The sequence below is a fragment of the Alligator mississippiensis genome, chromosome 2 (genome assembly GCF_030867095.1).
Source record: "Alligator mississippiensis isolate rAllMis1 chromosome 2, rAllMis1, whole genome shotgun sequence".
Lineage (NCBI taxonomy): Eukaryota > Metazoa > Chordata > Crocodylia > Alligatoridae > Alligator > Alligator mississippiensis.
This window is the reverse complement of record NC_081825.1, coordinates 80,022,568-80,094,656: the sequence shown is the minus strand read 5'-3', so window position 1 is coordinate 80,094,656 and position 72,089 is coordinate 80,022,568. Positions and strand designations below refer to the sequence as shown.

At 41.1% G+C, this 72,089-nt stretch overlaps 1 long non-coding RNA gene across 1 annotated transcript; it reads right to left on the bottom strand.

Annotated features, from left to right (window-relative positions):
- Positions 1 to 16,777: 16,777 nt before the first annotated feature.
- Positions 16,778 to 60,905, bottom strand: LOC132248330 (uncharacterized). The gene is made up of 2 exons (XR_009459504.1): positions 60,422 to 60,905; positions 16,778 to 18,024 (listed from the first exon to the last, which is right to left on the bottom strand). It is a non-coding gene; the product is annotated as an uncharacterized LOC132248330 (long non-coding RNA).
- Between the last annotated feature and the right edge of the window lie 11,184 nt (positions 60,906 to 72,089).

Below are 72,089 nucleotides of genomic sequence, written 5' to 3'. Positions count from 1 at the left end.
GTGCAAAAAAAAAAAAAGTGGAGCAGTGCACATGGGGGCAGCATGTGCTGCTCAAAAGCAGAGCAGAGCCGCGCTGTGACTGCCAGCTGGGCTCCACACAGGAAAATCGCCGCTGCTGCAGCCCTGGTAGGCCCCAAGGATCCCTGGTAAGGCTGCTGGGGCAGCCCCCGGGTATCTTGCCATGTGTCACCGGGCATGTGGCACAGGTGTTCCTTGGGGACAATTAGCAGTGGCACAAGGTATGCCACTGCTATTTGTCCCTGGGGAATCAAACATCCACGCACATGTAGACACGGGCACTGACAGCACAGGGTTAGCTCCACAACAGCCACAAATTTTCCACGTCCACTGCTCCAACAGTTTCAATAACAGCTCTGAAGCAAGCAGCAATAGTTGGATCTGCCAAGTTAACAAATTCTATCCTTTAGACACCTGAAACTTATTAGAGAAACTCAACAGTTTTATAGGATATTAGACATGTCCTTACTGAGGATTAGGTCTCCCTTCAGTTTATTTTTTCCTAATACAATAGAACCTCATTTATCTGACTGAAAAGAGGAATATGGCATTTATTTGAGCAGACAGGATTTTGATGTAAGGCCAGATCTTTCAATGCATATGGTGCAAGTCAAGGAATACAAGACAACTATGGATAGTGGGGACAAGCCAAAGAAATGATTCAGCAGAAAAAAATAGCTTCAGTCAGCAAGACCTTTTCTTCAAGGGTTAATATATAAGTTGTTACAAGCAGAAAATAAGAAGAAAAATGTCTTTGCTTCTTGGTTTCCTCAGCCAAGGGTGTGGAGCCCAACCTTCTAAAAGGCCTTCAGTCCATTTTGCAGATGGAGTCCAAGCATCTGATTTTATAATCCTTTTCTCTAGCACCTATGTAAAGAAAGGGTGAAAGTCCAGCTGCAATTAATTCTTTTTTTCATGAGTAGGGCCCTACCAAATTCATGGCAGAAGTGGCATGCAGCTCCTTTAATCTTGCAGGTTCCCCCCTACTCCCACCTGCTGCTGATTGGTGGAGTGTCCCCATTTGTGGCTTGTTCCTGATCGTGGGGGGGAGTGAAAACCACAGTTTTAAACATGGCACTGTTTTTGCCTCCTGCTACTGATTGGGTGAGGGGTCCCGGCAGCCCTGCTGCTTGCTGCTGACTGGTAGGGAGGCAAAAACAGTGCCATGTTTAAAATGGCAGTTTTTGCTTCCCTCTCAATCCTGAGTGAGCCACAAGTGGGGCCCCTCCACCAATCAGCAGTAGGGGGACACATGGGGGGAACCTGCAAGATTAAAGGAGCCGCAGCGCACACCACTTCCATTGTGAATTTGGTAGGGCCCTATTCAGACCACAGAATTTAATACTGTGGTTCCCTATCCTTGTCATATATTGATTATTCTGTATAACAGGGGGTGTATCTACATGAGACAGTTTACTATGAGTAGACTAATCTACTGAGCAGTAAAGCATCGCTGTCTACATGTGCGCACTATTTACTGCACCATAAATTAGTCTTCAGTGCAGTTAGCTATTCCCTGTAAATACAGGTAGTAAACTAAGCATTCAGTAAATACTGTACAGTAGCACATATGTAGATGCAGACCAGGAGCAAATTTGCTCCTGGTCAGCTCCAACACCAGGGGCCACTTCTGGGTCAGCTCCCAGCCTGCCCCCAGCTGGGCAGGGATTTATCCACACAACTGGAGTCTCTCTGGGAGCTTTCCTGTTTGAAATTCCTGGGCAGCACAGGGCTGCCTGAGGAAATCCCAGTCCAGTCTGGGGCTAGCTGGGAGCTGCCCCAGAAGTGGGACTGCTCCTGGCCAGCCCCTGGCTGTGTGGGGAAGCTCCACTGGGCATGGGGTTTGGCCCCGTGTGCATGGGGCCAGGAGACCTCTGCAGCAGCAGCTGTCTCCCAGCCCCGTGCACCTCTGGACCCCTCCCAATGTCCATGGGGCCAGGAGACAGCTGCCAGTGCAGCCAGCAGAGCTCACCTTGCCCTGTGTGCATCGGGACTAGTCCTGTGCTCCCTGCCAGTCCCCAGGATAGTATCTGGAGCTCTCCCTGGATGTTGCAGGGGGACAGAGCAGGGTAGGAGCAGCCCTGTATGGGTAGCTCCCATTGGGAGCAGATTTACTTCCAATAGAGAGCATGTGTAGACATGCTCTGAGAGAATGCTCACTGTGCAGTATTTTACTGTGCAGTAAGCCTTTATAGCATTAATAGCACATGTAGATGCAGCCAGAGGGTTTCTGACATTGGAAATTTTACTGTATTTAATGAATCATCCGAATGTTTTGCACAGAAATAATTTTAAAAACACTTATATTTTTCCTTCAAGAATGCTGCCATCTTTTATTCCCTTAAAAACAAATCCTGAAGAGGTGGTTAATGCATCAATACACATTAGACGAAATGGAAAGAATATATCATTGGGAATCTTGGCAACTTTTCAGCAGGGTATTTGTTTCAGAATAAATGAAAGCCTCTGAACTAATCCTAAGATGAAAAGAGGTTCATATACGTCTTTAATTAGATCATGCTATTGGAACACAATATTGTGATAAAGAAGATTTAATAAAGCATTTTGTCCTTTTATTGTTTTCGTTTCATGCAACATATCTCCTTATCCAAGCAAGAAGTTTGACTTCAAAGGAAGTGCTATCCTCCCTCCCTCTGTCCAATAAATAACTCCCAGAGGAGTAAAAACAATATATGTTTGTAGCTTTGTCGGCACTGCCGAGTGGTGAGAAAAATCAATCATTGTCCTTCTGTGGCTGTGGCTCTATGATGGGTTGCTTCCTCTAAAGTTTCCTTAAAGACCATTTCAGTACCTTTTCTAATTCAATATTAGCTGTAAACACTTCTATCCTGGAGCTGACCCACTGCACTGAGATTAATTCTACCACTGATTAATCTGCTTTTCCAGGATGGATGTAATCTTTGGAAATATAGTAAAAAATGGCCACAGTTTTCCATCATTCCCAATGGGAGTGAAGCCAGGCTGCCCTTAGTAATGATGATGGCATCCTATACTGGCATAACTGATATTAGTTTTGCAAGAAATTGAAATGTTAAACTATGGACATACATAGTTACAGTATGTAACTACAGTAAATGTACTTAAATATGTTAAACTCCAATATGTAAGGATGCCATGAAATAACCAAAGGAAGATGATCAATGCAAAGAAGTGTTTATGGTTCCAGATTAGATTAAAATTTTTTTAAAGGATATATACAATAGGGTTTTTAAAATTTTTCTTGGCATAGTGTCACCAACAGGGCATAATTAATTGTTTGGTACCTTGCTGTATATTTCCAAATTTTTGCCATGTCTGTATTTTTTTAAAGGCCTGACATTTTTGTAGACAATGGTTGAATTTTTGGGGGTAACTGAAGCCTCCTTATAATAATTTTATCTTAAATGGATGAGGTGTGCTCTCAACATTTACTTCATGGTAACCCAGTTTTTTAATCAGTGAAAATCAGGGGTGTTTCACTGAAATTGAGACCGAATTTGCTGTAACCACAGTGATTTATCAGCTCTTGAGACCAACGTGATCTGAGTTCTCAGATTGTAATGGGACTCAAAACCAGACAAGACTCCTATGCATTTAGGTTTTGCTGCCAAGCACCTGCAGCTCCCATTGACTTCAGTGGAATTTGCAAATGCAAAACAACTTTAAAGGTCTGGCCTCCTACCATCATCTAATATTTGTATATAACATCTTATATTGACGTGGAAAAAATGACGGAGAGAATAAAGACATGGTCACCTCTCTGAGGAATTTTCAATCTAAATTTGGTACAGTACTGAAACACAGAAAGAGATGATGTCAGGCAAACAAGGGTGAAGGAGACTTATGAGTTAGTTGTTTTTACTTTGTGCTTTTCCATTCTTTCATGTATGGTTTACTTTTAATTCACATAGACTTTGGCAGGCTAGTGAGGGAACATGTGCATTGGCAGTGACTTTGTGACAGGAAACGGGGTAGAAGAATGAAACCGTCCTTTAAGAGTCAGACTAGAATTAAAAATTGCTGGGAGGGAGGGCATATTCTGCTTTCAGCTACACTACTAAGATAATTTCACCTTAAGTATTTAAAAGTGAAAAGCCAATGCTCTAAACCACTGTTCCACCTAGGAATGCTTGAATTAAGAACTTCATTGAATTGGAATTAAATTTACTCTAATTTAAACAAAATCTATTAAAAGAAAAGACCCTTTCTATATTTTTAAAAGCAAGCTCAGATGCCAGTTGCCCTTAGGTTTGTTCAGCTTGGTTTAATATCGTTTACTTTTCACTTTGTATCTTAACAAGTTTGTGCTTCAGGTTTAAAATAATTTGTGATCAACTGTAAATGGCAGTTTATTTTATTTTAGTGGCTCTTTCACAACTAATTTGAACTTACATCTGGCTTTAAAGAAATATTTACACAGAAATAACTTGAAATTGCATGCTGTAAATGTAGTGCCATTCAACTATGTAAATAGCAGCAAAGATGTTTAATTGAATATAAAACACTGGTAAAATGTAAACATTGTTTTTGTTCGAGTTACTCTGTGGCTGAGGTTTGATGACACAAATGAAGAAAACTAATTGATAGTGGAAGTCATAGTTTGAAACAAGGTACCATAACTTTGCTTTATGTCTGGAAACCTTTTCATGAATTACTTATTCCTCCAGATGCCATTTGGTCTGCTTTTACCTTCTTTTCAGTAGTCTGTTTTGAAATGATTAAATAACATCACTGTATCCCCAAGACAATGTCATGATTAGTACTGCAGGAATAAATAAGCAGAGCTAGTGTAACAGTCTTCATTATAACAGACAATGTCATGATTAGTACTGCAGGAATAAATAAGCAGAGCTAGCGTTCGTTATAACAAACATGAAAGCAAGAGTCACCAGATGTAGATTTAAGTCTTCATTTTTGATTATCTGCTGTTTATATTTACCAGATTGATAGAAGAAAAAAACCCCAAAACCTTCAAAGCTCAGGACCTTGAATACATACCTAAAAGTTCAAACAAAAGCATTACCATCAATGAGCAGTAAAGGGGGGGTCTTATGCTTCATAGACTTATTCTTAAGCAGCTGAGGCTGAAGCTTAGGCTTCCAGTGGTACAATCACACAATTAACAAAGCAGTATAGGTTATTTGATGCACCAAGATGCACCTGTTTTGTTTTTAAAGAGCAGTTTCATTGTTTTCAGCTTCTTGAAAATGGTTTCCTGCTACAAGTCATTCTTTGTTGTACTGATCCAGCTGTCTGACCCCTTACTATTTTGCCTTTGTGTGCTCCTATGCTTTACACTTGTTCATGTCAGGATCTTCAGGTCCTCATTGGAAAGAACAAGAGCAGCAGAAGGCTGCTATAGCAAGGAGTTGGAAGAGCCAGTCCCTCATCTTGTGCATTTGGAAAGCAAGCAGAAGCACTTTGCCTGCTTCCTGACTGGGTGTTCCAGAGGGGAAAGAAAGGTCCCTCTCTTGGGATTGTCTCTATAGATGGCCATTAATGTATTTTAAGTATTTTGTATCATGGATTGTCATATCATAGCTTTTAGCCACTGCCATCTATAGTGGTTAAAACCCAGAGAGAATAAAAGGAGTGGAAATGAAATATCAGTGGTCCTTAGGCAGTTAGAAGGGAGAGAATCAACAAAACAGAATTCCCACTCTGTGCCCACTTTGATGGAAAACTCTCAGTGGGAACACACTGGTGGCATGTGGCTGGGTGGAGATGACTAGTTGGGAAATGCCTGCTTTTACTATTTATTAGTGCTATTATTATTTGTATTTTCAGTAGTGTTTAGGAGCCCCTGTCACAAGCAAACATATTTAGAAGCCTCCCAAGTATTTCACTGGCATGATTCTCTTCCTAAAACCATATGTGCATATATTATTCTAACAAATTCTCTGCCTTTGCAGGGAAAAGGAAATGGAAGTGCCTTTGTCATCCCTATTCTTTAGCTGTGGCGTGTTGTAATTTTTCCCCTCTGGAGTATGTTTGGACTGTGGTAAATGAAAAGGGTCAGAGTGGATAGACTCATGGATTATTTGGACAAATGGTTGATTGGACTTAATAGAGATCCTTCCACTCTGATGTCTGTTTCTTGCAAGCATCAGTCTCTGCTGTCCCCACTGGGAATTTTCTTATGCAATTTAACACCCACAGAGACTATTCTATGTCATCTCTTTGCTTTGATATGGGTCTAAGACAGACACAGGTGAAGAGATGACAACAGCACAACTCTTTAATAAGCCAAGCTGATTCAAGACTAATGTGAAGGGTCTTATGTACTACTTAGATGCTGAGGCATAAGACATCAGAAAGTTATAGGACATTTTAGAGTTGGAAGATCATGTCAATTCTAAAGCTCACCAATTCCTCTAACACATTTGGTTATTAGGAACTTTACAAATCTTATTTACCAAGTTTCCTGTGCAATTTGGTCTCCTAACAGTTTTTTTTATCAATGCAAGGGAGTACTTGCATATTGCACCACCAACATGCATCCATCTTTGGAGCAGGTGGTGGTCAGCAACACTATGCAAGAGTGAGAAAGGGGAAAGAGAAGAAGAAAGCTGGTGAAGAATTTCACAGCAAATCTCTATACTTACAGATGGTGGAATAGCGTACTTAATGTCCAAGCACAGCAGAAAGAACCTACATTTATGTGATTTTACCTGAAAGACCTACAGATAATTAGGTGTATGGAAATCTATATATCTGCCATGGCAGGCTGAGAATCTGAGCGAACCCTCTGGGATTTAAACTTGTGGTTTTAGAGAGTCTAGTTATTTCAGCACTATTACTTAGATTATTAAATGTCTTCTCCTGGAAGAATTGTATGTGTGGCAGGACATTATATATATGTGTGGATCTTCAAAATACACATCTTTGAATTGTATATGTGGCAGGACATTATATAGTACTATGACCAAAATAGAATTAGCTTGGCATTTTTTTTCTGGAGTACCTTTTCTGCCTTAAAGACTCAACTGCCTGAAGAACGACTTGAAAGCTATTTCTAATAAAAAGGAAGATACAATAAGGAATAGAAATAAAATATGTGTTTTCTCCATTTATGTCTTTTTCTTGTTCATGCCAGTCCTGAAGATCCTGACACAAAGAAGTTTAGAAAGCACTTATTTCTCTTCATGACTAGTGCATTCTCTGTAGCAAGGTACTGATATATTTAAGTTAAATTATTAAATTGCTATTTAAACTCTGGTTATATATATATAAAAACAAATGCTGTGGATTATGTTTGATGTGAATCAGCATTTACTAATAACAAACTAGAATAAAAGTAATATTTTACAGACAAATAGGTTTTAACTTGAGTCCGTTTTGCCCTCAGACCTTACAGCATCTGGTATATACTATAAAGTTGATGGTCAGCTGTCCCCCATCCATACTCACAATGTGGCTGGCACAGAAATAATGTCAGGAAAGGAAAACGCCACAAAATCAATTATCCCTTATTAAATAGAAGTCTGTCAAACTGATGATTTACAACTTATTCATGCTGATTTAGTTAACATTTGTCAACCATATCCTAATTTCATGGTTAATATTGTATAAACCCTTTTAAAATTGTTAAAGTACTAAATAATTGGCATACATACATGTATTGATTATAAAGCAGCACAGTCACTCATTTCAGGTCATACATTTCCGCAAGACTTTGCAAAATAGTGGTTTTTTTTTCCCTTTCCATTTTTTATCATACTGCTAGATATTAAGGAAAGAGTATGTACAATAGATTGAAAAATGCTGGCAAGTACATTAAGTTTACAGATGTCAGCCCACAAAAGCAAGCAAATTTAAAATTAAGACAGAAACTTCATATGTAATGAGCTCCAATTGTGCTTTGGTACAACAGGAATTTATAAACAATGCAATTTGTGCTGTAGTAATACATGGGAGTAGAGTTACAATAGGGTGACTTAAGGATGACATTTTAGCCTTTGCTCTTATTCTCCTTGCTTTGTAGTGCTTGTCAGCCTTACTGGGTTATTTGAATAAGAGTCAGTTTTTGGTAATTTAATTTTTACATCAATATATAAATAATGTTTTTGAAAAAACAGTATGTCTGCCGCGGTGCTATTAGCTTGGGTAACTGCAGATAATTCTACATGTCAGGGGCAATTAACACATATCCTGTAGGGCTGATTACCAGGTTCAAGGAAGTTCTGCTCAGCCAAAAGTCTCTTAGTAAAGACTCATGGAAAATTAAAGGCCCCTACCATACAATTAAAAGGGGAAAGTAATGTATCTACCCCCAAACTTTTTTATTTTGATTGACTATAAACCTTGACTCATGGGAGCCTACTTTCAGCAGATGGAGGTGAAGCAGTCATGAATGAAAAGAGTTTGTTTTAGTAGAAAGTTTGTCTACATTTCTAAACTGCTTTTCTAAAAAATTCTGAAAACAAAATTAGGTAATGCTACACCAAGGCTGAGGCAGAAAGAACAAGCAATAAAATGAAGTTAGACCTTTTCTACTTACAATGTAAGGCCGGGGGGGGGGGGGGAGGGGGGAGGCTGGTTTGTGAGCATTCTGTTAAAGTAACTCTGACAGCAACTCTGCTGTCTGTCAGCTGCTCCTGGTAATGAAGCTCCTATTTCACAGCCTTGCAGGTTGTTTTTAACAAATTCCAATGGTTATATTTGTTTTTGCTTCAATGCTAAACTGAATAATATAGCCCTAGGCCCCTAGCATATTAGCATGTATAGCTAAATAGTTCTCTATGGCAAAGCCGTTGTATATAAAAATTAAAGAAAAAAAGTGATGAATTTTTTATAAGCTAATTCACATTACTGGATGATTAACAGAAACAAATAAATACCTCTGCTATATTTTTATTTTTAAAAAATGACATATATGTAAACCCTCCAGCATGGAAAGAAAAAATTCTAAGTGATTGCAAACTTTGAAGTCATTGATTCTTAACTTCTTGATCACAACCTGAAGTGGGCTGTCAGTTGTTTGTTGTAATTGTTGTAGTTAACACAGGACCCTGCTCCAATTCCTGCCAGGACACAGTCACATCCAACTAATTGGTGCTCCATGGACTTTGCCTGATGTTAGAAATGTGAAAAGTGGTGATATACTGTGGACTAAAAAGGACTGGAGGAGTTCTGTTTACAGGAGTTTCAGTAAATTGTAGCAGGAGATGGGGGGCGGGCAGGAAGGCAAGGAAGGAGTTTAAAACTTATCTTCACGAGAGATGATGAAGGTCTGGACCTGAGGATGTGGAATTAGGAAGCAGTGTGGCAGATACTTGAGAGAGAGGGAAAGGGATGACAAAGCAAGATGCAGTGAAAATAAGAGAAAGATAGGGAGTTGAAGGATGGATGACCGAAGGCTGGGAACCTTAGTAATTGGGCATATAATTGAATTGTCAACAACAATGGAGAAGTGGAAGAGGTAAGTTAGAAAGGGAGATGAAATACTTAGTTTTTTGTTTAATTTGAAGCCAGGAGAATGTATTGGAGAGATACAAGGTAATAAAAGCCCAGAAAGAAGATGAGCTGGTGATGTAAACTATTAGCATAAGAGCATATAAGACCAATGAATAAAATAAATTTGGAGTGGAGAATTTCTCCAGGCTGAATTGTGAGACATGCTTAAATACACCTGGGGACTTAGGCTTTATAACACCTGACTTTTAGGTACCTTCCTACATACTGGAATTCTCCGCTCTGTGCTAGGGGCCCAGCTCCTCACACAGTTCTTTGGAAGAAATAGAGCGTGACCATATGAACAACATACAAGCAACTTTCCATGTGGGAGAAAGGGGCCAGAGCTTTTATTGCATGTCATTGGTGAATGCCCCTGTGCAACCTTTTACCTGTAGTAAATGGAAATTAATCTTCAGTAGTTTAATCCTCTGTAAAGCAGGAGTAATTTACTGCAGTTTAGCTTCCATTTTCCTGTGGCCAAGTTTATAGGACAGACTGTAACTACAGAGCAGAGCAGCTTGTGTGGTGCAGGCCTGCTCTTCATATACTTCACAGCAAGTTGTTTGTATGTCTGTATCCTGTGGCATCCCAGAAGCCAACAACCCAAGGGAGGAGTTACTGAAGCTGTGAGTAGGAAATAGCAAGAGGGTCAGGGCTCTGCCTCTCAGAAATAGACACTTAACCCGAATCCAGAGAGAAGTGCATTTTTCCATTCAGACTTCATAGCTAGGAACCCTCTCCTAGAGTTAGGCACCAAAGACAGGAAAGATGTTTTTCAGGAAGAAAATGAGAAAGAGATTCCTACCTAGTTAGAGAAAATAGGCCAATAATGCCAAACTCAAGAGATTAATAATCATAATTGGATTTCAAAAACTCATGAGAATTAAAAAAAAAGAGATTAAAGGTGTAGGGAGAAGGGAAGGTAAAGTAGCTTGCAGACAGCTTCCATATCTATATTTTTTCCAGTACCCTAACTAGGTTGTTCAGAGCTAGACCAGATATCCCTCTGCTGCACTTTTTTAGACTCAGGGCAACTCTGGAAAAATGCCAGCTCTTACTTTTGACTCATTTTTTGACTAGGGAAAAATAATAGAACCATTTTTCTGTTTCAAAGAACACAGGACATAACGGGTCAGAATGTTTTTATGCTATGGATTCATGTTTGAAATCTTTGGGTTTATCTTGTGTGCCATGTGTAGGTCTTTTACTTGACAGTGCTAATATTGTGTAGCAGGCCATGATACAGTTTGAAAGACCTCATGGCACTCAAGTTGAGAATCACTGGTATCCCTTGATTTTGGTCTGTGTGTTAGAGTTGAAATTCAAACTGTTTGTGTTCTGCACTACTGTCTTCCACATGTGCTGCCTTCCTAACCAGAAATTGTACAGCCATCTCTGCATGTACTAAATGTGGGTTAATAGGCACTATTGAAGTCCCTAACATCAAGTATATGATTATCCTTCTAATAGTCAAGATATCTGGAACCATATGGCATGTTTGAAGATGCTGCTGTCAGACACTGTAAGTTTGCAGTTAAGACAGGTCTTCGTCTTGTCTACTTTCCCATATTTAATAAAGCGATCTTTGATCCTGTTGCAGGAACTCTCACTGTCACATCTCTCCCACTGGAATGCAGATATCACTTCTCCCCAACAGATCAATTCTGCCTCTCTTCCAGCCCTCATATCAGTGCAGTTTCCACTCATCTCTTCTGTTTCTTCCCTAGTCCCCATACCTGGCAATGTCTATTCAGGCTAGATTGGGTGAGGGGGCAGGGGAGGGAGGGGAGTGGTGAGAAGGGGGTGATCTGGTGCACTTGCACCATCTTTTAATTCTGGTCTCACACAAATTATAAAACCTCTCTGAGGCAGCAACATTTCTAGTCAGGCAGTGCTGAATCAATTGACTTCATGGCTAATTATAGTCTACCTGGACCTATCTAAACTCTTCATTCCATAGGTGCTAATGACTCTCTCTCTGCTTTTCAATGGTCTTGATGTTCCACCAGTCAAGCTCTTCTTTGTTCTGCAACTCTGCTGTCTGTTAGCTGCTCCTGGTAATGAAGCTCCTATTTCACAGCCTTGCAGGTTGTTTTTAACAAATTCCAATGGTTATATTTGTTTTTGCTTCAATGCTAAACTGAATAATATAGCCCTAGGCCCCTAGCATATTAGTAAAGCTTCTAGTTTATTTTAACTGGAGAAAAAGAGGTGTTGCTTTTATATGTGGTGATGCACCTCACCGTCTCTACTCCCCCTTTCAAAATTCTAGATCTGCCCATCAGACCTATCAGTTTTACCTCTCAACCTCAATAAATATTTGCCTTTAACTTCCAAATCTGCTCTGCCTCCACCCCTTCTCCCAGCTTCCAGTTCTCCAGCAGTTTACTCTGTATCCCAGCCTCACCTTTGCTCCCCCTGGGGTTCTTCCCTGAGGCTGCAGTGTTGACTGCATTGGGGCTCTCTTCTTTTGTGAACTGGCCAAATGTAGCAGGAGACAGAAGGAGAAGAGGAGCCAGAGGGGAGGTGGGAACAGAGTTGATCTTGGAACTGATGGATTCATTCTGCTTCCTTCTCCTCCTCCCAGTTCTCCTGAGAGAACAGTGAGTGCAACGCCTGATTTGACAGGCAGGCAGGGTGAGTGTCTTCTAAATCAAGTTGCACAGGTGAGCTAGGTAGAGGACTGTTTAATATGAGGACCTGCCAGGGCTTAGATATCAGATACTGCTCTGAACACTGGGTGGTTTTTCAGATATCAATCATCAGGACTTTACTGGCAGTGAATTAGGGACCAAAGGGACCTTCAGCAACAGCTGAAGAGAAATTCTAAGGATCTTTGCAGTGCTAAATGTGCAACTTTTGCACCTAAATCCCTTTGTGGATTTTATCTTTAGAGACAAAGGAGAGAAGAAAAATAGGAACAAGTGAAAACAACAATAAAGGGATACTGGCTAAGGAGGGAAACCATGCAGACCAACTCCAAAAAATCCAGAGGAGAAGACTGTGCCTGCAATGCTGAAGAAAGACAGAGATTTAAGTGAAAGTAGTGGAGAAGAGGTAGTTGGATTTGCTGATTTTTAAAAATCAGTAGTCACTTTAATGAGGGCAGGACAGAAGACAGAAGCTAGATCAACATTCTGTCAATGTTAATGCTTGGTGTAAATTTAATAGTCTTCCAGGAATAGATATCTCCTCTGTAGCTATTCTTTTTTTTTTGGACACAGCTCAAAGGTGAGCTCAGCTCCTCCTACCATAAAAGGCTAAACCCTTCATGGGATGATTACATTTATACCACACCCCCCCCCAAAAATCATTCTGTGGTCGTCAGGAGAATGAATAAGATGCTCTAATGTTACAGGAAGCTCAATAGCAGCTTCCCATTATAATTACAACAATCAAGCAAATAAAAATGCACTTTTTCATGCATATGTTGACTATGACTGCTTAAGCAGCTGGAGTTTCAACTGGTGATGTGAGGCCAGATTTAGTTACTCTTAGCAGCACACCCAATTTGAGTCATGCAAATCTACTTCATGAATGCATAAATCTCAGTGGAGTATTTGCTTTTATAAATTCAGCCCAGGCAAATGTATACGCATGCAATTACCTGATTTAACTTATATTTATCCCTTCTGCTGTTAGCCAGCTTCTGCGGTGTTTCTATTGGGTCAGTGACACATACTAATACATATTGTCAAGAGAATTTTTTTTCGCTATCAGGCAACCATGCAATTCACCACCAGCAATGCCAGCAAATGTTAAGAGTGTAGATATATTTATTTCATCTAGATTTACTTTCTTATTCAAATAATTGGGTATATTGCTATAAAATCTCTGTATAGAGGTGTTAGAAGAGTGAACTGAAAGCATAGCAAATAGTAAATCTGCTGGGCCCTGTTGTTCTTTCTTCAAATAAATTCTTTTTAAGGACTCTGCATGCACATACATCATTGGCAGGATTTGTGCTAGGGATGTACTTTTAAAGTACTGCCTGCTAATGAAGACATAAGGTCTTTCTGCAAATCTATTTGTTCTGTTTGTGTTGAAAGCATATAGGTGCAAATCAGATACAATGCTCCACTTGTATAGCTTTCATCAGACATGCTGTCACATGGTTACCATAATGATTAACAGCACTGTGAGAAGTCTACCACTTCAGACTATATAGATTTACCTTGACCTTTAAAAGCTAGGTTGGTACACTTAATAAATTTATCAATCCCTTAGCTCTGTCTTTTAATGTTTTATAAGATATTGCTTTAGTACATTTGTCAAATTTGTGGCATACTTGTCTCATACAAGTAATTTAACTCTTGATTCATATGTGGAACTTATCTATTGATGAATTATTAGAAGGTATAATCCTACAAGCCCTTATCCCAGTGAGAAATGCTCCCTTTCAGTAAGACAAACTCATGGAGCAAAGATTTCATAGACAAACTCATGGAGCAGAGGTTTAAAAGGATCAAAGAATGTAAAGGATGTATAGCCTTCAATAGTCTCCTGATATTTATTTGAAGATTAAACAATCTTTTTCACAAGAGGAACTGAGTAAGAAAGAAGCTGTTAGTTTTTTTTTATCTGAATCTTGCTTCCTAAATCAACAGGCCATGTTTGTGGGCTTTGGTACAGATTGGTCATATCTATATGCGCATTTATGTGGGCCTCAGATTGGGAGATAAGGGTCTCCCAACTTGAGCCCTGTGACTGTGGATAAACATCTCCCAGCAATGGCCCTGCAGTCATGACTGGCACTGGGAGCTCCCTGTTGACAGGGGCTGGGGAGCCTCTTCCCCTCTCTGAACATGGAGCTGGGGTGGGGTGGGGGTCAGGTAGGGGATCTTGGTCCCCCCACAGCTCTGTGAGTACAGCGCAGGGACTGGGAACAAGCTCCCCAGCCCCAAGTCTGCAATTGCAATTGCGATTGCGGATCAGGGATTGGGAACTCCGTGCATGGGGACAGTTCCCCACCCAGTCTGGAGGTGGCTGGGACCTGCCTTTGACCAGGACAGTTCCCAGCCAGGCTGGACAGGGATGCACATGTAGCTTGGAGGTGGCTGGGGACTATCTTGTTTTGGGAAGCTCTGTTCCCTGCATAGCCTGGGGCTGGCTGGGAACTGGAAGCTCAAACAGGAGCGGCATGAATTTGAGACTACGAAAGACCACTATATATATATATATAGAGAGAGAGAGAGAGAGAGAGAGAGAGAGAGATCAGTTGGGCAACATTTTATTGAAATATTTACAATTTTAAAGCAATTTGGAAGCCCATCAGTGTCTTTATCATCATAATAAAATAAATTCTAAATATCTATATCTTTTGATGTTTGCTTTTGGATTTCTTACCATAGAGCAGTTAGAGCTCCCCCTGACCCCTTCACTAACTAGGATGTGGGGACAGCTGCCCCTGCACCACAGCTACTTCCAGCAGGTCTCATCCTGGGCATGTAGGGTGTGTGCTGGGGTTTGCAGGAGGGGAGTGAGAAGGGGTTTGGGGGGGGTTGGGGTATGTGGGTAGGTGTGGGGGATTGCGGGGGGCTGTGGTTGTGGAGGGACTGTGTGGAGGGGGCCTGCTCACAAGGGGTGGGTCTCCTGGCCCCTACATAGGGTACAGCTGCCCCATACAGAACATGGACTGCCCCCTCCACAGGATCCACACACCCACCCCACAGGGGCCAAAGATCAGGGGTGACCTGGTGGCAGCCTATAAGTACATCAGGGGTGTGCATAAGGATCTGGGGGAATGCCTGTTCACCAGAGCGCCCCCAGGGATGACAAGGTCCAAAGGTTATAAACTCCTCCAAGACCATTTTAGGCTGGACATAAGAACAAACCTCTTTACTGTCCAAGTCTCCAAGGCCTGAAATAGACTCCCTTCAGAGGTGGTGCAAGCACCTACTCTGGCCTCTTTTTAGAAGTACTTGGACACTTAACTAGCTGGAGTCCTTTGACCCTAGCTGACTTCTTGCCCTTGGGGCGGGGGACTGGACCTGATGATCTTCTGAGGTCCCTTTCAGCCCTAATGTCTATGAAATCTATGAAGAGCCCCCCAGCAGGGCCCACATGCCCCCCCCCCCCCACAGGGGCTACAGCCCCCCAGCAGGGCCCACATGCCCACCCACAGGGGCTACAGCCCCCCCTTGCATGACCCACACCTTACTCTTAGCAGCAGCAGGGCACTCCTGGCACAGCCTTTACTCAGGGCCTGCCTAGCACAGCCCCCCTATGGTGCGGGGCAGCACGGTGCGGCCCCAGCTGTCTGGCATCTGGTGTTGCCTATGCCACCCAGTCTGGCTTGGTGCTGTGCACCTTTGGGCAGCTCCAGGCCTCTCTGGCTGTCACCTGGGGCCCCATGCTACTTGCAGGGACCTTCTGTTGTGCTGGGCCAGTTCCTGCATGCACAGAACCAGTCCAGCCTGATGGTGCACAGGGCCCGTGCATGCAGGACCCAGCTCTGCATGATAGGTAGTCTCCATGAGTGATGATGGGCCCTGGGTGACAGCCCAAGTGGCCTGGAGCTACCCAAAGGCGCACAGCACCACGCTGAGCTGGGCCGGGCCCGCGCGATGTGGCACAGGCAGTGCTGGGTGCCAGATGGCCAGTGCCATGCTGTGCTGCCCCACACCACATGGGGGACTGTGTCAGGAGGTCCCTGAGTGCCCTGACAGCTGCTGCTGCTGCAGGTGAGGTGTGGGCCATGTGAGGCGAGTCATATGGGCCCTGCAGGGGGTGGGCGGATGACCCACCCCTCCTGAGCTGCCCCCCAATAGTCCCCTGCACCCTCACAGCCCCCCCTTCAGCCCTCATGCTTTCTGCTTACTTGGAACAGAGCCCAGGTGCAGGTCTCTGCAGCCTGCACCGTTCCTTGCCCCACATGTGGAGGCATCATGCTGCAGAACCGTGGCAAGGGGCAGGTATAAAGATGCTCTGGCCGGCTACCAGAGCATCTCTTTGGAGGACCTGAGCTTCTATGCCCTGCCCTGCTTTTTTTCTGGGGTTTTTTTTTTTTTGATACCTGTTTCCAGGTATGAAAATTTGAGCCTGCGCTGTAGATCTGCAGTGTGGGGAACTTTTTTTTTGTTTCCAGTGTGCCTCTTGCTGTGTCTCAAACTGTTTTGAGATGCAGAAAGAGGCACGTGCGGGGTTGTCTGGACGCACCCTATGCATCTAAATATCAGTCTTAGTAAAGGCAGGTTAAGTAATACTAGCATTGGCAATGATTATGGGTGTCTTGTGTAGATTTCAAATCAACAATGACAGAGGCAGTATAAAACAATTTATGAACCACACTCCTCCTGGGAACTACATTTCAAACCATAACTTTATTTAAACTGTTTATCGGCTGTGCGTATTTAATGTATGAAGTGTCAAAAAGTTTCTTTGACATTAGGCTTGTTATGGTGCTTTGATTTATGCATTAAAGCAAAGCCTAGTAAATACAAAGGGTGTCTAGTGGTTTTGAGTTTGAAACATTGGAAATATTTGCTACAGCAATACAATTGTTTACAGAGAAGTTTTTAAAAAAACAAATAAAAATCCCAAGCCTAAGAGGAAGATAAAGATGAATTGCAAAAATCTTTGTTTTCTATACCATGAGCTCATCTTCCAAATGCTATTATCTACTTTGTGCCTAAATCCATGTACATGTATATACAAACAGGTGGCTGGGCATAATTTTTCACAATTGTAAACATAAAACAGTCATTTGCTGGCGCAACAAGAAAGAACATCTTGTAGACACAAATACTTGCATATACCCATATCTATATATTTTGCAGAGTTACTATGCCTACATGTGCCAGAAATTGTGGCAAAATCTGCATTAAAAATGACAACAGAGAAGGTAGGGGCTGGCATCTTGGCTCAAAAACTTTCTTCTGAGCTCCATCTGTTTCACATAATGGCTCAAATCCATCCCTTGTACTTCTCCATTGAAGTTAATGGACTTACGAAAACAGAATGACCACTGGCTACAAATATTCTGTGAAGCAAAGGGTTTTAATTTGCTGCAGGTAGTGAAATATGTTGAAATTTCAAACATGTCCACAGACTGACAAAGCCTTGAGATGAGATTTCTTGGAACTATGCAGTTCCAAACTTAGATTTGTCATTTTGCTTTTGGGTGGTAGAGTGTTCCTGCTCCCCAGAAAGTGGTGGTTTCAGAGGACCATCTTTCGAAACTTCATTTCAGAAAAGAAATCAGGAGCATTCTAATATAAATGCGAGACAAAATGAAAGCTTGAGTTTGCTAGGGTAGCAACACTTCTAAGACAACCGGGGGGAGCAGAATGCTGAACCAGGAGAATCAGCTTTGGAGTGGGGCTACTTCCTTTAAGCAGCAAATGGCAAAGCAGCAGGGACATCATGACGGATTCTGAGCCTGAGCAAAAGCTGCATTTATCCAGACTTGAGTCCAATCTCCTTTTTCTGTGCTGCATTATCTCTTGAAGGCTGAAGCCACCCGTGTTGCAGCGTCAATTTTAAAAGCAGGCATGCGTGGTGGCAGCTTCTTGATCACTTCCCTTGCTTCACACCAGTAGAGGATTAAAACTACAGGTAGGTGAAAAGTAATGGCATAAATTTGTGAACATATTATTATATGAATAAAATGAAGTGCAATTGGTTATGCTTTGCGGGATGGACCATTTAGCATCAATATTCTGAACTCTAATAGGGATTTGTAAAAAGACCTTTGGGATTAATATTAACAAATGTTAGCACAAATATTTACTACCATATGTTAGATACTACTGTATTTGTTATTCTCCTGTTTCAAATACACATGCAATCACACAGGAGGAACAAAATCAAGTGATTCAAGTGGCCAATCATATGGCATTGGTAACAAACATATGTGAAAAATAATTGTTCCTCCAAACTATCTGGTGGCTTTTCTTGGAGTTCATTAAAAGCTTTACTGCTCCTATAGTTCAAACTAAGTACTTATACCTTGACCCTAACCTCAGTCAATACATGTAGCAGCTCATAGATGACCAAAGGCTACCTTCTAATTTGTAAAGTTGTTCAAGAATTGTCCATTGTAATAATTTTTCTAATGGAAAATATTATTTCCACAAACATGGGGAAATTCACTTTTGTAAAAAGAAAAGAATCAGTTTTCCACAGATGAGTGAATGCTGCTGGCAGATGTGGTATAGCAGCTGCTAAGTTTAGCAGTGGCTATTTTTGTGCACCTTCTCTCCCCCAAAGGCAGTTGTTGCCCTATTCCCCACATCCACCCATCAGTTATGCTATTAGAGACCAGTTCTGCTTCTAAGGATTTTTTTAAATCCTTAGATTTATGGGGCTGCTTTAAGGATTTTTTTAAAACAAGGGAACGCAGTACATGTACATCTAGTACTTTGTACAATGCTGGAAAGTAAAGTTCTTTTCTCTGAGCATTGGCTCATACTGCTCCGTAACATATGTATACAAAAGAAGCTACATAAGTACTTAATATACTTAAGTACTACTTAAATATTGCATATATTTAGTACAAAATACTTAAAACATGATCATATTCTAATGCCACCATTGTAATTTCTGTTCTAAAACCTTAGTGACTTGGATCAAGCAAAACCAGACTTGTAAAACTGCTAGACCTGTATTGTAACAAATCTCTTGCCTTTTCCCAAAAGAAAGAGGTCAATAGTTAACAAGACAGAGCATCAAGAGCTGTTTTTTCAAGTACTGATCCAACAACTGTTTCCTTAAGACCATCTGGCAAACTGCCCTGCATAGGGAAGCACTGACAGGATCACAGAATAAAGAAATGTAAGGTCAGAAGGGGGAAAATAGAAGCATTCAGAAACATCACGTGCTACACATTTGACCCATCTTTATTTGAATATTCAAGCAGACACCTCTTTGCTGCTTGTCTTTGACCTCATTTTGGCTTTGGTATGTGCATCCTTTGGGCATATAACTGAGAAATCATGCAAAAGAAATAGAGTCCGATGAACAGCTAAACAACGGACTTGCGCTTTAAGACCATCTGCAGTAGTTATGAGTAAAGTTCATAAAACACCAGCAGGACTGATATTTAACACTCATGTGAACTGGGATGTAAGTGGAAAATTATGGTCAGCTGTCTGATATTAGTGCTGTACCACAGATTTTACCTGTTTTTTATTTTCACTTTCAGGTCATAAAGTATATCTTGCAGATATCAGATGGAAAAAAAGTTGTGCTGAGCAGCACACTTTGGTTATCTCTTTATCCATCTAACCACTGAGACTCTGGTCCTGATTCAACAAGTTATATAAGCATGTGTCTAGCTAATGTGATTAAACATATTAACTTCAGTGGGGCTACTCACATGTTTAAATTTAGGCATATACTTCAGTACTTTGAACTACGGCCTTTATTGGTCCTGATCCTTCTCCGAGGCACACCTGTGTAACTGATGAACACCATCCTAGAAATCTTAGGAGTTAAAACTAGCGTGAGATTAGAAATAGGCCCACAGTGAATAAATAAGAAAACTTGATATATAGCAATATTAATAGATTGATCAGATGTTAAATAATAAGACAGTTATGATAGGATTAGAACATGAGAATGTTTTAATTATATTTCATATTTGCTCTGCATGTCCACAAACTTACCATTGTTCTTTTTATTCATGCAAGGAGGCTCTCTGGGAGCTGGGAGATATTCACTCTCACCCTTAGAATGAAGCTGGCTTGAAAACTCATAAAAGTCTGGTGGTTTTGTGCAGTTCCTAAAGCCCCCTGCCCTGTAAACTCACATTTTTAATGAATTTGCAGGATCTAGCAGATTGGGTTCATTTAGAAAAGAAGAAATCCCTCTAAAGCACCACAGCTTCAACTATTCTGTTTCATTGACTTAGTAGGAAATGAAAGTTTGGACAAATAGGTGTTGAGACTTCATTTTATTTATTTTTATTTTTTTGAGACACATAAAACCTACCCTTCCCTGGGGCTTTGTAGCGTTTTTCTTCCCACTATAATTCTGTTTTGGAGCTAAGGCCTAGAGGAAGAAAGCACATTTACTTATTTATTTTTAATCCAAATGACTTTCGTGTGCAAATGCCAGAGCTCATGATAGTGTTTTAGAAAGAAAAAAAAACCTGCTACATGTTTTTCTCCCTTTAGTTCACAGCTTTTAGTTACCCATATATCCTGAAATCTAATTGAAACCCTTCTCGGCAGCAGTTGTTGCTGGTGTGTTTTCAATCTGAGTTAGCCATGAGGAGAAACATCATTTGGAAGACAGAGAAAAGATCTGGAGGCTGAAGAGTAAGTATTTTTTTACCTACAAAGAATGGGATGTTTGTTATGCTCTAATTATTTTAAATTGTAACATTTATAAACAGACCCCAGTGTCCTTTGCAGACCAATTTAGCCTGACTCTGCTATGTTAAAGGGATATGAATATCCATGGGGAGGATATAGCTTTTTGAAAAGTGGGGGAGATGGTGAGGTGCATCCTCACATATAAAAAAAACACCAATTTTTCTCCAGTTAAACATAAACTAGAAGCTTTACTAATATGCTATGGGCCTAGGGCTCAATTATTCAGTTTAAGACTGAAAATAACCCCAAATATAACTATTGGAATGAGTTAAAAACAACCTGCAGGGGTGTGAAAGAGGAGCTTCATTACCCAGAGCAGCTGACAGAAAGCAGAATTGCAGAACAAAGGATAACTTGCTTGGTGGAGCATCAAGACCATTGAAAAGAAGTGAGGGTCATTAACACCTATGGAACACGGATTTTCATGGGATCAGATAAATTATAATGAGCAATGGAGTCAACTGACTCTCTTAGCAGTGCCTGACCAGAAATGGAATGGGGGCAGTTGGTTTTAAACTTTGGGTGGTGCAGGAATCAAAAGGTGGTGCAAGTGCAACAGTTCACTCTCCTGTCCACTCCCCCCATCCCCTGGGCATATCTAGGAAAGACTAGGAAAGCATTTGGCTTTTTATTTAAGTTTACAGAAGCAATTTTATTCAGCAAACATGATAGGGGGTCTACTCCTGACCTCATGCTGGTTGTGCATCAAAAGAATTCCATTATTATCACTGGAGTTAACCAGTAAGAGAGCCGAATCAGACCTAAATATATTTTATATTAATCTATTAAATAGCAATAATAAAATAATTGACCTGGGGAAAAACTGAATAAATTGCTCTGGCTCTAAAAGTTTTGTTCCTGCTGTTGGAGGATGTGCTGTTGCTCAGCGCACACATCTGATTGTGTTTGATGTGCTACGAATGACAGAAGTGAGAAAAACCACTCCTCAGTTTTAAATTTTTGATGAGGTCTGATGTAATGTAGTTATTTTTTGGTTCTTAAAGATCTGTGAATATCATCTTTGGCAAGCAATGCTGCTTAGGGAGAGAGCCTGCAACATGAAAATGAAAAACCTGGCATCAATTGCTCAATAGCAAATTAAAGGGAGAGTGTTAAGAGGTAAAACCATAAAATGTATTGTCTTGGAAGGAAGACACGTTACAATCAACATCTTTTGAAGGGACTTACTGTTTCTATCTCTATTTCTATATCTAACTGAAAATACTGGGTACAGAATAGCTTGACAACATTTGAGGGAAAATAATTATAATTCCTTTCAGCATTATAGACAAGAGGAACTCTCTAAACCAGGTATTGTCAACTGGGGGTACGTGTACTCCCGGGGGTACTTGAGATGGCCCTAGGGGGTACGTGCGGGTAGGGGATGGAGCACTACTAGGTACCATCCTGCGCTGCTGTGCAGGCTCCATTCACCCAGCTGGACATGGGGGGCAGGCAAAGCCCACATCCTTTCAGCTGCACACTACCTCCCCCCAGCCCACTCTCCCCCCAGCTCTGTGTTTGGCCACCAGGGGAACACTGATTCAAAAAGGCTGAAAACCCTTTCTTTAAATAATATAAAATTAAATTTCCAAATTAGTGCTAAGCAGAGCTGGTAAAAAAAAAAAAAATCAGTCAAACAGGGGCCTTTGGAAAATGGTGTCAAAATTTAAATGTTGTGGGATAAGATCAAAATGATTCCATTTGCTGAAGTCAAAACAAAAAATTCCCAAAGTATTTTGCTTCACAAAGTATTCTTACATTTCAACTTCTTGTCCTGATTCAGGATGAAACAAAATTATATAACCTGGAATTTCCTGTGGTCTGGATTTTTACCATGTCTAGAACGAATCCCCCTTTTTTTCCTGTCATTTTATTGAAATTTACTTTTACCAAGGTAGTCTCTCAAGCCTGTGTTTTTTCCACGTCACTTTTATCAAGAGAGTAAAACATATAACAAGTTCAGTACAGCACAGTGTGTGATCTAAATGTGTTTGCATAGGAAGAGAAGCACAATGTTCTCCAGAGAGTTATTCTGTGCTGAAATTATTTAGATCTGGAAAATTAATCTGTTCATCCTTCTGGACAATTTCTGAAACAAATATTTGGCCAGATTTATAGTACTTTATGTTAGCAGTCCAAATGATTCCATGGTAATACCTTTATAATAATCTAGAGGCAAGGATTTTTTGTGGTGATATCTTTTATTGGTTCAATTCCATATTTGGGATAGAGTTAGACAAGATTTTGAATGCAAGGCATTTTTTTTTAGACCAGAGATGATGCCCTGCTTGCCCACCTGTGGTTATGCTACTGCCTATGAGCCCATCCCAGATCAACATTCAGCTGTGTTAGGCTCCATGTAAATGAAGAACACCTTGCATTTTAAAGCTTGTCTAACTTGATCTCAACTATGCAGTTGATCCAATAAAAGATTTCACCCCCCAAAATCCTTGCCTCTCACATAATTCCTGAACCATCATGGCTACAACATTACTTTGACACTACCATTATAATAATCTAATCAGTCAAGAGTTTATCTTGCTTTACTTTGGCATAATAGTATGCCAACAGTATATTAATAAATGCAGCATATTTTATCATGTAAAAACAGCCAATCTTTCTACTTCTCATTCCTGATGCCTCTAGATGACATTATTCTAGTCTGATTAGAGAAATCATAAGAAATACATTATTAAAAAAAATAAAATAAAACACATCTCAAACATATCCCACCCAATGCACTCAAATAAATAGTCCAAACCTGGAAATGTGCCAGTGAATATACATTCCTGTGCAGCTGCTGCCAAGATCTTGACTAGTTTGTTTGAGAAAGGTCTCTGGGAATGACCTTGGAGCAACCTCTTTTGGTGTTCTTCTGTGTCTGATCATGCCTAAACATGCCTGGGTGCGGGTGAGTTGGGCATTAAGGGTGTGTGAAGTGGGCCCTATTCAATTCAGGTTCGACCCGAATCAGGGACAGTGATACGATTCGTTGATTTGGATCACTGTCCCTGATTTGATTTGGCCAAATCTGAAGATTCAATGCTGGAGCAGGGGTGGGGCCCTCTGGCAGACCCAGAATTGGACCAGAAGTGCTTCTGGTCCACTTCTGGATCTACTGCCGAGCGCGCTGGGTCGCTCCCTGATCTCCTGTGGGATGCTCCATGCGCCCCACCATCACAGCATGCATGAGCCACCTGGTACTTTGAGGGATGTAGAAAAACATTTAAAGCTATGTCTATGTCCGAATTGCTGAATCTTTCCAAATCTCTCTGAATCTATTCAGAGGGTTCTGATTCAATTTGGAGAGATTAAAGGGTCCTCTGATTTGATTTGGATTTGGAGATTCAGCCACTGAATCAGGCTGAATCTCTGCTGAATCGAATCAGGGACTGAAGCTTTGCACAGGCCTGTTGGGCATGCTTGGGAATGGCTGGGCCACAGCACACTGCTACCAAGGGCTTGATAAACCTTATGTTCCTCTGATTTTAAGAATGCTTTTGGAAACTTATAGTGCAACAAATACAACAGTTTTTTTTGTTCTGCAGATATGTATATTACCCAACAAATTGGGCCCTGATACAGGACTGGGCTTCCAGGTGCTACCACAATGAAGAAGTATGATATGAACATACATTCATCCTAATTTTAGCAGGATACTCTTTGGGTTTTTTTCAGTTTTGGGGGACACATTGCTGCATTGGGGTAAACAAGCTCATGGGAACAAGATCCAATCCATGGTCCATCTAACCCAGTATCCTATACTTAACAATGGCTATTACCTAGTGCCACAGAGGAAGGTTCAATAAAGATCTAATCCTAATTCCTAATAGCTAAAGATTATCTTAGTCCTAGAAAGCAAGAGGTTTTAAATTACTTTCAAAATATTCCTTGTAGTGTACTTTTACAAACCTAACATTGACACTGTGATACTGCACTCCACAACTTAATCCATAGGTGCCGAGTACATGGGGGCCTGAGGGTCCTGGCACCCCTTGGGAAGAGGGTGACCAGCTGTCTGTAATTGGGAGGGATAGTCCTGAAATGGGAACATCTAGTCCCAGTCCTGGGCTGCATGATTCTTGGACAGAATTTGTCCCGGATCCCCAGTATTGTGCAGGGATCTGGGTTTTCCATCTACCATGAAAAAACATGGGAAATGGTGGGTTTCCTTGTGTAGGCTGGCAGAGTTCCAGCCTGCAAGGGGCTGCTTGGGGCTGGGGGAAACAGAACGCAGGAGGGTACCACATGCATGTGTGCATGTGCACATATTCACATGGTCAGGAATACAGTCCCTGACAGTGGTAGAGAGCAGGTCCCTCAGTTGCCTGCAAGTAAGTCTATGGGGGAGGGGGTGGCAGATTGAGGTCCCCATGGTGAGGGAGGGAGTGGAGCAGGGGTTGGGCCTGGGGGCACTGCCTAGCCAAGGTGGTGCATGGAGCCTGGGGCCAGGGTGGGGAGTGGGACAGAGCCACTGGCATCTTGCCACCGCATGCATTTCTGTGGAGAGGGGTGTGGGGGAGCACACGTCCCCCAGATTTGTGCTTGAGATGGGGGTGGATGCGGGCTGCCTGCTACAGCCTCAGGGCTCCCTGGCCTGTGCAGAGCTCCCTTCAGGAGCTCTGCAAGCTCTGCACTGACTTCGCTGCCATGGTGAGTCACCCCCTGCAGCAGCAGGGGTGGCAGCACAGAGTTGTGTCCCTTGCTGTTGCTGTCCAAGGGGGATGCCAGCAGGGTGGGGAGCCCTGAGCCCACAGCAGGCAGCCTGCATCCACCCCCAACAGGCTCAGCTTGTCTTTGCTCCAGCTGTGCCATCTTAGGCTCCCCCTGGCAAAATGAAAGTTGATGCCTAGGACTTAATCACACATTAAATGAAAGAATATTTCTTTTTCTCAACTTCTGATTTACCACGTTTCAATTTAATTCAATATTCTCTTGTTCTTATGTGACATGAGACAGCAGGGAATAGAAGTTTCTGATTTATCTACTCTATACTATTTATTGTTTTGACGCTTTAATCATGCCCCTTCTTACTTTTCTCCTTGTAAAGTAAATAATCCAAATCTTTTCAGTCTCTCTCCATATGAAAGCTTTTTCATGTCTTCAATTTTTGTTGCCTTTCTGTTAAGACACACTAATTCTGCAATAACATCTTTGAAATGAGGTGAAGATCTAGAGGAGAGTTTTATCAGTTTACAAAATAAATTTACTTCTATTACTATATTCTCTTCTGTCTCATTATTTTACAGCTTGTTTATTTTTATTTATCACAGGTATACACCATGAAGAAGACTTCATTGAGATGTCTACAGTGATTCTCAGCTCCAATTCTTGAATTATTATAGTTAATTTACAAACCTGTAAAGCAAAGGAATAGCTCAAATCCAACTTAAATATCAGCCCTATGAGGAGAGGCTAAAGGGCCTGAACCTATTCAGCCTCCACAAGAGAATGCTGAGAGGGGATCTGGTGGCCCTTTACAAACTTACCGGGGGCGGCGGGGTGTGCAGCGCAAATTGGGGGAGGCTCTTTTTCCCCGGGCACCACCTGTGGTTACTAGGAATAATGGCCACACATTGTTAGAGAGAAGGTTCAGGCTGGACATCAGGAGACACTACTTTACAGTTAGGGCTGCCAGACTCTGGAATGGACTCCCAAGGGAGGTGGTGCTCTCTCCTACCTTGGGGGTCTTCAAGAGAAGGCTGGACAGATATTTGGCTGGGGTGATATGACCATGGCACTCATTCCTTCCTGGGGCAGGGGGTTGGACCTGATGATCTATTTAGGTCCCTTCCGACCCTAGGCACTATGAAACTATCTCTCCTGTTTTTCTCTTAGCATTCCAAAATTAATCTTTCCCATATTGATTCCTTAAAAAAAATCCTTTTATTCATGTCTAAATATTGGTGTCATCATAACAGTTTTCTCAATCCACTGAGAACTTCAAGTACTGAGCAACTGACCTGTCTTCACCTTTCCACCTCTTTACTGGTTACTCTCTCTTATAATGACACTCTATCATTCCTTCTACAATTGTTTCTATTCCTTTGCCTAATTTGACCAAAGTGCGTAAGTCTGTGCCTATTGATTTCCAGCTATAGATCCTGCTCTTTTTCAGTAATAGTCCTAACATATTCATTCAACTTCTTTTCCATCCAGGAGATATTCCATTTGGCACCACATCTTACAGGCTTTAATTTTCCTCCTGTCGGCAGCATTGATTCTCAAGATGCACATCCAAAAGTTATTGTGGAAAAAATATAGCTTTTCACCAGTTGATCCTTCATACAAGATGCCACAGTCTTTCCAACCTTTCATAATGGAGGTCATGGCTGAGTGAGCTATTCCTAGTCTCCTTCCAATTTCAGATTTACTAAATTTTCATTTTATGACTGCCAATTTTAAAGCAAATTTCCCTTTTTCCATGGTGAATGTGTAGGTAGGGAATGTGTTCTATATTTCAGTGAGAACTGTTCAAATCCTCCAGTGGGCTCTCAAATGCTGGCAGAGTACCCCCTAAGTTTGATTTTTTTAGATATGTACAACTTATATTTCTTTCATTGCACCACGAAGATTCTCTATAATAACTGCTATTTAATTGGTTATTTTCTGCTTCCAACTTGGTCGGTTTTCAGTGCTGTACAAAATTGATCACCACCAGGATTGTGGTGATGGGTGCAGTCATGCCCCTTTAGGCAACATGGTGTATGCGCAGTGAAGAGAGCTCATTGAGCCTGTGCCACACAAGCAAAGGAGTGTGGCTACAACTTCTTGCTATGAACCAGTGAGCTCCTAGATGTCAGTGAACTCCTAGAGCTCGCTGGCATGTCAACAGAGCTCCTGCTGGAAGCTCCTCTTATGCCGTGAGCTATATGAGCTCACCAGCTGGTTAGTGTGGAGTCTGTCTAGATTAGTCTCTGTTTTCAAGCAGCTCTAAACTTGTTGTGGTTTGCTCTTCCCCCTGAATTCAGCAGCAGGAGAAAGGAGGAAAGGAGACTCTGGGCCTGAAAGCAAGGCTTAAGTGTCACTGTCTCCCATTTTTTTCCTCTCCTTTTTGGGGGTGGGAGGAGGAGGGAGGGCAGGAGCAAACAGCAGCAGGCTCCAGAGTGGCTTGAAAGCAGGGACTCCAAAGAAACCCTGTGCTGACCAGTCAGTGTGCTTGTAGAAATTATAGCATACGTATAATTCCCAGCAGGAATTCTGCTGACACGCTGGTGAGCTCTAAGAGCTCACTGTGCATACAGCACACAGCCAAAGGGGAAACTGCATCCCCTCTACTGGGATACTGCTGAGTGACTCTCAACGCTGAATACTGCCTATTAGCAGTGTGGAAACACATGCCGTGATATTTCAGCATTGTCAATCAAATTGCATTCACTAGGAGTGACATAGTGTTTACTGAAAAAAATGTCTTGTCAATAACCAACTTGCTCATTAAAGTATATTTCTAGTGTAGAAAGACAGATGCATATTTATGCTCTTTCCATAAAGTACTTTAACTATGTGCTTAAATTTAGGTCAGTAGAATTTAAGCACTGGCTTAAGCACTTTTGCTGAAGGTGATTTGCTAAACATGATTGCAAAGTGCCTTAGCTTTCATTCTCCTGGGGTCAGGGTCTTATCCTCAAAGGGTATGAAAAGCTGAGTAGAAGGCAACAGGGTTTGACCAGGTATTCCTATGTCCTTGAACATAGGCTATAGGAATATTTGATTTGATTTTCTTCAGGTGTGCCAAGCATCTACTTAATATGATTGAAATGAATAGGAGTAACAGATGTAAAAGGAAAACATTCAAACATTTAATATCTATATTGTCACAAACAGGACAAATAATTCAAACTGATGAGGGACTGACTAGAGAAAACAGCTCTGTTCTACAGTTTCCCAAGGAAAGCCATGCTTCTGGAGAAATATTTTTCAAAACTCATTCTTTTATGAAAACTTTATTCCTGGTCCCAGGAGAAAGCAGGAAAACAACCTGACATGTTTGGGGGATGTACTTTTAGTTCATACTTATTGTTATATTTATGGATTGTTTTTAAAATGCTTATGGCATCAAAGATGAAACGCAAAACTGTACATTTGGCAAGCAAGTGTCTTTGGTCAGACTGCAATCATATGATTGGTAGTTTTCCGTGAAGACCTGAAGGGGGCAAATTACATTTATGTGATCTAAATCCACATGCAGGGGGGATTAACATCTGTTAAAAGTATTATGTTTATCATGCAGGTGTTTCAATATTTGTATTTATTATGTGTTGCAGCAACAGTCTCTGAGAAAACATTCATATAACAATCTGGTTGTTTTATTGTCTGAATCTGTCAGGACAGTCATTTTGTTACTCCAACATTGTGATTCCCTTGCAAGCTGTAAACTATTTAATGAAGTGAGTATATTGAGAAAGATGACAGACTTTCAAACTTTTGGAAGAGGGTATTACATCAGTGACTTTAGGTTTTACACTTGGGATTGTTCCTAATATGTGTACAGCAAAAATGTTGAATTAGATTGAACATTTCCAGAATTCCAGTAAATTCCCTTGTGCAGTCCTATACTTGACATTGCTTTCATTACGTCAATAAACAAAACATTTAGACTCCAATATTAGTGGAAATAAATATTCTGTGAATTACCTTGCCGAAAGTGTAATTACATCTGACTTTGAAGAGCTTTGCTTCATGTGGCTGTAATGCTTTTATTGCCCAGAGAGTAACTATAGAAATATTGTAACCTGACTAAAAAAAGATTGTTACCATTTAAAATGAGAGTAAGTTTAAAAGTCTGACATGTACTGATTTGCATTGTAGGGAAATGTGACACTGCCAGCATTACACAGAAAAAGCCAGGCTAAAGAATGTTATGGTTGCAGAGCCAGAAAAAAGTTAGGAAATACTAGATTTAAAGTTTCCAGTGCAATCTTAACTTATCCTCCTTGTGTGAATGAATGCTTTGTGACCCAGTACTTAATTACACAGTCACATCATACTTTTTTTCCTAATAGGATCACTCAGACCTGATCCAAATCTTACCCAAATGAATACAAGCCTTTTCACTGACTTAATTGAGTTTAGTTCAAGTTCAAAAAGTGATATGATTCTCTTCCTTATATTTATGCTACTCCATTAGCATGGGGTAATATAGGTGTATGCAATAGCAGAAAATAAGGCATGATTCGTGTTCTCAAGAGCTTCCAGTCTAAAGGTATGGGTCCACCAACAAACTACCAAGAGATTAATTAGGGGTGAAGTGAAAGCACAGCCCCTTATCTGTAGTCACTACTTGTGCACATGCTCATTGAAGGTTAAGCTACTTCGTATTTATTGTGGGAATAGAGTATGCACATGGGCACTGACTGCAGAATTGATGATATGCTGCAAAATTCACATCCTATCATACCTTGGGGTAACTTTTTCATGTGACCATATCACGTGGACCTGAACTTGAATTAGATGTATACCTATCCCTTTATGGATCTCCATTGCTTTGATGGCTCCACAAATGTACAGATTTATCCCCCTGTTCACCACATGATCAAACCCTAAAAAAGCAGACAAAAAGGCAAATCCCCACAATGAGATACAGCATAGAAATTTGTGCTGTTGCTAGATGCTACACAGTTCAGGTAAAAAATGGATTGTAAAGATTATTAGTGGGAGCATAGACAATAGAGATAAAAGAAGAGTTATTTTCCTGTCTTCATTTGGGATCTAGGATTTAAGAACCTTAAGTGATGAGAATAATTATTGTATAAAAGTCCTTTACTTTTATAATGAATGTCTAATTCATGAGGTCTGGTGGAGAGCTAGATGGCACACGATCAGTCCTTGAAAAGACAAGAGTTCTTATCAGTAAAGGGAATAATATAAGCATTTTTTACCATTACTTCTAGGTAGCTCCCCCAACACATCGGTATCCTCTTCATCTTTCTTGTATTAATCATCAGTCAACTAACCATTATCTACTTCCTAATCTGAGTAAATATTAATTATAATTAAATAACCTGCCTGTAATCATTATAATTGCATTAACAATACCTATTACTATTCATGCATATGGAACAAGAACTAATGATATACTCCATCATCATCATCTCACTGTAAACCAATATCTCTCATAGTCTCCGGGATGATATATCTATTCATCCTGCAATAGTTTCAAGAAAGCAAGATCTCACTTAATCTATTTTACATTAGCAAGTTTACTCTACTGTGTGTCTTAAACTCATTCAGTTGGCTCTCTCACCTAATTATATCTTCCAACAACCTCCACAGGAGCAGCATTGGACCAGCTCATGGATTTGTTGGTTGAATGGTCAAACTAATACTATTGAAATGTTTATATAATTTTATTCTTTCCTTAGTCCTTCAGAATTAGTAACATCTGCTCCTGCTGATGGAAAATAGCCCCTTGGTCACAGAGGGATCACAGTCACTTGCTGTTGCTGGAACGGCCTGTGTGAATCAACAGTAAGATAGACTCATCACTCTGCACCTAATAGATATAACACCAAAATGTAGCCAAGACATTCCTGGCCAAAGTGGGAGGTAACAGCATGTCCTCTAGTGGATGACAAACAGAGACAGATTGAAAAGAGAATCCTTCTAGTATTTCCTAATTCTGAATCCTTTCATCCTACTAAGCAGTGTCCACCTATTTTCTCTTAATTTAAGCATTTGTTACCAGCTCAAATTCTCATCAGTTCCTGATTTTTGTTTTTTAAGGGAAAAATAAAGCAATGGGCATGCAGGAAATATAGGAAGAACTTAAGTATTGTGTGCTGTCTTTAGAAAAGCTGCAGGAGTGTTGAGTGGGGATAGGCAAAAGGACTTTGCAGCTTCTAGGTCATTTGGATATGGAGGCCTGTTTTGGTACATCTCTCAGAATTTCTGGTCTGTGTAGGGCCTTTCATTCCCTAAAATCCTACAGCGCTTAAAAATAGCATGCTCATACCACTAAAACACAGTCATATCTGCGATGGATTGTAGCAACCAGCCAGCACCCGTCACACTGTCAAACAGTGGTGGAGAGAAGCAGAAAGGAAATTTTAGCTTGGAGAGTACAGCACACACCTGCTTTTGTGAAAATTGACACAGAATTATTAATGTACATCATCTGAATGTGTATAAGAGTCTCAGAGATGTGAAAGTCAGTCTCTTCTCAGAGTTTACACTCTGAATTTAAGATGTAAATTGCAGTTCATGTACACAATTACAAGGGCTGGGATGCCTTGAGATAATCCCCAATGCCTAATTTCAGATTTTATGCCTATGGCACGAGAGAGTACAGCTAATTTTTAGTGGCTGTCTCAAAATGGCATGGATTCAGCACATGGACTGAACACTGGTTCTCAGACCAGTCCATGAATGATCTATGACATAATTTCCTATAGTAACTTTCCAGTTTCAGAAAACTTCTAATGCCACTGCCTGTCTTACTTCAGTGACCTTTTAGAAACTTCAGAAAATGTTTATGTACAAAGGGAAGAGACAATCCCTACAATTTAGTCCCTTTTTCCATAAGACAAATGCAATTTTTTTTCCCTATAAAGCTGCCTTTGTGCCTATAAATGAGCAGGGAGGCTGCTCTGATGGAAGCAGACTCGATTAACCAAGTCTGCTGGAGCATGGCAATTGCCATGCTCCAGCGGCCTCCTGCATCTTGTGTATCAGCGTCCTGGTGCTTTAAAATGGGGTGTTATATCTAAAGCACATTTGACAAGCTTTAGATAAAGTGTCCCACCGCCATTTTGAAGTGTGGGGACACTGATACATGAGACACTCAGGGCACTTCAATTAGAGTGGCTCTCGGTGCCACTCTAATTAAAGCACCCCCCCACCTGCTCCCAAGGGGCATGTATAAATGGCCCTTGCTCATATTTGCCTCAACATCTACCCTTTTCGATACATTTACTCAAGAGACGTGTGCACTTAGATCCCAAGTATTTGTGCTAGATCATGCCCAACTGATGTGCATACATGCAGAGAGCCACCTAGAGCACATCTACATGAAATGCTAACTGCACAATAGCTTAATAATACTGCACAGTGGTATGTCACAGAAAAAAACAGTGCTAATATGCTACTGTGCAGTATTATTAGGCTACTGTGCAGTAGCGTCACTAAAAAGGTGTTTGCCAGTGATACTGTGCAGTAAGTCTGGTTGCTGCACATTTATTTAATACTTGATTCTACAAGTATTAAATTTCATAGATTTCATAGACATTAGGGCTGGAAGGGACCTCGGAAGATCATCGAGTCCAGCCCCCTGCCCAAAGGGCAGGAAGTAAGCTGGGGTCATAGGATCCCAGCAAGATAAGCATCCAGTTTCATCTTGAAGGTGTTCAATGAAGGCGCTTGAACAACCTCCGGTGGCAGGCTATTCCAGACCTCAGGGGCTCGGACAGTAAAGAGATTCTTCCTTATGTCCAGCCTGAAACGATCTTATAGTAGTTTGTGACCATTCGACCTTGTCATCCCTTGGGGCGCTCTGGTGAACAAACGTTCCCCCAGATACTGGTGGTCACCCCTGATAAACTTATAGGTGGCCATCAGATCACCCCTGAGCCTGCGCTTTTCCAGGCTAAAGAGCCCCAGGGCTCTCAGCCTGTCATCGTAGGGTCTGCTTCCCTGACCTCTGATCATGCGCGTGGCTCTTCTCTGGACTCTCTCAAGCTTCTCCACATCCTTTTTGAATTGTGGAGCCCAAAACTGGACACAGTACTCCAGCTGCGGCCTCACTAAGGCCGAGTACAGGGGGATAACGACGTCCCGGGATTTGCTTGAGAAGCATCTATGGATGCAAGCCAGCATTTTGGTTGCTTTACTAGCTGCAGCACCGCACTGCAGGCTCATGTTCATCTTGTGGTCAATGATGACCCCCAAGTCTCTTTCTTCCATAGTGCTAGCCAACATAGCACTGCCGAGCCTATAAGGATGCTGCGGGTTTTTCTTCCCAAGGTGGAGAACCTTGCATTTATCGGCGTTGAACACCATCAGATTCTCGTCCGCCCACTTGCTGAGCCTGTCCAGGTCAGCCTGGATCATCCGCCTGTCTTCTGGTGTGGATGCTTTGCCCCAAAGTTTGGTGTCATCTGCGAACTTGGCCAGTCCGCTTCTGATTCCAGTGTCCACATCATTAATGAAGATGTTGAACAGTATGGGTCCAAGGACAGAGCCCTGGACCCCACTGGGGGACCCCACTGGTCACAGGACACCATGATGAGTAAATAAATGCACAGTAACCACTGAACATTAATGAATGTGTAGTTGTACCCCTAGTGTAATTTTTTTGTAACAAGTAGGAGAACATCTTTTATGTCATGTAATGACAGAAGAAAGGGGTTCCAAGACAGGCTCTAAAGGCAAACCCTCAGGTCCTGAGTTCAATGGAAGAGCAAGGCAAATTTACAACAGTTGAATATCTGCCCTAGTTTTATTTCATCTACATTCATACTCATTTGCTCTTACCCCTTATGCCATATCATGGAAGCATATTTTGCATGATAGAATTACCCACAATATAAAAATGCAATATATTACTGTACAGTATTACTCCTGGTTTAGATGAAAATGGGGCTTTAATAGAAACAATTAAGCAGCTCTTCAAAAGACATACTATCTCATAAGGGCTGAGAACCTTACTCTTTTCAGTGGGAGTTGAGGATATGCAGTACCTGACAGACCTGAGACGTACAGAAATATAAAAGTGAAGTAACTGACATGGGATAGTGAGCTACATATAATAAGAAGAGGAATTGTTTAAAATGGACAAAGTGGAGTGGGGAACCAGCCATCAGAGATAGTTTTGACAGAGGGCCATAAAGTGGAAAGCAGCGTACCGTTTTAGCAGGCATTAATGCAGCAGACAGACCTTTCTAATGATCTATAAATAAAACAGAAAATATGTCTTCCTGGCTTAAGTGAATTATTGTTGCCATTAAGGATGATAGCACAACATGGGAGGAAAAGTAGTACTACTTCTCAAAAATGGAGTATGCCTCCCTCACAGTCATTATTAACATTACCAGAAATTGGACTAACACAAATTTAATACAGACAAACTTAATCTGCCCCAGGCTCAGGTTTTGCTATTTTTGACATTGCCATCAATGCAAAAGAAAAATATATGTTCTCCCTGAAAAAATTCAGGCAACACTTGTGATACTTGCAGTTCCCTCCTTCTGAATAATGGATGGTGGAACACAATCCTAATGAATCACAATAGGACACACATCTCTTGATTATTATCATTATACATTTTTAAAAACTTCAATATTTAAGGAATGTCTTCCATTATTAATCAGGGGGCTACTTATTAAATAATAAATACTTTTTTAAAAGTTGATTTCCTGTAAAAGTTTTAATGTGAACTGACATGGAGGGAGTTAAGGGAAGTTAATCAGAGTTGCTGCTCAAGGTTTAGATTTATATATATATATACACATACACATAAATATTTGTATTTGTATATATGTGCATATGAAATGAAGAAAATTGTTTTAAAACCTAACCCAGACTATGATATTATTGTTTCATTTTTAACACTTAAGAATGTTAAAAAAATACTGAGGAAATTACAGATCCTCCATCTCTTGATGTCTTCAAGTGAAGGCTGGTTACCTTTGCAGAAGCCATACTTTAGTCTAACCCAGTACAGGAGTAACTGGACAAATTTTAAGGCCCACGGGATGCAAAAGGTCAGATTAGATGAGGTAATGGTCTTCTTTGATTTATAACTCTACAAATCCTATCTTGCAAAATTGACTTCTGTACTTTCATGGTTAGTATGAAGATTAACAGGGTATATGCACTGTTTCTAGTCATATATATGAAGTGTTTTACAAGGCTCTCCTCAGAGCAATATACAGTGACTCTCATTTGTAAAGAAATAGGAATCATCTCTCCATCTTCCACATCACTAAGGAGCAGGATTAGGGATTTTTAAATGAATGATTTTAGGTAATGACTGTGCAAAGAAGTGGATTTGCTATTTGGCTCCAAATGTGAGTCATGCTTATTTCTTATATCAAGGTATAGAAAAAATCCTTTATATCATGTAACTTTCACTTCAGCCTTCACATATATTTTTAACCATCTTTACTGATTAATTCCTAAAATCTATCTGATGTCAGTAATCATTTATAGGACTGGTCCCCAACTCCTGCTGGTTCAAAATCACACTGAACTAGTAATGCCCTGATGGCATCAGATGTTGCCCTCCCTGTCAACCTCACTTTGAACTTTTTAGTTTCCTGTGGCCAGAAGCAACGCTGTAGGGTTGTTGCCCGTGAACCATAGATTGAGAACCACTGATGGAAAGAACTGAGAACACTGTATTGTTGCAGCAGCAAAAAAAGAAGTCTTAGATCATGCTTGAGTGAAAAAAAATTCAACGAATTTGATTTGCTAACAGTCATTTGTCTACATCATTAGCTTTATCCAAACCATCCACTTTGTTAAGCAGTGAGATTTTCTCTTTTGAAAGACTTTACTTTCATCTAGCACCTGTTTTACTGATTATGTTCCCTTTCCCCTCTTTTGTCTTTTATAGGGTGAATTTGCAAAATGGGGCCAAGAAAGGGGTTATTAGCTTCACGGCTATCTACATTTACTATCCAAAATGCCTTACTGTCAGGTTTTGGACACAGAACTAGGGTTTGGGTACTTGATTGGCTACTGGGGGCTACTAACACAGAGAAGTGACACCCCATTATTTTCCATTTACTTATGTTCTACCATTTTTCCATATCACTTTGTTTCTAATGTTGTTAGTAAAACACTGTTACTTGTCAGCTTTGAAAAATCTGTTCTGTTAGGATCTGTGTATGCATACTACCCTTTTAAGTTATAATTAAACACAGAAATCTCAAAGTGCTCTATTTATTTGGATCAAAATCCAAGGTCTTGGATTTGATCTTTAAAGCTGATTGTTAAAATATCCCAAATCATTTTCATGTTCGTAGAACTGGGCTTTAATTTTGGAATTCAAAATTTTATGGAATTTCTTAATTTGAAAAACATGGATACAAAAATTCTTTTTGCTAAGACGTGCTTTCTTAACCTAGAGATCAGTTCAGTAAATCATGTGAAGTGCCCCTCAGCACATTTTCTATGTTTTACAGCGGTTCGTTACTGCAGATAAATGTAGTTATATTACACATAATATGAACACAGAATTTTTGTGCAGGTACCTAATTGAAGGGGATAAATTTTTATGTAGCAGCTCCTCCTAAATCATTCGTAGTCCAGAGGTAGTAATATAAATGGTAGCAGTGTTATGTCATTTTTGAATGGAAAGATACAAGTATTTTAATTTTTTGTTTTTGAGATTTAACAAGATTTGAAATGAAGTTTGCTTATAGCATTTAAAAAGAGTTAGAAAAGCACAGATCTTCATAAAGAAACAACATCTTTAAGTTTTATTATTAAATCTACCATTGCTTTGCTGACCAATAAAATGGAAAATGTGTGCTTTTATAGGTTTATAAAAAAGGCTAAGTCTACTTGCATGAAAAATAACTTTCACCGATTGAGTACAGGTGGTGACTTGTTTAAACTCTGAAGATGTAAAGGCTTAGTATGTATGACTGAAAAAGGTAACATGGCACAATAAAAAGTCTTCCTTTCTTTGCTCATCAATCCTTTGGGTATTCCATGTCAAATAAATGCTACAACAATTTACAGTAAAAGTACACAGTGGAAGTGCCAACGTTAACACTTCTTAGGATTGGACAGGATCCAAATTTTTCTCACCAATATTTAATGTGAACTACAATGTCGTTTCCATTGGAAGTGTCAGCTGTAACATGCTTTCCTATATTTGGCAACACGCTCATGTGAAGTATAAAGTCAAATGCACATGATGTTCTTTTTATTTCAACCATGATAAATTGTGTTCATTTGTTTAAGTGCAAGTGGCAGTTTTAGTGTTCCTACTATAAATTTTGGTTAACTTCTATTGACATGCTGTATTAAACTTAAGAAAAACAAATTACACTTCACCCATTTTAATTGACTAAATGTGTCAAAAACACAATAAGTATAACACTAAGGGTCAGAGCCTCAGACTTCACCATAATGGGTGTCATGGCAAAGATCCAGGTTTTTGTACATTTCATTTTTCATAAATTTTTAGTGCAAGGCATACATTTAACATTCACTTCCACTTCAGATTTGCAACTAAAATATTCCTCTTGCTTTCAGTTTTTATTCTACATGCTCTAGAATTGTTAAAAATTCCTCTTGTTATTTAAGGTGACAGTACTGATGAATATTGATGAATTCATGTAAACATAAACTTTGGAAATTGACTCTGATATTTCAGGAAATTAATTCATGATTTATGTTTCACAAACGGATTACTGTAGCAACCTGTAGCCAAGGCCATGTTAAGAAATCCCATTGTCACTTTACTAAATAGGTGAGATAAAATTTGACAGGCTTAACTCTTAGAGACCACTGTAGTTTTAGTTTACATCTTTTATGGTCAAGAGTTTAAATGTATTTGTATTTACCAGTAAGAAAAGGTTTTCTGAAGGCTAACAAGTAAAAATTAAGAAAGTCCCCTCAAATAGTGTAGCCCATCCTACTGTCTTTGAACAAGCAAGGTTTGCTTAAGAAAGGACTACAGGATCAGGACTTCTGCAAATACATGCGTCCTTTTAATGTTGTCTTTACATAAAAATCACCTATTTTTATAGGTTCCATTCACAATCTGAATCCATGTATGGAAAAGGCATCAGGGGTGATTACCAAATGTGCCCAAGAGAGGTAAGCATCTGGATCCTGTTGAATTTTAGCTATCATAGGATCTTTTGAAAATTTGTATCATGATTGTTTAAATCATTGCTAGGTTTGTGGATGTGTGAGGGGGAGCTGCGTGAAGGCGACACCAGCCATGCCCTTTAACAAAGTGCAGCACAAACTCCCTACTGCAAGAGAGGCAGGCTCTTCACAAATCAAGATACTTATTGAAACAGCCTAATCTATCTGCTTCTTTCATTGGCAGTGTTCCCTCTCAATGATAATTCTTAAATGGTAAACAGATAGAGAGAGAAAGGTATATTAAGCAATTCAAAATTAAAAGGGAAAAAGCATTTCTTATTTCATTTTGTCTGTACTGTATCAGGAGGCCAATTTGTCTATTCAGCTCAATGGCTTCACTTTGTCCGAACAGTAAGGAAAAGATCATTAGAAGAGGGGAAATGTAAATATTCAGTTCAGATATTTGTTATTGAAGGACTTTTATTCTTATAATCAAATAGAATTAGATTTTAAGGAGATGCAAGGATACAGGTTCAAGTGACACAGATTTCAAGTATTTGTTGTGTTAAGCTGGAAACATGCCTGACCAATATGGGGTACTATTATGCTAGCAGTACCATGTCAGCTGGTAAACAGCAATTTTGACAGCTCCCAAATGCCATATTCTATTTCAGAGAATAAGGTTAATCCTGAAGTTTGTCTATCCACTTGCAACTTTTGATGGCACAACTCTTCAGGACAGTTTCCTCCTATCCCTTTTGTGTCTTTTTCTGGAAAGCAGTATCCCTCAAAAACTCTGCAAATCAGGATAAAGAACTCCCTGTTAAATAATCAATTTATTAGAAAATAGCACTTTCCCTGGATAACAGGGAAAAGAAATAGAAACATGATTAAATGTAGGCACAAAGGAAATAGAAATCATATAATATGTAAGAAACCAGACAATTAGTGTGGGTCTGCATTTCTAGTATAATGGATTGATTCCATTTGCAAAAGTTCTGCTCCATTTCTGTATATTTCTCCACTCCCATCCCTGTTACCCATCTAGAACAATCTTATTTCAAGTGGGTTTTCTGTATATGTTAATTTCTGGAGTTTTGTGGATTTCACAAATTCTGAAGGGACCACTGACTATTTACTTTTCCTCTTAGTATTTAGGTGGACTAGATGGCCAATGCATTTCTGGAGGCCAAACACATCTTCTGGGGACAGGAAATACCTCTTTCTTGCAGACTGGCTCTGAGGAAACATCACCTCCCTAATTTATGGGCTCAAGAGGTAGAGAACACAGCTGACTGCAGAAGGGTTATCAACAGAATAGATAGTACTGCCTATGTTAATGGTTGTATGACACTTTTATAAGACCCTGCTTTCAATTGTTTATAACTTTGCCAAGCTAACTGTTTGGGTGGAAATTTCTCAGGTTGTGCGTCAGCCTCTGTCAGCCAAAAACATTCAGCTGTTTCCTAGAACAAGGTTCAGGTTAAATATAATACCCTCTTAAGGTTAAAAATCTTAAAACTATTTTCTTGAGAAACTCCCAGGCATCAAGGCCTTCATGGACTTAAAAGTTCACTCTGGTGTTGGGAATCTGCTATTTACTTTTCCCATTGAGATCTAACTGAGTTTCATCAAGTTATAACCATTTGAACCCCCCTCCCCCAACATAGGTTCTCAGAGACTTGGTAGAATTAGGCAGGTAAGTTTTCTCAATATGGAACCACACTGAAAATGTTCCAGTGTAGGGTTACAACAGTTCAGCAGGACTTTCCTTGTAACTGTTATTGCTGACTGCTGTGGGCCAATGTAATGCCAAACATAGGGGCTGAGAGCAAAGAGTGTTTTCAGGGCTCCCTCCCTCTGTGGTGCTCTGGACATAGGACAGTGGGAGAAATGATTAGATTGAAATGAAGTGGAGAAAATAATGGGTGAGAGAGGTAGGAGGCTGAGTCAAGAAGTCTGGGAGAGGGAAGAAAAAAGTACTGGGAACTGGTCTTAGATAAAAAGTAGTATGTGATCATTTAATTAGAGACTGTCTCATAATGCATATGAACAGAAGAATCAATTTAATAGTGTGTGGAGAATCTATTTCTGTTATTTTCCTACTTTTGGGTGCTGGATTTTGCAACCTACATGTACCCTAGAAACCCATTAGGAGGATGTATTTATGTCTTGCCTGTGCTGAGAAAGTGTAAAGCTGCACACTTCCAGGGGGTTGCTATAGTGTGTCTTAGTTCCTGCAAGAAAACTTTTGTAGGACCAAAAGAATTGAAGTTGGTCCTACAAAGGAGTTCTTACCTACAAACTCAAGAGACTTCTGGGAAGCTGATGAATTAGCTCATTGAAGGGAAGAATGACATCCTGCCTCAGGAAGGGGAACCAGCAAAGGAAATTCTTAGTGTAAAAAAAGAAGAGACTTGTTTGCAGTGGTCAAAATTTTGACCAAGGCAAATTTGTGGGAAACTCGTTAGATCACTTTTTAAAACAAAAAACCTAGAAGCCAAAAATGTTGGTTACTTTTCCAGTTTTGGTAAAAGTGATTGACTTTGGCATTTGAAACCCCAAAATTGCTGTTTTAAAAATCTGGAAAACTCAATTTTGGTTTTCCTTTGACACTACAAGTTACTTTTATTGGAAAATTTGAAAATATGACCTTTCCCATAAAAAGTAATTGATCTTTTTGAGTCCATTAATAATAACATCTTTACCTTGCAGGAGCTACCCATGAGTAACAAAACACAGTATTATAAAGAAGACAGAATCCTATTACAATAAATGAAGGAGAAATTAATACGGTCCAAGTGTTCAAAGTAAACTCTTTTGTCTGGAGCCTTCAATAATTATTCTGACTTCTTACAGTGAGAGCACCCTAAAAAATCAATGGAACTCCAAGAGTCATGAGATACATAGGTCTCTAACAATTCTCCTTTTAAACCATTCTCCTTCATTCTGACCTGAAGATAAAGTCTAATTTAAATTTGGCTGATGTCAACTTCCCACTGCCTGCTCCTCTTGCCGCCTGACTTTCCTGTTTTAAAATTACCTGAAGTATTCAAGCCAGCAGTCTGTGAATTCCTGTTGTGAACCCCATATGCTCTATAAAACAGAATGGCTGCCAAGATAAGATCTATTATATACCCCATCATAAATAATCCTTGCTTACCATACTGTTATGTTGCATATCAGAGGCCAAGAAACCATTATTCTTTTGGGTTTTCCATTGCACTATAGTATTTTTCATCACTGGCCATTATTTTGTGTACAATATCAACTACCTGGCAGCATTCTTTGATGATACATTCTATACCTTTTACCATAGGTCAGCATAGTGCTTCCTTCTTCACTGTGTATTTGTTTGTTTCATTGTACCATCTCTGTCACTGGGATTATCAATTGTTTTCTTCTGCATCTTATTATTTCTTGGGTGTTGGTTGTAGCCATGTTGGTCTAAGGACATAGGCAGACAAGGTTCTTTGGGTAAATGTGATATCTTTTGTTAGATCAACTAAATAGTTGGAGTAATTGTTATTTGCAAGTTTTCAGTCACAAACACACTTTTTCAGGCATAGGGAGAGTATGCTGGTGTTTTCTATTCTCCTGGATGGAATAGAAGCTAATATGCAAAACGGAGATGAGTGAGGATCACAGGCTAAGGGAGAGAATAGTTGTGAGACAGGTAGGTGGGGTTTCCTCCCCCCCTCCACCTACCTGTCTCACAACTATTGTCTCCCATTGCCTCTGATCCTCACTGCCATGAATTTGCATTTTCACAGACCTGCATTATGCATATTGGTTTCTATTCTATCCAGGAAAACACAAAACATCAGCAGGCTCTCCCTATGCCTGAAGAAGGGTGTTTGTGCCTGGAAGCTTGCAAAGAACAAATTTTCCAACTATTTAGCTGATCTAATAAACGATATCACGCTTACCCAAAAAACCTTGTCTGTCTTATTATTTCTTAGCATTCTTTCCGTTTTTTCTCTACGATTCACCCTTAAGATTTTAGAATTCATCATTCTCAGGGTGGTGTTACAAGTTACCTTTACACCATCATAAAGACACTAAAACACTCATTCACCCATTAAAAGATGTTGGCCTGTGCTAAATACTCTCTAAATATTTTAAAGATAAGCCAATTGCAGTGAGAATTATCTTTGATCTGTCTTACCCGGGTCATTCTAGGGTATTGTTAGTCAGCTCCAGGGACAGTCTTCCAGCATCCCAGAATGCATAACTCCCATTTCCACCCCCCAAACCTCTACTCCTCTTCCCCCTCAACACTGAGAGCAGTCATTCTGGGAAGTTAAGTGCAGCCATGAAGCTGGGAGAAGCCTCCATAGCTTAAGCGCAGATAGACCATAGAGTGGGGGGGAGCATGATTTCCCTGGCTCCTGGTCTCACTGGCTAGCTGCTCTGTGCTGAGAATGGAATTACTGTGTTACTGCAGCAAAAGCAGGGAGTCTGGGTTAGGGTGGCATGGCACCCTGGGGTGCCTTGAGTTCCTTTCAAGGATGTCACACATTGTTACAGTGTTAAGTTTATAAACATGATTCACAAGATAAACCCAGAGATTTCAAATAAGAATTCATAGTGTTAAAATCATTCTACCCTGTCGTGGCCTTTCTAAGTTCTTTGCAACAGAAGAATTGCTCTATAATATTTCTGTAGTAGAAAAATTGAGTTAAAACTAAGAGTTGGCATTTGAGTCTGTCACATGGTGCTTTGAGTCTACTGAGGTGTGCCTTGAGTAGCACCTTATCAAGTGTATTTAAATGCATCCAGTTCACTGGAGGTAAAAGGAGAGAGACAAACAGCTGCTACAAAGGCATAGACACCAAGTACCTATCAAACCCATGCTTTGCTCTTCTGTTGAAACTCTCATTTATTTATTTCAAAGCACTTTGCAAAGGAAGTTCAAAATCATCTCTCACATTGGGAAACTGGCAGAGAGGCTTCTCCACTCCACACAATAAGCTAGCAGCAGAACCGGGGCCAGATTTCAGCTCTCCTGACTGATGGATCAGAGCATGAGCTAGGCAATATTATTTCTGACCTGTTTGGTTTCTGTCACCATGTGAACAATATCAAGAACGGGATGATGGTATGGAGAACTTTTTCATTCCCTCCAGGGTGCAGTCATGGCATGTGGGTAGAAGTTTTCCCTGTTTCTGCCTGTGCTATACCTACTGTGTGGGTAAATTACTGTGTGGATAAATTCAGAATTTCTATCCTTAGGGTAGTGTTTCTTAACCTGTGGGTCATGACCCAAAAGTGGGTTGCAAGAGTATTTGAAAGGGTCACAACAGAAAAACGTGGGAAAACATGGCTTTCCCCTTGCAGGATGGCAGCATTCAGCCTGCAAGGGGCTGTTTGGGGGTGCAGAGGGCAAGACGCAGGGGGCACCACGTGTATGCACACACTTGCATGTGGCAGCCAGGCAGAGCAGACTGCAGCTCCCATAGCTGCATGCAGGTAAGTCTATGTGGTAGGAGGCCATAGATGACACATTGGGAGGGTGGGGGAGAGGCACAAGCAATGCATCAGGAGGTGGAGCCTGTGCCTCCCCCCAGAATTGTATGGGGCTGCAGCCTGGCCAGACCAGCACCGGCAGGAGACTCATCCATGGCTCAGTGGGTGGGTCCCAGTGTGGGAGGGTGGCAGCTGGGCCATGGCAACAGGGTAGAACTGTAGCCTGACGCACAAGTGGCTGGAGGCAGAAGGAGCTGTGAGCAGCATGGGTCCTCCCTCTGCTAGTCCTCATGAAGCTGGCAGTGCAGCTGGTATGAGGTTCATGGCAGTGGCAGCAATTAGTCTCGCTGCCCCACTCCACCCTCCTGTGCTGGGACCCACCTGCTGGGCCACAGAAGTAGCTCCTGCTGGTCTGGCCAGACTGCAGCTCTGTGCTTCACAAATCTTGAGGGGGGCACATGCCCCCATGTGCCCCACCCCACCCCTAGCTCCACACACTGTGGGGCTAAGGTGTGAGGGGCACCAGCAGGGCCAGGGAGCTGTGAGTTGGAACTTGCCATTGATGCTGACAAATGGGTCCTTGTACAAAAAACATTGAGCACCACTGCCCTAGAGCACCTTTAACCAGCATTAAATTAATCAGAGAAATAACATTCTCTTTGCTGAAGCTTTCTGTTCCCTTCAGAGGTGAGCAGCCAATAGTGGTGAAAGAACAGGTTAGGGACTCTTTAGAAAAGCTGGGCATATACACAAGTCCCTGGGGCTGGATGGGATGCACCCAAAAGTGTTGAGGGAGATGCAGGCTGCAGATTGTGGTTCTGCCTTGCCTCTGGACCATGCTGTCACTGCCACAAGATCTTACTTGGAGCATGTAGTTGCAGATCATGGCTTTGCCTTGGCTCTGGACCATGCTGTCACCACCACAAGATCCCAGCTGGGCTCCAAAGTAGCTCCATGTCCTGCTGTGCACCCTGCTAGCAGGGGTGGCACTAAGGGAGGATTTGAGGGGCTATAGTCACCCCAAAATTTCCCATAGCCCCCCCCTAGTTACCCCTCCCAGTGGCGCTGCTGCTGCTGTTCCCACTGCCTGCCCTGTAAAGATGATGGCAGCTGAGCCCACCCTGCTCCTGCCCACAGCGCAGCCTCTACTCAGCCCCACCTCAACTCCCTGCAGTGGGAAGAGGCTGGCACTGCTGCTGCTTGCCAGTGCTGCTGGGGCCAGTCTCCATGGAAACCCTGGCCCTGCGCTGTCACAGTGCAGCTGTTGCTGGGGTCTCCATGGAAGCTGGCCCCAGCCATGCAGGCAGAGGCTGCTGGGAAATGGAGTCCACTGCTGGCCAGATCCAACTCGTGGGCCAGACATTGCTCACCCCTGCTCTAGTTGAAGTTGGCACACCAGTATATTTCCTTGTACCATATTCATTATCACCTTTATTTATGTCTTTCTATACTCTAGATCTTGTTTCTTATGTCCTCTTCAGGCCTCTGGCTAATGCAACCATCAGCAAATGAAACATTCATTTTCTTGTCAATAAAGGTATAATTATACAATTACATTCCACAGAAGTTGATGGGGAAAGTTCTTCTTTCTCCTTGGGAATATTCCCCCCTGTTATTGGAAAACAGTTAGGGATATTGGTCAAGTCCAAAAACACTACACATCTATTTACATATAAATGTATATTAACGCCCACATCTTTTACTTAAGCGGAGCCTGGTCTTCATGTTAGTTTTGGTTTTGTTTTGCTCTTTAGATTTTCAAGTTTCAGATCATGCTTACTTGTGATGATAACATGTGTGTTTGGAAGATATCATAAAAATGTACAAAGACAACACTACTGCACTTAGAAAAACCTCATCTTGGATTTCAGTTTCTCATTCCGCATAGGGAAAAAAAGCCCCTCATATTAGATTCAAGTACAAGTGGAGATGGAAAGGGGTAGCAGCTATAGGTCTGACCCCAAGCCCAGGGTCTGAGTTGAAGCCACAGCTGCTGCCCCCTTCTGCCACTTGTCCTCCTTTGCCTCTCCTCTCCTCCCTCTCCCCCCTCCTCTCCCCCCCATGCTTACTTCTCTGTTGCAGCTCTGGCTCTGGCTGGAGCCAGGAGCATGGAGCACATGCTACCTCTGACCTCTACCCAGCCATGCAGTGACAGTGGCAGCTCTGGTCTTGGCTTTGGAACCAGGGCTGAGACTGGACCTCAGGTTTAGTCACCACAACTACTGCTGCATGGTTGGGTCAGGGCTTGAGGTAGTACATGTTCTATGTCCCACATGGAGCAGGAGCTGAGCTAGAGCTGATGCTATGTTGGGAAGGCAAGTGGTGATTGTGGGGTATCGGCAGCATGGGGGTGGGGGGATGTATACACCAGGGGAAACAAGTGGTGGACAGGTTCCAGAGAATGCAGGCACTGCAGGGAGGGGCAGGCATCAAGGGGCTCATGCATGGGGGGGCAAGTGGCAGAAAAAGCCAGGTGGTGGTGGTGGAGAAAGTATGGGGGATATATGTAGCAGAGGGGGAAGTGGCAGGGACAAGGTACAGGGGGACACAGGCACCATGGGGAACAAGTGGCAGCAGGGGCAGGCACTGTAGCAAATCTAATTATTGGGTCTTGAATTCAAAGTTTTCTTTGTTTCAGGTAAATACAGTAAGTGCAGTGAGAACAAGTTTGTAATAATTATTGCAACACAGTTTAACTCTTTTTTCAGAACAGCTTGTCTCAAAGAAAAACAAATGACAAAGTACTTGAACTTTCAAACTGTTACTATTTTATATTATGACAGGCTAGCTGGTAGTGACCTAGCCCAGGGGTTTTGAAGGGGTAAAAAATGATTGGAGGACTTGGGATTCCCTTTCCTCACCAATCAGGCCGCAGAGGGGTGCCTCATGTCCCCTGATTGGCCCCTTGGGTCACCTGGAGGGGGATAAAAGGGGCAGCACGGCTGACTCCGGGAAGAGACCAGTGAGGGACCATGAGGAAGGAGCTTCAAAGAGCTGAACCAGCGGGGCAGAAGCAGTTGCCCCAGAACAGTCTGAAGGAGTGGGACCTGCAGGGAGCAGTTGGACCCTCAGCAGCACGGCATGTGGCCGGCAGGAGAGGCTTCCTGCTGGGCTCCAGGATCCCCTACGAGAGGCTGTGGCCAGCAGGAAAGGCTTCCTGTTTCAGCAAGGATCTGAGCAGCGACCTGAGGGGTTCCCAGCTTGGCTTCCAGGTCCTCTAATCAGAGACCAGGCAGCTCAACATGAGGCCGGGGCTCCAGGAAGGTCAAGACCCCTAGCAGCTTGAAGCAGTATCAACACTGGTGGCTGTGTGGCAGTGTTCCTTCTTTCCACATGGGAGATCCAAGTTCAAGTCCCAGCTTTGGTGACTTGGGGTGAGTGAGCTAATAAGGAAAAAATTCCTCTTGCAGTGAAAAGGGGCCATTGTGTTTTCCTCCCTTTCCAGGTACCTAGGCCCTGTATTTCTTTGTCTTTTGTATTTTGTGCCATTTTATATTTCCCCAACCAGTATTGTTTGCTCTGCTGTTGTGTTTCATACTTTGTTAACCCTGTCTTTTGTCAGTGATTGTAAGTGTCTAACCTTTGTTGAAGCCTGCCCCTTGGGGCATTGTAGTGCCCACTATACCCCCTGATCATGCCTGTTATGTTCCCAGTATTGTTCCCTCATTAAAAAGGTATATGGTTAAGTCCCCAGTGGTGGTCTGGCTCTGCTCTATAGGGGGAGGAGAGTCCCTACACCTCCCACAGCGCTTGTGCACCTGCTTTGATTCCTTCAATTGGAGAGGGGGTACCTTTTGGAGTACTGCCTGGGTTACAATATAGCCAATAAAGAGGGCAAAATATGTTGCTTGGACTAAAGAAACAGGGTAGCACTGAATAATAAGGATGGAGACAGTTGCTGCTGCAACAAGAGGAAGCTGGAGATAGGTTTCCTATTACACGAAAAGGTTTGAGATTTCATAAGCTTTCTAGTTCTATGTCAAGTGATCTTTTAAAGATTTTGGAGACCTTGCTTATTATCCTAATCAATTTGTTAGGGTACTGATGTTGAATGTGGGAGAGCTTACATTCAAGTCCTTCCTCAAATCAATATATACATATAGAAAGGGAATATCTACACTTCACAAGTCATCATAGCTGAATGACCTTATATTTCCTTGCATAATACATGCCTCCAAATAAAAATGCACTTGTTTTTGAAAAGGCAGAATTAAGAAAAAAAAGTTTTTTTCCAGAGTTATGAATGCACAGAGCAGAGAAAGAGGCTAAGCTTCTGCTGACTCAACTTCCCTTTCCTGCTTAACCAAAAGCTGAAGCCTTAGCTCGTGTTGAAGACTAGTCTTCATTGGTGAATATATGTTTTTGAAAATAGCTACAAACATTTTACAAAGCTGTGAAGTAATAGAAGAGAAACCAGGAGTAGCCTGGTTTCTGTTCTGAAGACAGAAAAATTGCCAAAAGAAAGGTTTGTTTGATTAGTGGAATATGAAGACTATTAAAAGAAGCAAGATAATAGTTAATACTTGTGGACGAAAGAACAATTGCCACTAAATTAATTGACTTGCTTAGCTGCCTGAATAGAAATGCCACTGCTGCTGAGAGCAGGAATCAAAGCAGGTGCTTTTATTCCAGGCAGAAAATCAATTGCAAGGAAATAAGGTAATTTAAGATCTGCACCACAATTTTGAGGGGCTTGTGCAGTTTCAGTAACAGAGATTTAGAGATCAACTCCTAAATAGTACTCATTGTTTTGGAGTCTCCCTTGAGATGTGGGAGGCACACTATGGACTTGAACTTGAGTCCCTTGTCCCTTGTGGGCATCTTAGTTTGGACTATTCCAATCATGGGTGCATCACTTATGTTCTCCTTTCCCCCTGCTCCCAGAAACTTTCCCAATAAATCTGCTTCCTTACCACAAAAGATTCAGTTTTCCAATTGGACAACTTTCCAATGGCATTTTTTTTTTTTGCTGACAAATTCTGCCATTGGAAAATTCCCAGTCAAGTTGTTGAGGTCTCTGGGCAGCTGTACCATCCCTTTCTTACCTCTGCAGTGCTACCACATGAATTCTGTAGGGCCAGTAGGTTAATTTTATTCTATCTGCCCACAGCACAGGCATGACAGCGTTGTCGGAAAAACAGCAGTCCAGATGTATTATTGTTCTGCTCTATTTTCAGGATATCTGGCACCAGTTCAATGATGTGAAAATGTACTGTGTTCTAAACCTTGATACACATGACAGACCAAGACTAATGGTTTCCTTTAAATCTGGGCCTGAATACCATTGTTGGCTTTGAAAATTCCAAGAAATGCAATTTCACTTTTAAAGCACTATAAATTTATTACTTGTTGTACACCGAAGAAATAATCTCATGGGAAATGAGCATAAACCTATAATATTTTCATTAACAATCTGTTTTCATCATTGCCTTAATCCACATTTACTATTGTGGAATTTGATTTTGCATTATAACATACCATAAAATCATATTAACTATGTATCAGTATCAAAGTATCAGTTTGCTTGGTTAGGTCCTTTCAGTTTAATTAAATCAAACAAGAATAGACAGTTCACTTATTGTCACCCACCAAAGAAGCAACCAGTAGCAATTTTGCTCTCGTGTTTTTATTCATTCATGCTTATCTTTTTTACCTCTCCCTCTGGCATGTCAGTGCCAAGCAACTACAGAAATACTATTAAATAAGCAAACTATATGCTAACCTACTTTTATATTTTTTCCTCTGTTCTCCATCTCCCTCTTTATTTGATGGTATAACAGCTACATTGCAAGGACCACCTCTCACAGTGCAACCTTTCAAAATGTGCAGGAAAAAAACAGTACTGTGTGTTAACATACAAGTATAAAGTAACAGGCCAGTCACTTTGCATCAAAATTCTTACAGTTTACACAACTTTTCAGCAGAACCATGGTTTACCCAGACTAACTAAAATGTATAATTTTGTGGGGGGAGGGGAAGAGAACCTCTGCAGTTGTCATTTCAAGGGTTTGAAATGGATCTCATTTTTCATTTTTTAACATAATATAGGCTTTTATTTTACAAATGTATATGTGGCTGTTTAGATTGTTCTTTGGTTTTCCTCCCTGCCATCAAGATGGGATCATCACTCTTATTAGAGTAGAGTGACTGGTCACTTGCACATCTACAAATAACAGATAGCTGAAGTGAATAGGTCAAACAATCCACTAGCTGAAATAAGCCTGTTCACAGGTAATTTACAAAGAGAAATAATGAAGGAAATGTGTCCAAATTAATTATTTGCTAGGAATACTTATGATAATAAGTATTAGAGTACTTTTCAGGGCTTAAATGAAGTATAATCCACTGTTTTCTAAAAAGGACTTGCATATTCTCAGATGAAAGGCATTATTATAATGTTATATGACTGATCAGAAGGACATACAAAAAACTAGAACTCTTGGTTCCAAAATGATACCTTTTATTAGATCATTTGGTTCCAAAACGATACCTTTTGGTCTAATGAAAGGTATCATTTTGGAACCAAGAGTTCTAGTTTTTTGTATGACTTTTTGTCTCAGACCAACATGGCTACCAAGTACACCCCTGGAACATATGACTGATCAAACACTTCATAGTACCACAGTAGAACAAAATTTTTTGGGCCATTTTTAAATGACCATTATGCCGCAATACATTTCCCATTACTTATTGTACAATTCTACCAGTAAAAAAAAAAAAAAAAAGGTCAATCACCTCTCTTGGAAATCCACTTTTTAATCAGAAATGTGGAATTAGTCTTAGAAGTGCATCAATTCTGGAAGACTTTATATAGCCCCTAAACTCTAATGCTAAGTATAGATATTCAAAAAGCCCCTGGTGGGAGCACTCTAACTTATCACACTTTGCTCAAAGTGTCATAAGTTAGAGCAGGAATCAACTGAACAGATGTTTTCTGTCTGGTGGGGGTGAGGTGAGAGAGGCTTGCAGCCTGCCCTCACTGGCTTCTGGGGGTGCTTCTGCATCCATCCCTGGAGGCTGCCAGAGTGGCCCCTCTCCCCAGCCCTGCCACCCCCACCAACTGGTGACTGTCAGTAGTAGCTGGGGGGGAAGAGAGGAGAAATGGAGACCCTCCAAAACAAGGGCCCCCCCACAACTTGCTGGCTGGTGTCTTGGGGGGCAGGCTGGGTCTCGTCTGGGAGGGTCCCTCCCTGCCCAATGGCCTCCTGACAGCTGCAGTCAGCAGCTGCAGTGAAGCATGGACAGGCCAGGGTTGCTGTAGGGGAAGGGCTTGGGGTTCTGTGTCCCTGCAGCAGCCCTGGTTGGGCAGCACTGCGGTACTCCCTGGCTGGGGCTGGTTTAGGGACACAGACCCCAGAGCTCTTTGTCCACAGTGTCATCCCCGCCCCCCCCCCACTCCCCCTGCCCTAGCCAAGTAGTGGTGTGTCGCAGCTTGGCGAGGGCAGCTGCCAAAAGAGAGACCCCAGAATACTTCTCCTGAACCCTCTCCTCCCCTGGCTGGGTTGTGGGAACAGAATCTCCCTTCCCTTACCCCACACATCTGCCAGATTGCAGAGGGGCTCAGATCAGTGACAGCGGGGGTGGGTGGGGGGAGGCAGGGCAGTCTGGCACTCAAGCAGAGCACAAAAGCTCTGCCCAAGGCTAGAGCGCAGCCCTGCACAACACTGCCTGGGATGAAGGTGATTGTGTTCTACGTTAACTCTCAATGAGATCTGGTCCAGATGTTTGATAAAGTGCTTGAACAGAAAGTGCTTTAGGTTAGTATACATCCATCCAGGGTTAATTTAGAGTGGGATCAACCATTTTTAAAGCACTTTATATGACATAAACATCTGTTCTGTTATGGCTTTCTACTTGTTTAAAGCCTATTAAGTATGTACCTAGTCTTAGGCTGTACCTGTAATGCCTGTACCTAGCCTTTACTCCCAGCATTTACTGGTATCTATGGGCGCATCTACACATCACCCTATGGTGACGTAGCAATGTGCTACATCTCCATATGGTGTGCATAGTGAACACATGGGTCTAAATGTGATTGGCAGCTATGTCACTGTAGCGGTGTGCTACCCCAGTATAGCACGCCACTACAGCAATGTAGCAGCAAAATCTAACTGTGCACCACACGCATGGTGTAACTGCCCATAATACACCATGTGGCGATGTGTAGACATGTCTTGTGAGTAACAAAAATTTAACATCAGCATCAAGTTTCAGTATTTTATAGATATAATCAAGTTAGACACATTAGTTTTCATGACCTGCTAATTTAATAATTACTAATGTGGAAACAACTATGCAAATCATATAACGTATGCAAATAAGACCTCTGTGGAGAATGCCTTCTTTATGCTTATAGGCTAGTGAAGGAATTGGGCATAAGCAAAAAAGTTTGAATTACAAGGCTAAAATTTTATATACAAAGATGCTGTTGTCTACTTCACTTGTATTGCACATGGACATAAACATAAATGCAAAAGACTTATTTTAAATGTTCACAATATTGTTATTTATTCAATTTTACTTGTTATAACCTTTTTTGATAACATTACTGTGTACAAGCACAAAAAAAGGGTAAAGGTCTTAGAAGTTATATTGATAAACTATGTGTGGATCCCACAGCTGGCATAAAATAACTTGTTTAGGCTGTAAAAATATATTAGCATGTCATGTTATCTTCATAAATTCTTCTAACACATAAGGTGGGTAGGGGTCCCCTGAATCCCAAGACTCATTACCATTTCTGCTTGCTATTACCATTCATCAGCTGCTTTGTCATATATTGCAGGCACATGCTAAGGGTTGAAGCATTATAATTCTGGAGGGGTAGATACTGAGTGAGTTATTAACTGTGGCAGACAGCCTTGTTCCCAAACACTCTTGAGAAGGTTCTTTGCTAAGAAAAGCAAAAGTCACAATGGTATTTTATACCTTTGGGATGCTAAGAGGTTCTGAATGCAGACTATGGGTTTTCGTCCACTCCATCCCAAACAATGTGTTAATCATTAATTGTACTTTTCAGAGTTTTATAGAAATTCAACAATGACAATTCAAGCATTTCAAAACATTTTCAAGTCTTGATAGGACAAATCCCTTAAGTTTCTGCCTGCTTTGCTTACATTTGCCATCTGACTGTACCCATTACTTGTGAGAAGGCTCTAGGATCTATTCCTCACATTATGCATGAAATTCTGAATCCACTGAAGTGAATAAAAATCTCTGGCATTGGTTTTAATGGTGAAAGAATTAGGCTTGACTTTAATATAAACATGATACAGCTTTTCTTAAATATACTATTTTAGAAATGCAAGAATTGTGCAGTAGAATAGTTAATGAAAATCTTTTCATATGAACAGTTTTCAGGAAAATGTCAGCTTTTTTGTATTTTATAACAAAAGCAAATTTGGGAGCGAAACAATACTATATATAACATTCTTATAACTGAAGCATCTGAGTTCCTACTTATTTGACAATTAACAATTCCTACTTATTTGAATATCACTTGGGAGGGGTTATAGACAGAAAAATATTCAACAAGAAATAGTAGGATTAATAGAAAAATAGCAGTCAAAAAGAAAACATAGATCTGATTTTGCAAGTTAGACCATGTGAGTAGCTCCCATTGACGTCAAGGGGATTTTTACATAAAGAATATTTCCAGGGTATACTTCACTTTCCACATCAATCATGATACATAACTCTTTGCAGAGCTCACATGCTTTTAGACTACATTGTGTGTTACATGAACACATTTTTATCTCCATTATTTATATACTCTGATTATAATTTTGTTCCCCTTCCACATCGAAACAAAGGCAGAAAAGACATCCCTGTATTTAAGTTTTCTACATTTTCTTTCCACTGAAGTTAAGAGCTTTGTGCTAAAGCTGAGAGCAGAAGCGAGTGAGACAATCACTGGAAATTACTCTGTTAACTGAGAGGCCATTCCTACAAAAGATGAAGACAATTGAGACTGCATGGGCTTAAGGTTTCATGTTGTAACTCCTATTTACAGAATCAAGATTTAATAAGAAATTTGGGGTTAGAGCATTGCTTTTTTATCTGCCCTGATCAAAGTCATTTAGTTCATACGCGCTTTATTCCCTCAACCACTTTGTGAGACTTCCTAGAGCTAGTGATGATCTAATCCTTTAGACAGGTAACTAATTTTCTTAGATCTTCACTTTGCAGAGTGGGAGTGGTGCAGATCCTAACTTTAAATGTGCTACTTTTTCTATTCCATCATCCATATTATTCTTGACAACAGATAAAAGTTATTTAATTTCTGTGCATCAAAGTATTTTGCTTTAGCTTCTATGACATTTGGAAAAGATGCTTAAAGCCATGCTTTATAATCAGATTGGAAGGCAACAAATCTCTCTCACTCTCTATATATTGGATTATGTCAAAGATTAGCTCCTATTTAAGCAACACTGTACAAAGTTTTCCAAAGGATTTTCTTTTCAAACTACTACCACATGTGTTTCTCTATTTAAACAGCTTACACATTGGATATATGAGATTGATGGATGACATTTGTTCCAGCCATTTTGCGAGTCATTTATTCATTAGAAGGTTAGGTTAAAAATGTATTCATGTTATTTATGAAATGATTGGCAAAGTAATTCATTGATCCTCATTCCAAGTTTCTGGTTAGAAACAACTGCAGTAACAAAAAATATATGAGACCATTATAATATAAATATAGATTTCTTCAATGAATCAGGATACATGCAAGTGTTCTGCATCTCCTGTTTTACAAGGCCTATACATCACATGCAGTTCCCATTTAAATAAGCCACCCAAGTAATTGATTTTCTAAATTTTCTTCCATATCCAACATTACAACGTTCTCACTGACTCTTTAGACTTACTAAATATTGCCAAAATTGTAAATATGCTGGAAAACTGAAGCAAGGCCTCTCACATACATACCAGTCAAGAGAACTATCTCTCAAGCAAAGTCTGCCATTAGCTATCTATCCCAGCCACTGTCAGCATGTGGATGAGGATAACCGAATGAAGTTAAATCTGGGCAGAATGACATTACATTAGAGGTAGGGCTGGCTGGAGTACAAATATTTCTGAGGTTTTGGAATTTGATTTTGTTCCACAGAAGCCTTTTCAATATTTTCCTTGAGAAAAGGAGTTTGAGTCCTAAGTACAGTCATTAGCCTGAGGGTTAGGAACATGTGGGGAAGCTTTTTTTCTGCATTGTTAATTGTCAAAAAGTAGGAGCTCAGAGCAAAGGCTTGAACCAGGGACCTTAAACACCTGACTATTGTGTATTCTGGATTAGAACTGGCTCTCATATACTTACTATACATCTCCCTTCCCACCTTTCTCCTCATCCTGAAACAACGTGACCTTTCCAGCAAAAGTTTTGTCAAAACCAGTAATTGTCATGAAAAGTTTCATTTTTGACTAATCAGGATTTTATGGTGAGAAACTAGTTGGTCAAAAAGGTCCTGAGCACTTAAATTGGTAGACAGAGGAAAACACTGTACTTTGCATCTAGTCAATAGTGACATTTGAATCTCCCATTATAACTTTTGGAGCAAGAAGTTCAGTAAATTTCTATGTACAGCTATCTGGGAGGTTGTCCTTCATGTTGGCTGATGATCTTCTTCTGGATTTAATTTTGCATTGCTATCTTAACTTTAAGTTTGCTAGTATAAGAGAGCTTGAAACCACCTGCACTGAAAAAACATCCATTGGCACAGAACCTCTCTCCACCTTCTTAGCATCACCCAGCTTATATCATCCCCATACTGTTTTCTTCTTTATTTCCACTGAACAAATTATCGAGTTTAAGTTATTGGTCTTTATTTTCTGATTATGTCATGACTATACCACAGCTAGAGCAGATCCCAGGGAGGATGAGGCTGGGTACCCACCCAAGTCTGCAGAAATAATCCATAACTGGAAGTTTAACAGTGAGGCAACTTCAGACTTTTTCCTAGTACCTGCTCTTGAGCCCATCTTCAGCAGGTCTGAGAGCAGCCAGTCTTGGAGCAGGTTCATGGGTGAACTTCTAATTTTGTAACACAAGAGTGGATTGAGGTGTTTTCAGTCCCATGCTCTACTATGGGACATGCTGCTGCTGAGTAGAGACAGACTCTCAGTGAGATGAACCTTGAAGTGAACAACTACCTCACTTTTCAAGACATAATCTTCCTTTGATAGAGTATTGCTTTAGGAATGGTGTAACTTTATATCTCAAGGGTGAACTTTATAATATGGTGAGATAGCCCATTCTCAGAAAATGGCTTTAGACTGCAAATCACTTTTGCAGGAAGAGCATTTCAGACTTAAAAAGTAAAACCTGTCTTTAACTTGGGCTCCCCACAAAGTGACACATAACTTCATAATTAATCATGCTGTTGGTCCACTAAGAGATATCACTTAAAAAAATCCTTTCCTCTCACATTTCCTGGACTATCAGGACTACATCACTCCAACACTAACAACACTTTATAAGAATGTAAAGAGGTTAAAAGAAACATGGAAGAAAGAAATAAAAGAAATTAATAAGTTACTCCCATCTGGGGCATAGGGAATAGAAACTTTTGGTCATTGTAAGCCATTCTGTATTTATATTTAGTAGAAGATACTGTTGTGAGCATGGTCATGAGGCATAGATAACCTCGTGATGTATAAGGCTATGGAAGCAACAGAATGAAGGTGCAGATATGAAACAACTCACTGAAAAGAATTAAAAGGGAGAAAGGAAAAGGCTAAAACAATCAAGATGATTACAATTATGATAAAAGCAGCTTATGGAAGTGTTAATTCTTGATTGCTCATTTTCACGTTTTTGCCATTTAATATATGTGGAAACAGGCAGGTGCCAATTGTGAAGGTTTCCAAAAAGTGCTAATAAAAACCATCTCCAGTGGTTTGGGAATGGAAATGCATAAAAGAAAATATTATTAGTGGGGATTTGTTGGCAATAAAGTTTTGTATTACATTGTAACAGGGAGTATAATAATTCTAACATTTTACTATCTCATTTTGGGGAAAAATGGTTGCAAGAAGCAGACAAACTCACTTTTTTTCTCTTGTAGTTCTGGACCCTTTCCCCCACTATAGGAGATCCTTCTACCCTGCAGAAGACTTGCATGGCTGTTTCTCTTATTGTGGTCCAGTAGGACTCCTCCAGTGAGTATAGTTGGCAGTTGAAAATCCAGATCATCTTTTGGAGCTCATGGGCCTGAATATGCTGCAAGGATCTCTGATATTTTTTTCACTTGTTCAATAGATGAATTGCTAAGTGAAGTTATGAAGATGTTATGTAACTAGAAAATCATGTATTTGAGAAACTACTATATGGATCTTATAGATTCATAGATTCATAGATGTTAGGGTCGGAAGGGACCTCAATAGATCATCAAGTCCGACCCCCTGCATAAGCAGGAAAGAGTGCTGGGTCTAGATGACCCCAGCTAGATACTCGTCTAACCTCCTCTTGAAGACCCCCAGGGTAGGGGAGAGCACCACCTCCCTTGGGAGCCCGTTCCAGACCTTGGCCACTCAAACTGTGAAGAAGTTCTTCCTTATGTCCAGTCTAAATCTGCTCTCTACTAGCTTGTGGCCATTGTTTCTTGTAACCCCCGGGGGCGCCTTGGTGAATAAATCCTCACCAATTCCCTTCTGTGCCCCCGTGATGAACTTATAGGCAGCTACAAGGTCGCCTCTCAACCTTCTCTTGCGGAGGCTGAAAAGGTCCAGTTTCTCTAGTCTCTCCTCGTAGGGCTTGGTCTGCAGGCCCTTGACCATACGAGTTGCCCTTCGCTGTACCCTCTCCAGGTTATCCGCATCCTTCTTGAAGTGTGGCGCCCAGAATTGCACGCAGTACTCCAACTGCGGTCTGACCAATGCCCTATAGAGGGGAAGTATCACCTCCCTGGACCTATTTGTCATGCATCTGCTGATGCATGATAAAGTGTCATTGGCTTTTCTGATGGCTTCGTCACACTGCCGGCTCATGTTCAACTTGGAGTCCACTAGGACTCCAAGATCCCTTTCCACCTCTGTGCCACCCAGCAGGTCATTCCCTAGGCTGTAGGTGTGCTGGACATTTTTCCTCCCTAGGTGCAGCACTTTGCATTTCTCCTTGTTGAACTGCATCCTGTTGTTTTCTGCCCACTTGTCCAGCCTATCCAGGTCTGCCTGCAGCTGTTCCCTGTCCTCCGGCGTGTCCACTTCTCCCCATAGCTTTGTGTCATCTGCAAACTTGGACAGAGTACATTTCACTCCCACGTCCAAGTCGCTGATGAAGACATTAAAGAGTATCGGTCCAAGGACCGAACCCTGCGGGACCCCACTGCCCACACCCTTCCAGGTCGAGACCGACCCATCTACCACGACTCTTTGGGTGCGACCCTCTAGCCAATTCGCCACCCACCGGACTGTGCAGTCATCCACATCACAGCCTCTTAACTTGTTCACCAGCATGGGGTGGGATACCGTATCGAAGGCCTTCCTGAAGTCCAAGTATACGACATCCACCCCTCCTCCTGTGTCCAGGCGTTTCGTAACCTGGTCAGAGAAAGAGACTAGGTTGGTCAGGCACGATCTGCCCGCCACAAACCCATGCTGGTTTCCCCTCAGCATAATTTGTCCTGCCGGGCTCTCACAAATGTGAGCCTTGATAATTTTTTTCAAATACTTTACCAAGGATGGAGGTGAGACTGACCAGTAGAGATCCAGGAAATGGCTCCTTCTTGACTTATCATATATTACTATAGTGTAAGCCAGTTAATTTAATTGCATCTATTAATGTAGGCCTATTTCTCAAACACTGAATAAAGTGGCGATAACACACAAAGAGCAAGGAATTAAAATGAAGTATGCCACTCACATTTTTTAACAAGCTGTGTACATGAAATACTTGTTTGAGATGCATACTCCCATTTAACTTAAAGGACCCAGTTCTTATCTAAATCAAGGCCCCTTTTTCACCCCTCTGGCAAAATAAAGGGACAAATAGGTGAATTTATGCAGAACATTATGCAAATAGAAAAGGCTATAGCCGGATGGAAAATGAATCTGCAAGGAGAGCTGCTTCCTGTTCATCTGCATATACAATGTTCAGTTAAAATGGACACCTAGTATGTGCAAATAATACTGATAGCACTGAAAATATAATGCAGAAAAAGGCTACCTAATCCATCCCCTATCCACTCTCTAGTGACAGTTATAATTCCAATGTTTTGCACACAAACTTTGTTCACATATAAATGGATGCTTTGAAACCCACCCCCCCACACACACTTGGAAGATCTATAAAACTGTTAATTCTGTACCACCTAGTTTTTGTAAGCAGAGATACGGTTAAAAAATGGTAGCTTTGAAGTATTAAATTAAGTGTACAAATAGTACATTATAAGTTACTTCTAAGAAGTAGTTTGTTTAGTTTATTGAGGAACATTTAAGGATAGAGGAAATGAATAAGTATGAAGTACAGCTGGTGTATTAAAAGAGACCCTACAAGACAACTGCCAAATACCCTGCAGCAAAGAGGTTCAATAAAACGAATAGAAAAAAGCACCAGGATGCTTTCTTTATTGTAGCATTACCACAGTGTAATAAAGCAACCAAACATACAATAAACAAACACTGATCATATGTTACTGGACTGCTAATAAATCATACTGATGGCCTGCTGTTAAATGCAAATAGATTTGTGAACGGTAAGTAGAAAGTATGAGGAACATCTTAAATAGCTGGCATGTATCCTATTGAGAATAATGCCTTGCAGGAAGTAATCACTGTAAAATGATGGAAAAAAATCAAACTAATTTGATGACCTATTTGATACAGCTGGTGGGGGATCTGAACAGCGGACTTGACCTAGTGTTTACTACTCTATGAGGACTTCACCAACACCAATAAACTGGGTGTGAATTCTGTATGATGGCCTCTAATCAGTTCTGTATTACTCACTACATCATTAAGGGCTTAACCCAGGTGAAACTAGTCTCCATGGCTATCAACCCACACTAAATTGAAAAGAAAATAAGCTCTATGAACCACTTGGGATCTACAGCAACAGAAGCTTCTTGTGACTCTTGTGCGCAGTATTTCTCTTGCTGACCACACACTGCTGGATGTTGTACATACAGTCACCTTGTTGAGAAAGAAGATTGATTCTGATGATTTGATTCCTACAGTGCATATGGCACAGCCAGTGCTAGATTTAGACACAAGCTAAGCAAGCTATAGCTTAGAACCTCACATTATGAGGGGCCTCTAGGCATTGACTGCCAGACCGGAAATGATCGCAGACCGGCAAACCGCAGCCCCGCAAAACCAGGTGGAGCTGTCCTCCTCCTGCAGGGCCCATGGTTGAGGTTTGGCCCACCCCCCTGCCCGGGGGGTGGAAGTACCTTTACCTGTATTCCAGCTGGAAATTCTGGCTGTGGGGCTCCACACGGTGGTCCACAGTTTGCCAGGCTGTAGCCATGGTCACTTCCAGTCCGCAGTTTTCTGGGCCGCAGCATGGAAAGTTTGGGAACCCCTATCTTAGGGCCCCACCCTGTCATAATCCAGCCCTGGGCACAGCGGCTGTAGAGAATGTTGCCATGGGATTTTACTGAGCATTTTCAGAGAGTACCCAGACTTCCTGAAATGACAACAAATGGCTTGTTTAGATCATACAGTGAGTTAGTAGCAGAACTGAGAACAGAATCCCAATGTCTGCTTCCCAATGCCCTGCTCCAGCCAATGAAGTAATATATATATAAAAAGAAATTGCTATTTACATCTTCAGGGCCAAATCCAGCTGTGGTATAATTACATTGGCTTATGATGTCAGAAAACCTTGCAATTTATGGATGCAGCATCAGTTTATAAATTAAAGATTGTACTTGACAATGTGTGCTTTTGTGGGCTTAAAATGACTTCAAATAAATTCCTACAAATGCATAGGCCTCCTTCTTCTAGTGACTGGAATGCTTATAAAAATGTTGAGAGCTTCAGATTTTACTATTCAAGATATACTTCTATACTAAGCAAAATAAATTTCCCCATTAAAATTGACAAGCAAGTTAATGTATTCCATAAAATAATGAAAAGGATTACTGTGAATAAACTTTTGTACAGCTCTGAGGTTATAACTATATGGAATTTGCTTTTGTTGTGAATTCACTGGAACTTTTCAATGAATCTCTCTGAACTGCTCAGTTGTTCCAATAAAAGATAGCTCCCGAAAATCCTTGTTTCTTGAACTCTTTTTAAACAGTCAACTTACTAGTTTCTAATTACATTATGAAAATGGAACACAAAATAATCTATAATGTTAGGTTATTAAATAAAGGTAAAAAATAGGGGAGACAAGCACATTGCCAATACCTTGCCACTACAGAGGCAGAGAAGTAATTTGGTTAATGCATTGTCAGAGAATTGTAGGGAAAGAACAAGGCCTCTTTCCTTGTAGGGTGGCATGCACCACCCCATCCATTGCCAATCTGATGTGAGGATAAAACTCCTTTCTGAGCCTAAATCTGGCAATAGGTGTAACCCTGAGTGCAAGAGCATGACCCTTCAGACTGATACCTGAGAGATTTGTAAGTACCAAGATGTGATAGGGGCAAACTTTCATGCCCAGTGCAAGCACCAGTCTGCCTCCTGTCTATGGGCCAGCTGCCCACAGCACTCTCCTGCCATGCCTTGATGATACATGATTACAGTGTTAATTAGGTTGGAGGCTGCCCATTTTGCACCCCAAAGTTTAGGGGGATCTCCACAGCTCTGTTCCACTCCTACACTGTGGCCCTACTACTTGCAGATGGCATTCCAGGTAGCTAGACTCAGCCGGACCCTTTGCCCATTAGCTGTGGTCCCCCCTCTGGGATCTTCAGCTCCCCCTTAGGCCCCAGCCCCATCTCAGGCCAGTCAGGATCCCAAGCCTCTTGCTCTCTGTGCCCCTGGCCCTTTTGACCCCTCTCTGGGTCCTGGCCCCAGCATAAACCAGTTGGGAACCTCAGGTCAGGCCAAGCTGCTTGCCTGCTTTCAGGCATTGGGGATCTCCTATTCCTGGCTTAGGTGTTTTGCAAAGCATGCCTGGCCCCACAGGATCACTTACCCTAGCAGGCTCAGGTGCTTCAAGAAGCTTACCTGGCCTCCCCTGCATTAAATAACCCACTCAAAGGTGGGGGATGAAGTTAAGGTGCCCCAACCCGCCTTACACCAGGGAGGTGCTCACTCCTGGCATTTACCTGGGGACTCACCAGCAGCCTCACCAGGCCTTCCTGCCCTGGCAGGGTGCAGATTTAGGTCATGCTCAGGACCAATGAGGCCTCCAAGCCATCCCCATAACCTCACCCTTACCTCTAAGTTGTTCCTGGCAGAGCTCAGCAGAGAGATGTGTCTCTTCTGCTGTCTGATGGCGAACTGCCCTCAGCTGGGCCTTAAAATGGTCGCACTCGTCAGGCACCTGGCCCTCCCTGGCCCAGTCCTTAAAGTGGCAGCACTACCAGTGCCCTGCCACACAAGGGCAGTGGCAGACTCAAGTCAAAACTCCCACCAATAGCTATGACCAATGTCCAGTGCTACAGGGGATGGCGACCTCCCACACACTTCCAAAACCATTAAAGCATTCCTGAAAGACAGAAGGAAGAAAAAAAAATCTTCCTAGCCCCTTCAGATGACCAGAAGAAGTCTTAAAGAATGGGATTACCAGATGCCTTCTGCACAGGAGAAGGAATTCTCTCTGAACTATAATACAGAGATACATTATTTGAATCAAACATTCTGATTATTAATCCAATAATGTTATCTCTATCTCATCATACTTCCATAAACTTGTTAAATTCTATCCTGAGTTGATTTAGGTTCTTTGTTTATACTACTTTGAAGACAATTTTAGATGCTCTGTCCTCCAATAATTAGAAATCTTCTAATTTGTAGTCTAGACTTGTTAGCAGTTCATAATCAGTTTGTCACTTGATCATGTGCTGATATTGTTCTTTAATTTAAATAGTCCCCCTCTCTCCCTGATATGCAAGTGAAATGTATTTATAAAAAGTAATCTCATCTCATAAGAAGGTTTCCATCCCTTCTGTTCCATCTTAGTGGCCCTTCTTTATACCTATTTCAATTTAGATTAATCTTTCTGATCATTGGTGACCAGGCTATACACAATAGTCACTATGGAGTCTCTCTCTCTTTCCCTATGCAGAGCATGGCAGTGGGTTTTAACAAAATAAATGGTGCTATTCTAAGACACAAAACTTGCTCTCCTGTAACTCAATAAGAAACCTTGTGATGGACTTCTTTGGGAATAGTATTTACTCCTTACTGTACTATTTAGAGCTTACTTTATTCTTTGTGCTTGGGATACAAGACCTGAAATATCCATCTATATATGACAGGTTTTTGCCTTGAGCATTCCAGTTTTGGGTGGGTAACTCAACTTCCACCTCTGCCACACAAAATTCATCAAAGATTGAATGACCGAGCCTTTGTTTTACTATGGTCACACAGTTGTGATTGTCAATATAGTTTTCACTTCTAGCTATTCAGAAAGTTTGTTCCTAAAATGTAATCAACATGACCAAAAAGGCTGCCTTCATGCCCTGTAGTGCAGTGAACTATGGCTATACTCTGCACATTGTTATTGAATTAACCTCACCCTCATTACAAAAATAAATGTAGTTCTCATTGGGCTTAAACCACCTTTCATACCAAGTGCTCCTGTACCACTTACCTAGTGTTGTATCTCTATCACTGCTACTTAGGTGGAATTTTATTTTGCTGCTGATGTTGCAACATTCTGGACTCTTCCATGTCCTCCATTGCCATACAGTTAGTTTTCTTCTTTATAACCTCGCATCTGAGCTTGCAGTACATTTGCTTCCCCACAGAAAAAAAAATAAAACTAAAATTCCCTATTCTCTGCTTTCAGCGGGGTTTATCCACCATCATCTTAGATAATCAGAAGTCTGTTTGCAGTCCAGACATATTAAAACTTAGCAATTTATTGTGGCCAAAACTATGCCATTATAGAATTTTAGCAGCTAATGTATTTCTTTTGTGCTTAAGCTGTTAAATATAACAAAGGCCTATTGTGTTGAATATGGGAAAGCAAATCATTTTTTTCAAATGTGATTAATTGTGTAAGTATGGACCTTTTAAGTACATGTGGTAAGCACTATGCTATGGGAATGGCACTTACTGCTCTCTCAGCATGTGTCTGATGAAGTAAACAAAAAGTTAAAATACAGCCGATAGTCTCCCTGGCATTCATTAACATAGCGAAGAAAGCAGAAACTAGCCACATTTTATATAAAAAGACTCTAGAAATCTGTGTCTACTTACATTAACATTAGTCAATTGGTGGGTGCCAACTATGCACATAGCATGTTTTATTTATAGGCCTATATAGTAGTCCTAAACATTCTATCACAGAAATGTGTTATTCATTAATTCATATTTTTCTCAGCCTCATTTTACTTCTTGAACCCATCCAGGTGTTTTTTAAATGACGAAGGTAATTCAATACTATGCAGCACTCACCTTCACCCTATTTTTCAATTCTATGTAATTGAATAGTCCTCCTTATTTTGTCTATTTATTTACCTTTAATTAACTCATACCACAAACCAAAGCTGTCTGTGGTTTTCTAGCAAAAATCTACCATTGGTAAAAATAAAGGTGGGATAAACCTCAAATCTATTTCATGAGGTATTTAGTATTAAGTCTCTCACATAACTAAAATAAAAGTGAAAAAGTAAATACAATTTATTCCTTCTATGGTGTAAAACCAGGATTCTGTTGTGTAAAATGTTTTTTAAAAGATTAATTTTTCTGCCCAATGCTGCAGTGTTTCAGAATTCCAAAATGTGATGAAAATAGAAGCACAATACACAGTAGGAAGAAGAATGTAATCCTATATGAAATGACCTCTGTTACACTCTTCAAGAGTTTAATATATGTATTTTGACTAAAGTGGCTTTCTGGGCTTCTGTGACCAAATGTCTATGAATTTTAAACATGGTTAAAGTATTTTTCTTGGTTTATTTCATCTTATGTCTCTGACCATGGCACATCCCAGTTCTAATGAAAACAAAACATAGCAACAAAGTTTAAAATGTAAAATCCATATCAGTTATGCTCCAACATGTAAAATGTCATCAGTGCTGGAAATTACGCAGCCAGTCATTTAGCTCATTTATGTATATAATGTAAGCTCTTCATATTGGGCAACATACTGGTATCACAATAGTGATAAGTTCATTCAAATACTACAGCTTGCTCATTGCTTGTTTACTAGAGAGATAAAATCATATGCAATATATATGTCCTGTCTTTAACATTAGAGCTATACTGCTATGCCTTCTAAATACAGAGAAAATGGTGGGGAATGAGCCCTGATTCTAGTAACTAGAGGTTCTAAATAAATCCCCTAAATTTAAATTTTCAAATGTACATATTTTTTAGCCATGGTAACATATGGTTGAAAAATAGAGGAGAGGGGGATTTGGTGAAAATTATAAACAGTTTCATACTTTTGATTTAACATTTAAAAATTAAAAATATTTTTGATCAGCTCATCTAGTATAATAAGATAACCGGTTCTTGGTTATAACTGATTTCATTTCAGTTTCTGCTGCTCCATTTTTTTCTACTTATGCTCAGACTATCATATCTTCCTCAGCAGCTTTTGAATATCAAGGATAGATACTGGAAAGACATGTATTTCCGTTTCTTTGTGGGGCACAAATTATTGTTGTTGTTCCTCAAAGTATTTACTGAGAATTATTGCCCTGGTTGCTTGACTTTGGGAAGACATATCATTTTTCTGAGAGCTCAGGCATGGCCAAAAATTATTTAACCTTCTTCCCAAAGACTTCAAAGGATATAATGAGACTTTTAAAAGCATACCAAGAATGTGCACACCTCTATGAAGAATTCCTATTTAAGAATTCAGAGCATAAAGTTTTATGGTTCATATTTTAGAAGAATCCAACAGCATAAAAGTGCCATCTTACATCACTGTCTATTTTAGTTGTATAATTCGTGTGGCAAGATAGACATCAGGCTGAATAGAATAGAACAGTGGCAGCAATCCTTCATGGTTGAGGATGATCACTCCCATGGGTTAAGTAAAGGGTTGTAAATGAGTCCATTGATGGCTAAGAAGTTTGATCCTAAAGCCACAGACTCTCTCACAGTTTCTCATTCTTGTATTCTTCCCTATTGTTTCTGTTGGTTTTTGCCTTAAGAGCAAGACTGTTTTCCTCTTAAGGTAAGATGTACCTTCTCTCATAAGGCATCACCATGTAGCCCTATCCCAGGATAGTTTCCCCCTATTTGTGGTGTCAATGCCACACTTCTTAAAGTTTGGCTTGAGGGTGTTCTCTGGCCCCTGAATGTCCTTTGTCTTTGGCTGAGTTGGGATCATAGCAGTTGTTCTGGTAAACATGGATCAGCCATATGCTTACAGTGTCCTGTTGACCACAGCTGATGTTGAATAATCAGTGCTTCCATACTGGTGGTGTTAGCACTGGTGAGGACAGTGGCCTTGGTGTGATGATCCTTCCACTTTATGCCGAAGGTCTTCTGGAGGTAGTGCTGGTTATGACATTCCAGGCTTTCCAGGTGGTCCTTGTAGATCACCCAAGCTTCACAGCTGTAAAGAAGACTTGGGGTTATAATAGCCCCATATAGTAGGACCTTTATTCGAGTTCTGATATTGTGATTGTTGAACACATGATGCTTTAGTCTTCTGAAGGCAGAGCTGGCACACTGAAGCCCATAATGGATCTTCTCATCAATGTTGGCTTCTTTGAGAGATGGCTACCAATATATGCAAAGTATTCAACATCTCTAGCTCCTGTCTGTCAATGAAGATCTTTGCTAGGGTTGAGGATTGTCCCAAAGCATGCTGTTGAAACACCTTGTTTTTCCGATGTTAGGGGGCAGCCCCAGGAACTGTATGCTTGAGAGAAGCAATAAAGGGCTGTTTGTAGGTCCTCCTCTGTGTGTGCGCCATGGAGAGGAGCACAGAGCATGTCTATAGCAATAAGAAGAGGCCTGAGTTTGTGTCATGAGGAGAAAGAGCTGGTGACGTCAGGAACTGAAAGCCAGCAGAAGGCAGCAAAAGAAAAGAGGGAGCTGTGTGTCTGGAGCAGCTGCCCGGTGAGGACAGAGTGTCCCTGGAGAGAGAGGGAGGAGAGAGGAGACCCGGACGAAAACAATAAAGGAAAGATGGTGCATCTGAGTATGGGAGGAGCCAGGTGGGATGACAGCAGTGAAGAGGAGCCAGATGTCAGCTGGGTGGGCAAGATGGGGAACAGTGCCAAGCCGAGCGATAGTGGCTGAAGTAGTATTGCTGGGAGAGTGATCTGGGAGTCGGCACACCTTCAGAAAAACAGTGTCACCTGGGAAAAGGAGACTGACCCTTTCAGGAACAAGTAAAACAATTCCTATTTTTTATTATCATAATAGAGTTGGGCCAAGTGGCCCAGGGAAGGACTAAATATAAAGACAGTAACTTTGATGTCATTTAGTGTGCTTAAACGGGAAAATACGTTCTTCTTTTTTGGACCTATATCCCTTGAGAGGAAAAAGGGGAATCAGGTTTGTAGAGCCCAAAGGACTGAAGCTCATCTTTGTTTATTTTACTTGATTATGTTTGGGATGCTTAGAGAGAGAAATTGGACATAATACTTACCGTCATTGGAGAAGCCATCACTCAGTAATTTGGAGAACAGGCTTTGGTCATGCCCTTTGTCCCAGCATCTGGTGATACCTAAGAAACCAGAGAAAATAATGTCAAAAGAGAGAGAGATACCTAATAAAAGATACTTATCATAAAAAACACTTGTTGTGAGTCTCTGTCTGTTATAGCCAACTGGATTGTTTTTATGAGAACGTTCGAAACTACAAGGGAATTAATCAGTATCCCATTGCCCAGTGGTGCTTAACTGGTACCCTCCCAGTATAAACCCTTTAACATTAAGACATGGCAGATGAAAGTTGGGATCACCACTGAGACAAACAGGGAATAACCTTGTTATTCGAGATCTAAGCAGGTAGCTGGTGAGTTACATACATCATAAGACTAGACAGAATACCTCACAGCTTGGGAGCCCCCTGACTTACCCTTTACCCATTTCTTACACTTACTATAACCCACAGAAAAGATGTTCAAACTGTATTTAGTTTGTTCCTGGTTTAGCATGAATATGTTTCCATGCTCCCTTGCAAAATGGACCTAATTTGTTTAATCAAATTCCTTATAGTAGGGATACAATGATGGATCCCTCCTGTACTATTGGGGTCATCATATTTTGACTGAATTAGTAATGCACTTTTGCTACTGGGCTTTGGTTTAGTGAATCCCCAACTTTATTAAACTCTGAAGAATTGTGTTGTAAATGGAATTGTTTTTGGAGCTGTGGCTCCCTTGACTACTTCTTCAACATACTGAAGAGTACAGCTGTGCTCCTCAGGTCAGCTGGCACTACATATCTGAAGGTCAAGCTTGGTAAGGAGCAGCCAAATGCTGCTATGAATGCAAGAAAATGAATTATTAAGGGATGAAAAAGGGACCAAATAAGGCTGGAGAGAGAGAAGGGAGTTACAGAAGGGCTAGGATTTGTGGAATTGTTGCTGGTGGACTTCCTGTGTCCCTGTAGTGTGAATATCTGGCTCATCTACATTGTGGGAAGTGTCTGGCATGGGGGGTAGGAAATGTGGTAAGAGGTGAAAACCTGAGCCCTGGACTTTGAGAGCGTTTCCAGGTTTATTTATAAGTGATACTGGAGCAGGTGAGTGAGTGTAGGTTTTCATAGCAGAGATGGTCAGCTGGTCTGGGTTTACAAGCAAACTCAGGCTGTTGATATACACTCGCTCTAGATAAACAAAATAGCTTCAATCTCAGAAGTGCCATTAAGAGAGAATTTAAACAGAAACATAAACCTCAGATGAAATTCATGCTTCTAAGTATTGCTCAGTGGAGAATCTGATATGTCTAGTTAAGGTCTGATAGTACAGAAGGGCTTCCTCATCAGGAACTCCATCTTTGGCTTTTCTCAGCTGCCTAAAATCTGAAATGAAATACATTCTGAAAAAAAGGCCAGTGTATTCATAGCAAAGAAAGATCTTCTTCAATAGACAGCAATGTTCTGAAAATGTCCTGTACAGCTATTAAAGGAAGTGAAGCCAACCTATATCAATAAATTACAAGCCACAATTCATTGACAACATATATTAATTCAAGGGTTAAAGAGGCTAGTTACATTATTTGGGAAAGATACTGTGGTTTGCTCCACCTTCTTTTTTTAGGTGCTCTTCCACAGTAAAGGGATTATTTTCTTGCCTTGCCATTCTGCTTTCAACATACCATGACAAGTTTGTTTCACTTGGAAAAATGGTCAAAAAGAGGTTATGTAGAGAATCTTATAGCAGCCCAAATGAATTAACTGAAATACTGGCTCATGGTACTCTGCTCTATGATTCTATACAGCCAACGTCACAAAATGGATAAGAAAGTTGTACAAGTAGGTTACATAAAGAAAGTAAGGCCCTGCCATGGACAAAAGGATCCTAACTTGAAATAGACTCAAATGAAACACCATGGCCATGTGGTATTTATGCAAAAGCTCAGGAAATACCTATACCTGGACACTGAAGTAGCAGAGCTACAAAGAAATTATTTGCTATGAAACACAGCGGGCTTGCTTAAACACTCCTGCTGCAGTATACAATATTTATCTCTGCACAAGGATGCAACAGGATTCTTCATCAACATCTTTGGCTGTACAGATTGGCTTTCAGAGCACTGAAGGCTGTTGGGGAATCACTGAGTCAAGTCACATTATTTTCTCAGGCCTTCTAATTCTTGGGCTGGGCAAGCCTTTGCCTGTCTGTATGCCAAGCCTTTGCCTGTCTGTATGCCTCCAGACAGGCAAAGGCTGCCATACTTTGTAGCAGAACAATGCAAGTGCCACACATGGCTGGCAAATCAGAGGCAGAAGTTGCAAGGATGCTTTTGAACCTCAGGGTTTATCCTATCATTTATGTTTTCTGTCAGTGTCCTGAGTTACCTACAGTTGGCATAACTGAAAACCAGGATCTTGACTCAGGAGGAAATGTGAGGGAGGATCAAGAACCTCTCTTCTTGCAGTCAAAAGTGGGATTCAAACCTAGTGCAGTTAAGAACTGATACAACACCTCATTTCATAGATTTCATAGACATCTAGAAATTTAGGGCTAGAAGGGACCTCAGAAGATCATCGAGTTCAGCCTTCTGCCCGAAGGGCAGGAAGTCAACTGGGGTCATAGGATCCCAGCGAGATAAGCATCCAGATTTCTCTTGAAGGTGTTCAGTGTAGGTGTCTGAACCACTTCCGATGGCAGGCTATTCCAGACCTTGGGGGATCGGACAGTAAAGAAATTCTTCCTTATGTCCAGCCTGAAACGGTCTTGTAGTAGTTTATAACCATTCGACCTCGTCATCCCTTGGGGCACTCTGGTGAACAAATGTTCCCCCAGATAGTGTTGGTCACCTCTGCTAAACTTATAGGTGGCCATAAGATCACCCCTAAGCCTGTGCCTTTCCAGGCTAAAAAGCCCCATAGCTCTCAGTCTGTCATCGTAAGGCCTGTTTTCCTGACCTCTGATCATGCATGTGGCTCTTCACTGGACTCTCTCAAGCTTCTCCACATCCTTTTTTGAATTGTGGGGCCCAAAACTGGATGCAGTACTCCAGCTGCAGCCGAGTACAATGAGAGAATGACGTCCTGGGATTTCCTTGAGAAGCATCTATGGATGCAAGTCAGCATTTTGGTCACTTTACTAGCCACAGCATCACATTGAAGGCTCATGTTCATCTTGTGGTCAATGATGACCCCCAAGTCTCTTTCTTCTGTGGTACTAGACAGCATAGCACTGCTGAGCCTATAAGGATGCTGCAGGTTTTTCCTCCCAAGGTGGAGAACCTTGCATTTTTCAGTGTTAAACACCATCAGTTTCTCATCCGCCCATTTGCTGAGCCTGTCCAGGTCAGCCTGGATCACCTTCCTGTCTTCGGGTGTGGATGCTTTGCCCCAAAGTTTGGTGTCATCAGCGAACTTGGCCAGTCTACTTCTGACTCCAATGTCCACATCATTAATGAAGATGTTGAACAATATAGGTCCAAGGACAGAGCCTTGGGGGATCCCACTGGTTACAGGGCACCATGATGATTGACTTCCGTCAATTACCATTCTCTGGGTCCAACCACGGAGCCAATTTCCCAGACAGCAGGTCGTGGTGGACCCTAGGCCACAATTGGCCAGTTCTGCCAAGAGGTGATCATGGGATACCAGATCAAAGGCTTTTTTGAAATCTAGATATATGACATCAATCTCTTCCCCCTTGTCCAGGTGATAGGTCACCTGGTTGTAAAAGGAAATGAGATTGATCAAGCAAGACCTACCCACAACAAACCCATGCTGGCTATCCCTCAGAATGTTGGCATTGGCCAGTCCATTAAGGCTGGCCTCTTTAATGAGCTTTTCTAAGATAAGCCTTCTCTCTTCCCCGAGATAGAGGTCAGGCTGATGGGCCTGTAGTTTGCCAGATCCACTTTCTTCCCTTTCTTGAAGACAGGTACCACACTGGCCTTCTTCCAGTCTTTGGGCACTACACCAGAGCACCAGGAGTTCTCAAAGATCCGTGCCAGGGGCTGAGCTATGATGCTCGCCAGCTCCTTGAATACCCTGGGGTGTAGATTGTCAGGGCCAGCTGACTTGAAGGTATCCAGCCTCTCAAGGTGTGCCTTTATGAGGTCAGCATTGATGGAGGGCAGGGGATCTCCCTCACCTGGACCTCCCTGTCCCATAGTGGGCAGGGGTGTCCCATGGGACTGAATGGGTAGTGATGCAAAGTATCCATTTAATAGGTTGACTTTTTCCTGGGTGTCAGATGTCCCATCTGGTTTAGCCGGGGTCCAATGTTGCCCTTGCTTTTTCTCCGGCTCCCCACATATCTGAAGAAGGACTTTTTATTGTCCTTGATACTCAAAGCTAGTTGGAGTTCAGTTGTAGCCTCGGCTTTCCTGGTTTGCTCCCT